Source organism: Hemiscyllium ocellatum, chromosome 9 (genome assembly GCF_020745735.1).
Source record: "Hemiscyllium ocellatum isolate sHemOce1 chromosome 9, sHemOce1.pat.X.cur, whole genome shotgun sequence".
NCBI classification, from domain to species: domain Eukaryota; kingdom Metazoa; phylum Chordata; class Chondrichthyes; order Orectolobiformes; family Hemiscylliidae; genus Hemiscyllium; species Hemiscyllium ocellatum.
The window spans coordinates 74296059-74368147 of record NC_083409.1 but is presented as its reverse complement, the minus strand read 5'-3'; the positions used below and the strand labels follow the sequence as shown (position 1 = coordinate 74368147).

The window sequence follows — 72089 nt, the reverse complement described above, 5'->3', positions numbered from 1 at the left end:
CCTCCAATCACACTTTTTGTTTCTCTTGTTGACTTTGTTGCTGACAAGTTCATTATTTCCTTCCATTTAACAATCCTTCTCCAATTAGTTGGCCCTGTGAGCAAATTTTCAGGAACTTTTGCGGTATTTGGGCATTCACCTGCTATCAGTTTTGAGTGCTGATTTGCTAAATTAAAAGATTGAATACATCAGTTAATTGTAAAACATTTTGGAAGCCCTGGGGTCGGTGACAGGTGCTACGTGAATCCAAGTGTTTTCTATTTGTCTTATTTCTTATTCCACTATGTTGAATTTCTGAGAAATACAAATGTTTTCTGTACATGTTACCTACCATAAAAAAAACTATGTGTTTACATGCACACTTTTTGTCAAGCTGTTGTATATGTATACAGTTCACAATGCTTTTCAGAGTGGAAAGATTCTACTGTTCAAATGACTAAAGCTTTTGTTGGCAGGAAAACGCCTTACATTGAAGCTGTTTTGTTTAGTTTTTTTCCTCTGAGTCCCATTTTGCAGATGGAACAGATGTTCTGTTTAGCCGGAGGCTCAGTTGATGACTAATTTTATTTAATGAGGTATACCACCATTGACCTTTACCCAGATTATTTCCAAAGGAGGCTATGTAGCATAATATTGTGGTGTGGAAGATGTGCAGTTAAACTCCGATGTTATTTTATGAAACAATGGAGGGGTGATGAGGGAAGATAAATGGGTTATCTTGTCAGGTACCTAGGTTTCTTGCTCCCCTTCAAATCCAGTTAATTTTTAACATCAATTAGAATTAAATATCAAGATTTGTGTGTCTTTACATGTCATGTCTTGAAATGAATTGCAACCATTTCAAGATAGATATTCATCCATTTCCAGTGCAGCTTCTTCCAAGCTGAAATTACAATGTCTTTGATTTTCTGTAATAATTTCCTTTCTTCTTCAGTTACCGTCAAGCACAAGCAACAGTTTTAGATGCATTGCCTCAGCTAAACCAACAAAAAATTCCAACAAAAAGACCAGATGACTACTTTGCTGAGATGGCCAAATCAGATCAACAAATGCATAAGGTGGGTGACTACCAGTCTGTCACGTACTTTAGTTTTAACTAAACATGGAGTTAACATGGAAAACTGTTATATGATTTCTTAGTAAGTGCTTGATATAAATTCAAGATATTGTTTCAAAGCAAACAATTGGACCTTAAGTTTTAGACATGGAAGACGAAAAGTGATAGAAAATGTTTAATCCTCAAATGTGCTTTGTGGCATTTTCAACCACACAATATTTGAAATCTGTTCATTTGGTTGATCACTTTATCAGTCCGACCACAAGAAAATAACATCGATGCTTGGAAGTGGGTTGGCGAGATTTTTATTTGTATTTTAAGACCGGTAGAGATTTTCTTGATCCTGGTTCATTGAATGATTTTTGAGTGTTCTCAGATACACATTGTAGGTGGAGAATCTTGCGTTGTTTAATCAATTGGTTTCCGTTTCACGACCAAATTGGAGGTTCAAGCCCCACACTGGATCTTAAGTATATAAATTAAATTGGGGTTTCAACATGTTAATAAGATCATAGATATTTATCCTTTCAAGCTAACAAGCAGAGATACTAACAATGTGGTCAGTAGTTTAAGTGAATGTTGATATTCTATATCGTATAACTGTTTTGGGGGGAAGAAAAGGGTATTCATTTCAAGAGTTTTGACCTGCATTCTTTCCTAAAAACATGATTGAAAACGAATTAACTGGTTGCTCAGTTATTTGGAGCATATTTGCCTACATAGCATGGAGGGCACATTTGAGCTGTTTACTACAGTTATTTCCATTTGCTGTAATAAGATCCCATGTTTAATTTCTTTCACTGTTTTGCTAGATTCGAGAAAAAATTTTATCAAAGCAGATCTCCATGGAAAAGTCTGAAAAGGCTAAACAGCTTCGAGCATTGCGAAAATATGGCAAAAAGGTAATTTTTTTTGTCCATTTGAACATGTATGTGTAAGATTTTTATCTTCAAAATGAATATGTTAATTCATGATTCCTAACTTATTGAGGATTTCTGATGAAAGGCTTTTGCCTGAAATGTTGATTTTCCTGCTCCTCAGATCCTGACCTGCTGTGCTTTTCCAGTACCGTTCTGACCTTGACTCTAATGTCCAGCTTCTGCAGGACTCACTTTCGCCTTATTCTGAGGATGGCAGTAGTCTTAGTTTTGGTCTTATTTCTCGATTTACTGTTGTGATACTGCAAATGAACCTAATGTTTGAAATGCAAAATCCAGTTTGCTAGTTTGCATAGTACCTCAAATTGTTGTAATTATGTTTGCAACATAAAAACCGATATTAGTTATTTGTTGAACAGCAACAATATTGTAGTTATTTACAAAAGATAATCAGTAGGAGCAGGGATAAGCCATTGAGTCCTTTAGAGCCTACTCTATCTTTCAGAAAGATTATGGCTATTCTGATATTGGGCTCAACTCCACTTTAAAATTATTGGGAAAAGGCAGTAAAGTGTCCGATAGTTTAAAAGATCTGTCTGAATTGCGTTCTGGCTATTTATTCCAACAAGTTTCTCTACAAATACATTAAAAATTGTTCCATATGTTTTAAATTTATTGAATGACTTTCTCATTGCAATTACTCAGTAGTTCCTTTCAGTGGAAAGCACAATAGACTTTAATGCCTCTGGTTCATGGATTTGACTCTTGTCTGTTTCACACTAGTAGGAAAAAAAACACATCTTCAAGCAGTACATTTATCAACTGGGCAACTGATCTGATACTGTAAATATAGCCATAAAAGTGGTGATATTTAAACAGGATGGATACTTTCATGTTTGGATATACAGGTCGTTCTGCTATTAATGCGAATTTGCTATAACACGATTGAATTGGGGACACTGTTTCTAAAGTGCGAATTTTGTAAAGTGTGTATTGGTTATAACACAATTCCAACCCCAATAGTTTAAATGATGCTGCTATTGCACTATTTTCTTATAACACGGAATTGCATGAGAATGGAACTACAATGTTACAGCAGCACTGACTGTATAAAAATAAAAATCTCCCAGTAATAGCTGATGCCTTTTGAAATAATATGCCATAAAACCAGCTGCCGGGCAGTAGCTGATCCAAGTGGTAGTTCTTTGTATATGTGTGCCACCACAGTAATTGTCAGCCCACCATTCAAATACAGACTATCAGAGTGAAATCTGATCCTGTCCTACCCAGCATTCACACAAATATACTTTCCAAAAGATGTCTTAAAAGATAATCAGAATCAGAGTTCCTGATGTGCTTTGTTTCCAACACACACTCCGGAACTTTAGATTCAAGTTTTGTTAGAATCTTTCTTCGCGTTTATGCTGTTAACAACTCTTTTTACAAGCATACTTTAGTTATGAGAACATGGGGTATTTTTGAAGACATCTCTAATTGTTGGTATCATCGTAGTGAAAAATGAAAGTAAAAACTAATAGGAAGAGAAGTAAGCTGTTTATTTTGATATCAAAACATAATACCAGGAAAGGTAATAAAACCAGCAAAATGTTGTACGGAACTGTTTTAGAAATTGCAGTTTACAAGTTATTGATATTGTAGAAACCACATATATTTAAAGTTAATACAAATTTAAGTTCTTATCAAATGGTCGCAGCTCCTTAAGATGTCACAAAAATGGTTAAGCAGGATAAGGACTTCGGAGTTGAGTGATGCAGGATAGGTTATTGGATAGGAAGCAGGAATAAAGGGGTAACGGACAATTTCAAGATTGTTGCCTGTAACTGGTAGAATGCTAAAAAGATCTGTGCTGGGGCCACAGTGATTTACAAAAATCCAAGCTTAATTATTTAGGTTTGCTGGCAATAGAAATCTCAGTGGGAATGTAAACTGGAAACTTCAGTTCTAAAGAGATAGAAACCAGTTAAGTGATTGCTCAGCAAGGTGACAGACGAAGTATAATGTGGGAACTGAGAGGTTATTCACTTCGGTAGTAAGAAAAAGGGAACTTATTTTAGAAGTTACATGTCTTTTAACTCTGGTCACAAATTTAACATGCTGGTACAGCAAGCAATTAAACAAAGAACAAAGAAACGTTACATACAGGAACAGGTCCTTCAGCCCTCCAAGCCTGAGCCGATCCAAATCCACTATCTAAACCTATTGCCCAGTTCCTAAGCATCTGTATCCCTCTGCTCCCCACCTACTCATGCATCTGTCCAGATGCACCTTAAATAAATCTACCGTGCCTGCCTCTACTACCTCTGCTGGCAACGCCTTCCAGGCACCTGCCACCTTCTCTGTAAAGTACTTTGCACATGTATCCCCCTTAAACTTTTCACCTGTCACCTTGAATGCATGACCTCTCGTTATTGAATCTCTCACCCTGGGGAAAAAGTTTATCTCTATCCACCCTGTCTATACTCTCCATGATTTTGTAGATCTCAATCAGGTCCCCCCATAATCTTTTTTTTCTTCTAATGAAAATAATCCTAACCTATTGAACCTCTTTTCATAGCTAGCACCTTCCATACCAGGCAACATCCTCGTAAACCTCTGCACCATCTCCAAAGCATCCACATCCTTTTGGTAATGTGGCTACTAGAACTGTACACCATATTCTAAATGCGGTCGAACCAAAGTCTTGTACAATTTTAACATGACCTGCCAGCTGTTATACTCAGTACCCTGTCCGATGAATACTTCTTGACTAGTCTATCCACCTGTGCAGCCACCTTCAAGGTACAATGGACCTGAACTCCCAGATCTCTCTGCTCATCAACTTTTCCCAAGGTTCTTCCATTTACAGTATAGTTCAGTGTAGAATTAGACTTCCCAAAATGCATCACCTCACATTTGCCTGTATTGAACTCCATCTGCCACTCTTCTGCCCGACTCTCCAGTCTAACTATATTCTCCTATATTCTTTGACAGTCGCCTATGCTTTCTGTTACTCCACCAATCTTCATGTCATCTGCAAACTTACTGTTTACACCAAAATTGCCCTCTTCCAGATCTTCTCTGTATATCACAATCTACTGATCCCTGTAGAACACCAGTGGTCACCTTTTTCCATTTCGAGAAACTCCCTTCAACTACTACTCTGTCTCCTGTTGCTCAACCAGTTCTTTATCCACCTAGCTAGAACACCCTGCACACCATGTGACTTCACTTTCTCCATGAGTTTGCCATGGGGAACCTTATCAAATGCCTTACTAAACTCCATGTATGTGATATCTGCAGCCCTTCATCTGTCAATTTGGTCACTTCCTCAAAGAACTTCATGTTGGTTCTTTTCTAAATATAAATAGATTTTATCCCTCAGCACATTCTCCAGCAACTTTCCCACCACTGACATCAGGCTCACTGGTGTGTAGTTACCCGGAATATCCCTACTACCCTGTGCAGGAGACAATATGAGCAACCCTCCAGTCCTCCGGCACCTCATCTGTGTTTAAGGATGCTACAAAGATATGTCAGGCCCCAGCTATTTCCTCTTTTGACTCCCACTGCAAGCTGGAATAGATCCCATCCGGTCCTGGGGATTTGTCCACGTTAATATCCTTTAGGAATTTAATTAGGAAGGTAAAGAATACATAGACTCAAATCCCCTTGGAATAAAAGTCTAAGAATAAGGAAGTCTTGCTGCAATTGTACAAGATTTCGGTGAGGCCAAACCTGGAGTATTATGTGCAGTTATGGATTCCAAATCAAAGGAAAGTATGTTTGCTATGGGGGAATAGCAAAAGTTCACTAAATGGGTATCTGAGATAAGAGGCTCAATAAGTTAGGCCTGTTCTTTTCTGGAGTTAAGAAAAATGAGGGGTAATTTCATTAAACAAAGTTGTGAAGAACTTGATCACTTAGACTCCATGAAGTTGCTTCCCTTGGCTTTGGGAGCCTTAGGAAGGGCAGAATTTCAGGATCGGGGTTTGCTCATTTATGATGAACTTAGGAAAAATCTTCTTAAAAGTTGTGGATCCTTGGAATTCTGTACCTCATAGGGTTAAAAATGTTACATTGTTGAATATATTCAAGGTCAAAAATCAAACAACACACTATTCTAGTCTAACAGGTTTATCTGAAATTGCAAGCTCATCGTGAATATATTTAAGGCTGTGATGGATGGAATGTTTGTTTGGTTTCTTCTAGACTTGAGGACTACATGAAGCAGATTGGAAGTTGAGATGTGAAAGAGATTAGTTATGGTCATATTAAAAGGTGGTTCAGGTTTCAGGGCCTCTGGTCTGCTTATGTTGAAAAAGCCCTCTTTGTCACAGGTTTGCAATATAAATGCAGCAGTAATATTCCAACTGTCAACAAAAGCTTGTTCTTTCTTGATTTGGATTCAAGCTGAAGAAAATTTGACAGCTTCAGAATTCAAGCTCTACTGAAGCAACCGTCCATATGTATGAAAAATGGAACAGGTCATTCATGCAAAAGCATCACATGATTCACTTTATTTTAACAAGCTAGAAGTATACAGTTGTCTGCAAAGACGGTTTGAAACTTGTTAATTAATACTATTAATTTGACCATAGGTTCATACAGAAGTTATACAGCAACGTCAGAAAGAAAAGAAAGCCATGATGACAGCAGTGAAAAAGTACCAGAAAGGTTTGTTCTGAAGTTTACCCATTAAGCCAAAAAATTTGGAAATTGCCATAATTTTAACAGTTTTTTCAGAATCCAAGATATTGGAGTAAATCCAATATATGCAGAGGCATTTTGTTTTGGTGTTTACTCACTCGTAAAAATACAGATGAATGAGATTGTTTGATTCTGCATTTTTCAATCTTCAGGACTCTCTGACAAACTGGATTTCCTTGAGGGTGATAAGGTTACTTCAAAAACAAAGAAAGAAGGTGGAAAAGGATCAGCAGCTGGAATTAAACATTACAAGCAGGGGTAAGGGATTATGTTGGATATGAAAGTTCACTGTCTTTAATTCTTTGTTTTTTTTATTGTTATTAGATGTAATTAAATAGATTTAAAAAGACTGACCGGTAAATTTATATTGTCCTCATCTGGAGTGTGTCCTCACAAAGCCATTAAAAAAGATTTTCAAATTTTTTGCAGCCTTCTAGCTGAACATTGGAAATCAAAATTCACTGATGCAAGAAACTGCCATTTAAAAGAGAGGGAAATGTATGTGTTACATGCAAGGGGCAGAGACTATGAAGTTGTATGACTTTTGTAGTCCACCTTAAATTTTTTGTTGTATAGTATCTGCATTAGACTAATGCAACATATATATAAAGCATTATGTATCAAAGTAGGCAGTTCGAGGTGGTCTTTCATAGGAGGCTTCCGAGCGTGCAATTAAGTTCAATAACCCACAAGCTGTACTCCAGTTAGAATAAGAACTATTGCTTTGTGTTCTGCATGAAGTAGTCCCAGACTTGAGGCCACACCTGCATAAAATTGTAGGGCCCAAGGACCTCTAAACTTTTTTTCCTCATACATGGACTTTCGAGTTCTCTGTGTGGTCTGTTTTAAACAGAAGTGAAAATCCTGTAACTGTGGATAATGGTGTGTATATATGGTGTTCGCCAGCAGCTATCCAGCTTACAGCTAATTTTCAGGGCCTATTAAATTAGTTATTAACAGCCAACTGTTCACTTTGAATTCAGAGTAAATGCAAAGAGGAAATACAAAAACGAGAAGTTTGGTTTTGGAGGAAAGAAGAGAGGCTTAAAGTGGAACACCAAAGACAGTCATGATGATGTCTCCAGCTTCAGATCAAAAGTTGCTCATTCCAAAAGCAATAGTTTTGGCAAAGGAAGAAAGAAGAATGCAAATGTGAGTATTTTTCCGTTAGTATTACAGTTCCTGCAAAGAGATGTTTAAGTTTGACATTGTATTAGTAAGTGAAATTCCAGAATAGGGATATTTGGCAAAAGTAGCTCCTGTTGTTGGCTACTTTTTGATTCATATTAGCTCCTTCATTAGGTGTGGAACCATGTAGCAACATCTACCTTTTTATCTGTTTTGATGTATGGGGTATTTGGACACTCTCAGCAGTAGCAATAGAAAAGTTCATCAGTATTATCAACCATCCATTAAATTTAAAGCCATAACACCCAAGACGAGCAATGATTTCCCAGACATTACAGTATTTAAAATGGCATTAGACTACCGGCATAAAAGAATAGATTTCCAAAGTAATTGACACACATTTGTACATTCAGAACCAAGATTCTAACCCCACCAACCAGATTGGTGAGGTCACAGCTAATTCATTTCCACCACAATTTACAAAGCTGGAAAATTTTAACCACATAATCATTGCTATTCTTGTTGTATCCTAGACCATGGTCTCAGATTTAAGTTTAACAATTGGCACATTGTTCATTGCAAGAGCAACCACTGCATTTTTCTCATTTGTGGCTCCTGAACATCTACAGCTATAAGATGAATATTTTTCTTTTATTTTGCAATTGTAAATGAATCTTCCACAGGATTTGGATGCAGCCTCCATGTGTTGTCAGTGTTGTGGATAGTTTCTCATCTATTTTAAAAACCATTGTAACATCTAGTAATAAGCACTAACTTTTCCCAGTCTTCCTGCAGCTATCAGGTATTGAATGGTGGAGCAGAGTCTAAGCTGAATGGCCTAATTTCCCATTCTATGTCTTATGGTCTTCTCTGAGCAACTTCAAATTGGAAACCAAGTTAAATGCACTGGAGTTTAAATGGAATGTAATTCTTATTGATGGGGTTTATTTCTTTGGGATAGTAAAGTGAACCATATTTGAATTCAGTGGGTTTCTAGACTCGACACCTGAAGTTTAAATAAAACTCCAGTTTTAATTGTAATGAGGAAAGCACTAACCAATTTATATTCTACCGATGATCATTTGCCTAATGTTGGTAAGACAATTCTTTCCAACCAAACCTTTCCTATGGTGTTTTTGTTCTATAGAGTCATAGAGATGTACAGCAGTAGTACAGTAACTTACATTTTGACACTTTTTTTAAAAAAAAGTAGCATTTTAAATGGTAACAGTATTGTACTAAACTGAAGAAAGTGAGGACTGCCGATGCTGGAGATCAGAGCTGAAAATGTGTTGCTGGAAAAGCACAGCATAAGCCCTTCAGGAAACGTCGATTCTCCTGCTCCTTGGATGTTGCCTGACCTGCTGCGCTTTTCCAGCAACACATTTTTCTGTACTAAACTGAAGCCCAAGTTACTATCTTTAGTGTGGTAACAGAGAAATCTGAAGAAAAGAAAATATTCAGTAAAGCTACACTTTTTCTCTAACAATTGTGTGTCTTTGGCATTCCCGTCCTCAAAAGGCAATGGATGCAGTCTTTAACTATTGTTAAGATAGTGAGCAATAGATCCTTGATTACCAAGGAGATGAAAGATTATCAGGAGTATTGCATTGAAGTTAAAATTGAATCAGCCGTGGTCTTATTGAATGACGTTACAAGCTTGAAGGGCCAAGTGGCTGCCTCGTTTCTTATTTGTATGTATGTCCTCTTCCCTTTACACTTTTTGAGTAGTTTATGTTTCTTCTAATTTACAAGAGGTATAATTTTCTTTTTGGAAGGGAAGAATGACTCGCCTTTTTTTCTCTGTGTCTCTCTCTCTCTCTCTCTCTCCCCCCCCCCCCCCCCCCCACTCACACAATATATATCTCTCTATTGTAATGTGTCATCTTTAATTTGCAGAAGCGCCCTGGCAAGAGGACTAGACAGAAGATGAAAAACCAGGCACGATAATGAAGTGAAAATAGAAGGATATTGTTACCCATTCCTCCACTGTGTGGGGTAGAATGAACTTGGTTTTCCTTTTATCATGCTTAGATTTTTCATGAACATATTGAATCGTGCCTCCAGAAGAAAAGAATGTTTTTCATTAATTACAGCATATTTGGTTAGAACTTGTTTGGTTTGGATGGTATCAAAATCTGGAAACGTTGTCTTGTTAAATATTGGGACGTGAAAATTTTTGGAAATCACATAAATATAATGGTTCCTCCTTATTACAAGATTTAATTACCTTAATGTAATTTTCAAATTTAAGGATATTAAAAAGTGACATTTTGGTCCTGGAATAAGCTTGTTAAATTGTGATAAATACAGGTCTGTTAATGCAAAAATAAATTCTGACATCTCTTTTTTTTTCCCCATCTTCTGGTCTGAGTGCTTACATAAAGTAACATTTTCTTTCTCTGCACTGCATTTAAAACAAAAGTATTTAAGGTATTTACAATTATTATTTTAGTCAGAAATGTTGTTGTGATTAAATCTGTCAATCCTCAATAAGTAGGATGTCCACAGGAAATTTGATGACAAAAATCACTGCAGTGTATATAAATGACCAAAAAAAAGTAGGAACTGAATAATAAACTAGCCACTATTCCATTTGGTTTTACTTTCATTGTAGTGCTTATATTTTAAAAAAAAGAAAATTTCTCAGGGACCAAATGTAATGTTCTTTATTTTTCATTTGGTTCTTCTGAATCATGTTTTATTTTCTGTTCACTAGAGTTGTTTCTATTCAAGACAATCTGTTAATTAGTAGAAAGGGTTTGAAAACTCGTAAATAAAAGGAAGACTCATCATGACTTTTGTTGCAAGCTATATTGTGACACTGGTTTAGCTGAGATTGGCCAACATTTGCAGTGACTCAGTTTTAGCCAAATTCACTGATGTTACTAGGAAACACCTTGCCTATTTAGTTGAACAGCTGTCATACTTGAGTGTGGAAATTTACAGTCTTTCTGGAATTATTGATCTTTAGTCAGACATCTTTGAAATAATCATTGTGCAACTTCTAGATATTTGTCCGATAATTCCAAGTGATTCTGCAACAACTTCAGAGATTGTGCAAGTGTACATTCTTAGCAATGAGACATGGGAGACCTGTCCATTTTCTCTATTCAGAACATGTATGTTTATTGATAATGGAGTTGAACACCCCTTTCTAACTTGAAAATGAAAAGTGCTGGAGATCACATGGGGTCAGGTAGTAAACATTGAGAAAAAGCAAGCTAACGTTTTGAGCCTAGATGACTCTTCATTTTAAAGGAGAAATTCATCTCACTTCTGCCAAGTCAAAGATCTGGCTATGGGTGCCCACACGGGTCCCAGTTATGCCTGCCTCTTTATAGGGTATGTGGAACAATCCTTGTTCCAGCCCTACACCTGATCCCTCCCACACTTTTTTTTTGTTTGGTACATCTGTGACCGTTTCAGTGCTGCTTCATGCTCCCACCTGGACCTTGTTCATTTTGCCTCCCAATTTCCACCCCACTATAACTTCCACATCGTTCATTTCCGACACTTGCTTTCCTTCCCTTGACTTCTTTGTCTCCATTACAGGGAATAAACTGTCCACTGCCATTCACTACAAAGCCACTGACTCCCATAGCTACCTTCACTATAGCTTTTCACACACCTGCATCCTGCAAGGATTCCATCTCTTTCTCCCAGTTCCTTCACCTATGTCGTATCTGTTTGGATGATGCAACCTTCCAAAAGAGTGCTGCTTACGTTGGCGTCCTTCTTATATTACTGTGGTTTTCCAACCACTGTGGTTGACAAGGCCCTCAACCGCATTCAGCCTATCACTCAAGCCTCTGCCCCTTTCCATCACTGTCACTGGTGTGATCATGTCCCCCTTGTCGTCCCTTTTATCCCACCAGTCTCCATGTTCTTAGGATCATTCTCCATCATTTCAGACAACTCAAAAAGTGCCGCCACACCAAACACACCTTCCCTTCATTCTGTCTGCATGCACAAAGATCGTTTTTTCTGGGACACCCTAGTCTGTTCCTCAACCACCACCACACCACACCACCAAGATGACTGCAGAAGATGTAACACCTGAAGATGTACCACCTCAAATTTTGTGTATTGACTGCACCCAATGTGGCCGACTCTACATTGGAGAAACCAAACACAGACTGGGTGACCGCTCTGCAGAACACCTCCGGTCTGTGCACAAGCATGAGCCTAACCTTTCCGAAGTTGATCAGTTTAATACAGCGTCTTGCTCATGTGCCCACTTCTATGTCCTCAGTGTCCTGCAATGCTCCAGTGAATCAGTGCAAACTTGAGGAGCAACATTCTCATCTTCAAATAGGCAGTTTACAACCACATGGGCTCAATACTGTGAATCCGTTCTGTTCCTTTCCTTTCTTTAGCTTTGCTTGTTACGTTCTGTCATCCTCTCTCCCATTCCCTGCATCCATCCATCCATTCTCCTCCCCCAGTACAAAGAAAGAAATTCACAAAAATGGCTTATGCTCATGATTGAATTTTCCTTTTTTCCTGTAACAGGGATTTAACAAAGATCTTCACCAAGGATCTCACTTCTCAAAATCATCCTCCAAACTGTGTAACTAATGTTGACCTGCACTTATATAGTGCTTTCAACAGACAAATAAGAAACTACTTCAGAGAGGCATAAGTGACCTTATGAATGAGTTAATAAAGATAATGGCCAAACCCCTCTCCGTGCCAATATTATCTCAATACCATGAGCAGTTTTACTCTGCAATAACCTCTACATGGCTACTTTTCCATGTAAAACAAGGTACAGTACATTCATTAGTTCACCTTTTATGCACAACATGTTACTACTTCAAAGAACTCAAATTCATTAAAAAAGATTCTCCGTTCACGAAACTATGTTGACTGTGCATGATTACCTTGAATTTAAGTGCCCTATACATTAATTTTAATAATAGCTTCTAAAAATTTCCTTCTGTCAGATATGAAGCTAATTGGCCTGCAGTTTCCTTCTTTGTGTCTCTTTTTGTGAATAAAGAAACTACGTTCATTATCTTCAACTGAATGCAACTTTTGCCAAATCTGTGAAAATTTAGAACCAATGAATCAACTATGTCACTGATCCTCTCTTTTAAGACCCTAAATGAATCCATCAGAACTCAGGGACTTGTCAACTCATAGGTCCAACATTTTACTCAGTACCACTTTCAACTTCCTAATTTACAGCTATTTTCAGGATGTTCCTTTGGTCTTCACTGTAGAAGATGTAATATAAAATACTTGTTAGTTCATCTGCCACTTCCTTATTCTCCATTGTGATTTCCCAAGAATTTATATAGGATAAACATTGACTAAGTTGTTTTTCTTTTCAAATATCTTACTATCATTTGGTATTTCCGGCTAGCTTCCAACCATTAATTGCTAATCTTTGTCATTTTTCATTTCATTTTCACTGCTGATGTGGTAGGCATCATAGAGATGTGGTTGCAGGCAGTTCAGAACTGGCAGTTAAACATCCAAGGGTTAAAACTTATCAAAAAGACAGGGAGGTGGGCAGAGGGGGCAGGGTTGCCTTGTTAATTAAGAATGAAATTAAATCTATGGCATTGAATGACATAGGGTCAGATGAAGTGGAGTTGAGGAACCACTAAGGCAAAAAAAACCATAATGGGACTTATGTACAGATCTCTTAACAATGGTCAGGACCAGGGGTGCAAGATGTACCAGGAAATAAATAGGGCATGTCAGAAAGGCATGGTCATGGGGCACTTCAATATGCAGGCAGACTGGGTGAATAATGTTGCCGGTGGATCCAAAGAAAGGGAATTCATGGAGTGCTTAAAGGATGGCTTTTTGGAACAGATTGTGAAGGAGCCCACGAGGGAGCAGACTATTCGGGACCTAGTGCTATGTAATGAGACAGACTTTATAAAAGATCTTAGGCAGTGACCATAATATGGTAGAGTTCAGTCTGCAGTTTGAAAGAGAAGGAAAAGTCAGATGTAATGGTGTCACAGTTAAATAAAGGTAATTACAGGGGCATGAGAGAGGAACTGATGAAAATCGACTGGAAGCAGAGCCTAGCGGGGAAGATAGAGCAACAATGGCAGAAGTTTCTGGGTGTAATTGAGGATACAGTTCATCCCAAAGAAAAGAAAGATTATCCGGGGGGGGGACACAAAGGAAGTCAGGAAATGTATCAAAGAAAAAGAGATAGTCCATAAACTGGCCAAGAGCACTGGGAAATCAGAACATTGGGAAGACTACAAAAACAGAGGATAACAAAGGGAGAAATAAGGAAGAACAGGATCAAATATGAAGATAGGCTAGCCAGTACTATTATAAATGATAGTAAACATTTCTTTTAATACATCAGAAATAAATGAGTGGTAAAAGTAGACATTGAGCCGCTCCAAATTGATGCAGGAATGCTAGTACTGGGAGATAAGCAAATAGCTGAAGAACCTAATAAGTACTTTGTATCAGTTTTCACAGTGGAAGGCATGAGTAATATCCCAACAATTAAGGAGAGTCAGGGGACAGAGTTGAGTATGGTAACCATTACAAAAGAGAAAGTTCTTGAAAAGCTAAAAGGTCTAAAAATTGATAAATCTCCTGGCCCCAATCGGCTACATCCTAGAGTTCTGAGGGAATTGGCTGAGAAAATAGCGGAGGCGTTGGTTGTGATCTTTCAAAAGTCACTGGAATGAGAGAAAGTTCCAGATGATTGGAGAATTGCTGTTGTAATCCCCTTGTTCAAGAAAGGATCAAGACAAAAGATGGAAAACTATAAGCCAATTAGCCTAACCTTGGTTGTTGGTAAAATTCTAGAATCCATCATTAAGGATGAGATTTCTAAATTCTTGGAAGTGTAGGGTCAGATTAGAACAAGTCAGCATGGAGTTAGTAACGTGAGGTCATGCCTTACAAACCTGTGAGAATTCTTTGAAGAGGTAACATGTAGGTTAGACCAGGGAAACCCAGTGGATGTTATTTATCTAGACTACCAAAAGGCCTTTGATAAGGTGCCTCATGGGAAGCTAGGAGAAAGTGAGGACAGCAGATGCTGGAGATCAGAGCTGAAAATGTGTTGCTGGAAAAGCGCAGCAGGTCAGGCAGCATCCAAGGAGCAGGAGAATCGACGTTTCAGGCATGAGCCCTTCTTCAGAGCAACACATTTTCAGCTCATGGGAGGCTGTTGAGTAAGGTGAAGGCCCATGGTGTTCGAGGGTTGGCTGTCTGTTAGAAGCAGAGAGTTGAGATAAAAGGTTATTTTTCAGAATGGCAGCCGGTGACAAGTGGTGTCCTGCAGGATTCGGTGTTGGGGCTGCAGCTGTTTACTTTATATATTAATGATCTGGATAAAGGGACTGGGGGTATTCTGGCGAAGTTTGCCAATGATACAAAGTTAGGTGAGCAGACAAGTAGTACTGAGGAGGTGGGGAGGCTGCAGAAAGATTTAGACAGTTTAGGAGAGTGGTCCAGGAAATGGCTGATGAAATTCAACATGAACAAATGTGAGGTCTTGCACTTTAGAAAGTAGTCCTTGCATGTATTTTTTCCAAATGATGAGAAAATTCCTACAGCCAAAGTACAAAGGGGTCTGGGAGTGCTAATCCAGGATTCTCTAAAGGTTAACTTGCAGGTTCTGTCCGTGATTGAGAAAGCGAATGTTGTCATTTATCTCGAAGGTTGGAATATAAAAGCAGAGATATGCTTCTGAGAATTTATAAAGCTCTGATTAGGCCTCATTTAGAATACTGTATCCAGTTTTGGGCCCACGCCTCAGGATGGACATACTGACACTGGATGTGTGCAGCGGTGATTCACACGGATGATCCCCAGAATGGTAGGCCTAACATACGATGAACAGCTGAGGATCCTGGAATTGTATTCATTAGAGTTCAGAAGGTTGAGGGGAAATCTAAGATAACGCATGGCTTGGAAAGGGTGGACGCTGGGAAGTTGTTTCCATTAGGAAGGGAGACTAGGACCCATGGGCACAGCCTTAGAATTAGGGGGGGTCAATTTAAAATGGAAATGAGACATTTCTTCAGCCAGAGAGTGGTGGGCCTGTGGAATTCATTGCCACGGAGCGCAGTGGAGGCCAGGATGTTAAATGTTTTCAAGGCAGAGATTAATAAATTCTTGATCTCGCCAGGAATTAAGGGATACAGGGAGAGTGTAGGTAAGTGGCGTTGAAATGCCCATCAGCCATGATTAAATGGCCTGACTTCCACTCCTATGTCTTATGGCCGTATTTGCTTTTTAAAACATATTCTATCAATATTTTGATGTGCCAAGAATATCTTTGTACAAATATACCTTTTTAAGTTTGATACTGTTACTGTTATGTCCTCCCCTTGGAACTTGTCTCAATGTATACTTTCTGTATATTCTAAAATATCCGTTTAAATATCTGCAACTGCATCTCTTATTGATCTATCCCTTAATCTAATTTGCCAGTTCACTTTAGCTAGCTCTGCTTTCATACACTCAATTATGCTTCAATACTGTAGGGATTCCAAAGATATAATTCCCAAGACTGATACTGAAGCATATTGTGTCCAAATGCAGGAAGATCCAGATAGTATTTACACCTGGGCTGATAGTGGCAAGTAACATTCATGCCACAAGTGCCAGGCCATGACTGTCTCCAACAACAGAGAATCCAACCATCACTCCTTGATAGTTAAAACCATTACCATCATAAATCCCTCACGATCAACATGGGTATACAATTGACCAGAAGCTGAACTGCACCAGCCAAGGAAACACTGTGGTTACAAGAGCATGGAATTCTGCAACCTCCTGACTCCCTAAGCCTGTCCATACAATGTGACAGCAGACCATTTGTCCCATTATGTCTACACTGACCCTATATTTGACATGGCTAATCCATCTGGCTTGCACCTCCCTTGACACAATGGGCAAATTTAGCATGGCCAACTCATGTAACCTGCACATCATGGCACTGTGGGAGGAAACCGAATCACCCGGAGAGAACTCCCGAAGACATGGAGAATGCGCAAACTTCACACAGTCAATTGCCCAAGGCTGGAATCGAACTTGGGTCCATGGCGCTGTGAGACAGTAGTGCCAATGACTGAGCCACCATTTCACCCAGGATTATATTTGGTATTCTTTTGATTCTGTTCTGATGTGTGCAAAATGAGAAATTTGCACAGCATGACACAGTCTTCAACAATACTTAATGCCTTAATATATTTACAAAGGAAAATTCATGGGAAAGAAATAAACCTCAAAAGCCATAAGGATTGTGTTGGGGAATTGGGGCTGGGGGAGAAACTAGTTTGCTTGATGGGGATCTGGGATGTTTGTTTGGCTCTCCTCCATACTTTAAATAAATCTATAATTCAGTTCTTTGCAATAATTTTACTATTTGGCTTTATTGTCTTCTTGAGCTGTATTGTTTTACTGCTGCCACTATCTCATCTGCTCTTTTTATCATGATCGTTATATTGGGAAGTCATTTAACGCAGTTGGCTAAATGTTTAACATGTTTTTCATAATAACACCTATAATGCAGGTTTGACTGATATTCTAGCTGCTGTAGACTTAGGATCTGTTTCCTCCCTCTCCCTCAGAGTCGAAGGCAATGACGAACTATCACTGACAAAAAATGCCAAGAAAAGGATCATCAGGTTGGAGCATCAGCAGACAATTAACCAAGAACCTGCCTTCGGGGAAGATAAACCTGAATTAATGATTGTATTACACTCAATAGTTTTATTACCATAGTAGTGATCAATTAACATTCCAGTCCATCATAAATAAACCTGAGTGAATTCCATGCACTCTTTCAGCCCCTAATACCAACTTGACAGTGATGGCCACTCACTGGAAGATCTGGGCTATTTCCCCTAAAGGAAAAACTGGTATAAAACCAGTCACACTTTGAAATGTACTGGTCCTATTGCAGCTCCATTTTAAAGTACACAAAATAAGTCAGACTATTATGACTCATTTGCCAAATTATGGATTTTGTTATCTGACATCCTTGTCTTAGGCCTATTTACATAGTGCATCCATATCCAGCAGAAAGCTGCTTTAATTCAACATGCGGTGATTCCACGGATAGCCATAATATGCAGAGTAGTGTGAACTCTCCTTCACAAACATGACCAAAACAAATGAACCATTTTTCTCACTGCCCTCCTCTCTACATCTATCTCCTAAAGTACTTAATTAAAATCCACTTTCCCATCCCTGCTGCCCCAGCTTGCCAACACACCAGACTTAATATCTGTGGACACATCCATTTTGTGGAACAATGTTTTCTGGGCTGCCTGTTTCAGTGAGCTATATAGTTAATGCCATTGTGCTGTCATTACCCCTGCAGGTTTTTCCACATCAAGTATATTTCCAAATATGTTATGACAGTTATTACGGATTCTACTTTCAATGTCATTTCAAACATTGTATTCCACATCATTTCAATTCTCTATAAAAACAAATCCCAACTCCAATCCTTTTACCAATTACCATGTCCCTATTTGCAAAGTTTTTCTTTTCAGACATCACTCCTTTCAACATCCATGCTGGCACATTCTTCCCATACTGTTTTTGTTTGTGACATTTACTGCAAAGTTGTAGTTCAGTATACATTGGTGATTGGGATAGCCGAGTCAAGCTTCTTCCCTGGAACTTATAAATGACTACCAGTCCAGATATTTAAAGGTAAGTTACATTTGACTGAATAAGGCGTCTGCAGTGTGACAAGGCCTTACCAAAGGGACATGGATCAGTGCTGCAATAATTGTTATTCAGATTGATTTCGAGCTGGGGGAAAAAAAACTGCATTTGTAGATAACACTAATTTAGGCTGAGGTTAAAAAAAATAGGAAACAAGTAAACTCATTAATGAATCTTGATCATTGTGAAGAAGGACTAATTAGTGGCAATTACAATTGAATGTAGTCAGATGCATGGTAATGAGATTAAAGTAATGAATGTAAACTAAGTGTGTTGCTAAGAGATACGGATCCAGGAGTACTAATGGCTGTAGTTTTTAAAAACAGCAAGGCATGTTTCCAGTTGCAATCTATAACTAAAGGACTAAATCATAAATTGCAGGAGGTGATACAGATTGTGCACAAGGTACATGTATTACCAAGTACTGTCAAATCTACTACAACAGAATATTCAGGCACAGAAGACAAAAGCATAATCAATCCTGATTCCTAGTTTACTGTATGTAGCCATCATGAGAGTTTGAAAATACATGGGTTTGTTTACTGTGAAAGAAGACTTCGAAACATGTTATTCATGATTCTTAAATTGAGATAAGTTGAACCTTGTTTAGCATATTAACATTAATATGTTTAATATTGTGACACTTTGAAGAGAATCAGGTGAAACAATCTCAGAGTTGGAAGAGGGAAGATACACCAACAGATTACATTTTTGTAGATAGTGGTGAGACAGGGACATTCCATATAGACAGAGAATCTGGATTTCTTACAGGAGAATTGGATATCCATTTGACAGATTGCCTTGGAAGTTAATTGCAAATCAATCAAATGAACCACAGAGTCTTTTCCAGTCCTTTACATTCCAATAATGATTGAGTGATGGTTATGGTGAATGGAATACACCATTTTTTCTGGAGTGTAAAGCCCACATTAACCACATTTCATCAGATTTTATTCTGCTCATTTATTTTAGCATCATTTTATATTTTACTTATCCTGCTAATGTAAACAGTGGATTGACAAAATATAATTACCCTCAGAAGATAATACCCATTTTCTCATTGACAGGTGTAATTAGAGGTAGACATTATACTGTGCATTGAATGGGAGAAGTTGAGAAGGAAAGACCCTCATAGTAACCCTTTGGCATTACTCATTGTCATCTACCCAACTGAGCTAAATGGCCAACCAAGATTATTATAAAAGCATAACATGAAAATCTATCTAGGATTGCCCTTGTTCTAAAATTCATGATCTTTAGCCAAGTAAACCTACTTGCTGCCTTACAGTTTTATCTTTTCTAACCTGAATAAATATGGGTCATCTTTTGGTCTTAGTTTAGGTATCCTGACAATCTCTAATGCACAGAATTTTAATTATCTCCCCCTTATAATTTAGAAGGGTCACTCAACCTGAAATGTTAACTCTGATTTCTCTCCATAGATGCAACCAGACTTACTTGCTGAGCTTTTCCAGCAATTTCTGTTTTTGTTTATAATTTTAATCTTTGCTGAATTAAAAATTCTCTAAAATATTAAGATCAATTGATATTCCATACAACACAATTAAAATTTGACTATAAAATTATATTGATTACTCAGTTCTTGAGTACAGATTTTTTGTCCACGTTTGGATCAAGGCTGTAACAAAGGAAGGAGTTGAATTCAAATTGAGCATCTGTGAGAAGCTTATTCCCGTAAAATGCTGTGTGATTGTACTGTTGCTAACAAATCTACCAGCTCAGCGAGCAAACTTACAACCTATTGATAATATCTACTATCACTTTGCTGATGGTCACTGTGGAAAAAGTGAGAACTTCAGATGCTGGAGATCAGAGTCTAGATTAGAGTAGTGATGGAAAAGCGCAGCAGGTCAGACAGCATCTGAGGAGCAGGAAAATCTACATTTCAGGTAAAAGCCCTTCATCGGGAATGATGGTCAGTGTGTCAGGTTATAGTCCAACAGGTTTATTTGAAATCACGAGCTTTTGGAGCGCTGCTCCTTCGTCAGGTGAAGAAGCAGCGCTCTGAAAGCTTATGATTTCAAATAAATCTGTTGAACTATAACCTGGTGTCATGCGACTTCAGACCTTGTCCATTCTAGTCCAATACCAACACATCCACATCACTGCTTTTTGTGGGTAGGGCAAACTTGGGCAGTTTTCACATTGCTGGATAAATGCCAGTATTGAAGGTGTACTGGAACAGCTTGGTTAGGGGTATGACAAGTTCTGGACCACATCTTTGGTGTTATTTCCAGAATGTAACCGGAATCCAGTCATAGTCTTTACTGTATCCAGGGTTTTCATCCACTTCTCGATATCATGTGGAATGAATTAAATTGGCTGAAGACTTGTGATGTTGGGGAACCTCAGAACAAGGCTGAAATGATTCATTCACTTGGGATCTCTGACTTAAGATTGTTTCAGGTCCTTCATCGTTTGCACTAATATGCTAGGCTCCTCATTGCTGTGGATGGGGATATTTGTGAAGCCTTCTCTTTAGATTTAATCCATTGGTTGTTGGATCACTTAGCTCTGTCTATTGCACAATGCTCACCTTTTTTGGCATGTTAGAAATTGGAGGTTGGTGTCTCATTTTTGTTTTTCCGGTATGCTGCTCCTGGCATGCCCTCCTCCACTTTTAATTGCACGAAGGTCAATCCCCAATTTAATAGTAATGGTAGAGTAAGGGATATGTCAGACCATGAGAATCACTAATACTGAATACAATATTAATGCTGCTGGCCCACAGTGGCACAAGGAGACAGAGTTTTCATTTGTTACATCTGTTCAAAATCTATCCCCATTAGTACAATGCCACACAACACAATGGGAGGGGGGGCTACACTTAATAATGAAGACAGGACTTTGTCTCCACAAAGACTCTTCAGACCTGCTACTTGTGGATTGGTGAGTACAGTGTGAAATAGGTGTTTCCACCTTGTTGGTTCCCTGACCACCTTTCACAAACCCTGTCCAACAGGCCATTTTAGTCATTGCAGTGGCCTTAAGTCAGATATAGGTTTCCTGCCCTGAAGGTAATGAGTAAACTGGATAGTTATTTTTACTGCAACGGTGTCACAGTCATTATTAATTATCCAGCATTTAATTCCAGATTTGTTAAATTAATTTAATTAATGGAGTAAGCTTAATTTCCACACACTGCTGTAGTTTGCAGATAACCAGCCCCTTATCATCAACCCTCCTTCACAGTATCATCTGGAGGGCAAAGGTAAATCAGGATCAGTCCGCACAATCTTAGACGATCAGACATTCGTTTAGGAAGGTCGGTGAGGGATGAATGCCCACTGGGAGAAAGAGAGTAAGCAAGAATAGAGAAATAGCAAAGAAAAAAATCTGAGGCCACAAATCGAAAAAAGCTGGTCGTGGCTATTCCAATACCTGACCCAATCTAAACCGCCTCGCCCCAGATAAAAGTTACCTTTCCCCGAAAACTTTATGCCATTCCTCATCCAATGAATCTGCAATCCAGCTGAGGAATGTGCATTTGGATGCCAACGGCACTGAGTCAGGTCACAAGCACAGACGGAAATACTTCCGCTGAACTGCAATTTACAAAACATAACTTGCCAGGATTCATAATGTTCAAGAACATGGTGCATTGGCCAATTCCTATCAATTTGTTTAGATAATGTGTTACAACGCATCACAGCTTGTGTGTGACATCATGAGAAGGATGGCACTTAACTCCGCCCCTCGCTGAAAGACACGGACCGAACACCATTTCAGGACAATGACATCCTGTTACTCTGCAAACTTTAACAAGTGCATTCTAGCTTACCGACAATTCTATTTGTTGTAAATTCACAAACGCAAAGATTTGGCTATATGTGACAGTATTTCATCTGGATTCAGGAGTATTTTACCTATTTCCGATAACCACCACTAGATATTACAGCTTTGAAAACACCCCCGCTGAGACAAGATGTATCTTTAATACGGTAATGCTTCTTGGAGCAAATACAGGTGATTGCAATACACAAACTGTAAAATATTTCTCACACACAGACGATCAATTTATGATGAAATGTAACCTCCCTTTTATGGCAACCATTCCCATAGTGCTGTGCAATTTCTTGCCACGGAGCCATATTGAGTAGGGATTCTTTATAAACAGCTGCTGAATGGGAATCGGAGGGTTTTTCTTCTTGTCATTTTAAATGAGGTTTTCAGCGATTGATCAATGTTAGCAATCCGCCTGGAAGGAGCATATCATTTTAGCAGGGCGATCATAAGGTAATAAACGCTCAGTGTTAGGTTACTCTGTCATGATAACTCTGCCGGAGCAAGCAGCGTTATTGGCAACGAAAGTCAAAAGACGTGATCGAAAGGCATTTTGCAGCTGAATGTTGATACATTTCGTTACAATGTTTCCATTGTGTTCTCGAAGATCCCGCATTGGTTATTTTGAGGCGAAACGTTCCATTTTCGAGTGTTTTGGATGTTGTTGTGGTGTGAAATTGACACAACTGCCTGGTAACCAGATTTGTTACTATCAGCCGGGCCGGGCCCCACCATGTAGTCAATTGCATTTGTGATTCTTTCCAGCAACTTTTATTAAAATCTCGCAACATGTTTGACTTATAATCGTTTTATTCTCTCACAAGGTAGTCTCGTCTTCCGGGTCTGTTTTCGAATTTCGAAGTGTGTATGTGCGTTTACCATTTTTAAAACGAGTTGTGTATATTTAATAATCGTAGTAGAACTCCTTCCTCGAGTGTGGAAACTTTTTTCGAGGGGATTAGAGAGGCTAAACTAGGACAACTACACGAGTGTTGAGCTGATTACGAAAGTCGCTTACCGGAGTTGGTTCGTGGGCTCCATGAAGTAAACATTCATGTTTTGTGCGAGAATTTGAGTTTTTGAAATGTTTTCTGGAGCGTGGATAAATAAAATGATTGCAGCTTGAATTTCGGACGATGACTATAACTTGCTGATTTTTTTTTGTTCTTTACACTTGTGGCCGGATTTCCAGCACAGTCAGACTTTTTCTTTGCTGCTGACTTGTTATATTGCACCAGTTTTTTTTATTGGTCTGCGGATGTTTAATTAAAGTTTTGAAACATTGACAAAGGATATTTTAAGATTTCCTATCTGCTTTGTTAACGTAACTTCACGGGGTTGTTGAATAAAATAATTATTCATTGTTATAATAAGTGAATCAAACTTCATTATCGCCTGAGTTGTATGTACTTAGGAGACACCTTTAACTTTTAAACGTTCTATATATATCAAGAAAACCTCCCATTCTATAACATTAAGAAAATCTCTCGATCGGGTTCATCACTGCTATCTTGCACATTGAGTCAGAAACAATTGTAATTTTCATGTGAGTGTTGATAGAAGTTGGGGATAATTCAGGTTGTGCATCTATAATTCATTCCCTTTTTAAAGTACAATTTTAATTTTGCTCTTGTATATTCTTATGTGCTGTTTAGAATGGAAACTGCTGATGTAAACTTGTCACATTGTAGTTACATTCTCTCACCAGTTGTGGTGCTGAAGTGCCACAACTAGCAGGAGGGTGTGAGCACAGCCTGGATTGTTTGTTTACAGTTTCTGTTCAAAATGTAGGTGTAAGAATATAAATGGAAAGGGTAAACTAGATGTGAGCATGCAGATGTAAAATTGTTCATTTTATGGGAGTAACATCCTCACTTTAACAGCATATACTATGATTATATTCAGTAAGTTGAAATGAATTGCATGAAATCTGGGAAAACTAAACAGATGAGAAAGGAGGCGGCAGAAATTAGAAAGAAAGAATGCATAATTGGAAAGAAGTGATTTGCTATCGGCTGAATTGCTCAATGAGATTGAAGCAAACAGGACACAGTTACACAATAGTGACATATTGCCCCAATAAGATGTTGCTGTAAGTTTATTTGTCAAACAAATAAGGTTCCCCCCACCATGTAAGTGAGATTCTGCAGGCTTGATTATAGGACTGTTTGTGCTGACTGAATTCATTTGTGGTTCCAATAAAAAGTATTGCTGACTTACATTGGACCACCATGTTCTTGATGAATGAGGGGGTAAGCATTGCAGGTTCATGTTCCTGGCTGGCTATGTTGTTGACAGTGCCCATGTGTATGAGTGGATTGAATGTTTGTCTTTTATTCTGAATTAGCGGTGCTGGAAGAGCACAGCAGTTCCTTGGATGCTGCCTGAACTGCTGTGCTCTTCCAGCACCGCTAATCCAGAATCTGGTTTCCAGCATCTGTAGTCATTGTTTTTACCTGTTTGTCTTTTATGTTGACTAGCTTGTCATTATGCATGGGTGTTAAAGTACTGCATGAATATTTTCCACTTGAGTGAAGTGCATGAAGATTCAATAGCTGCTTATGGGTGAAAAGAGGGAATTGTGGAGAAAACATATCAATAGTGACTCCTTATTCAAAAATATGAAAAGCTCTGTTCTAAGTGATTTTCTATCTGCCTGAAGGTCTGCTTCCTGCAATCTCTCCCTTAGATTTTCCTTTTTCTCGTGAAGTGAAAATACAGAATCTCATGCTGATGTTAAATAGCAGAGTGGTGCCCTTCTATGCTGTGCTTTAGTTCAGTTTTTTTCAGACAGTTGCACCAACACCTACCAAACTCTACATCATGGACTGAATGTAGAATTACTGTACATGAAACTTAAAGCTAAACCTCCAAGAGACAAATTAGAAAGCTGTTTATTCCCAGAATAATGACATTGAATATACCTGGTTACTTAATGTTACATTTGTAAATCTTTTTTCAGAAAGAGCTAACTAAGTATCTGCTTAGGAAAGAGATCGAAGGTTGTATGGCAGTGACATATTTTGTGTTACAAAGTGCTTGATTTTGCAGACATTTGGAATGTAGTTGTTCAAAATTGTAGAGATGGATTTTAACGTAACATAGCATTGTGGAGTTCACTGTTACCTTTAAGAATTTAGACAGAAGTTTCACAAAACTCTATCTTCAAGATTTGTGATTATTCCAAAATTGAATACATTGGGGCTCCCAACAGGGTGTATTAATTCACTTGTGGTATGGATGGGGAGTGGACTATGGCCTGAATTCCTCATTCTTAACTTGCGTATAAATGCCAATTGTGAACATATATAATTTTGAAGTGGAATGTTATTATTGCGATAATAATAACACTACTTTGTATTATGAATCCTGTGTATACAATAGATCAGGACTGAGAAGCCAGTTACATTGAAAAGGATAGCTGTACTTTTGCCCTGTATAGTAAGTAACTAATTCAATATGAAAATATTAGATATTCATACATTAGCTCAGGTTTTGCTGTGTGAAGCTATTCAGAGATTCTGGATTTTATATAATTTATTTTAGTTATTTAAGGTTTTGCTGTGGGAAGACAACATCCAAAAACCATTTCCCTTTCAATATAAATCCCTTGACTTCACAGAATTAATCCAAGTCATGTCACAGTGCACAAGGTTCAAGGTGAAACTATACAGTTTAAGGCATTATGTAGAGTAATTCCTTTTGTACCAATTAATGTTCATTTTGGAAACAGAACTGAGTTTGTATTTCTTTTGTGGTTAGATGATATCAACTTATGATGAGAGTGTGTCCATAAAGAATGCCTTCCCCATTTCCCCTGATATTTAAATTAATTATTTTATCAGAGCAGTCTAGGTCATGCAGCTCTTGCAGTAGACTGTGCTCTTCTTCACCTGAATTAAAAATACTTTTTGATCCTTTTTGAATTTGGCAATTTGATTTTTATGCAAGATCGTGTCCCACTTAAAGGAATGATTCACAATAGTGCCCTTTTTACAATGTCAGATTCCTTTAATAAAATTTAATTCCCCTGATTCATTATATCATTTTCTTATATATATCTAGCTTCCTGATTTGAACTGCCATTTCCTCAACGTTCACCTGCTGCAAGACAGATGATCGACAGTGATGTCTCAGTGCCTGACACAGGTTATGTCACGTTTTCTTTTAACTTCCTACTCTATTGCCAATCTAAATGAGTAAAACTTAGCAGATTTTAGAGTTTTAAAACTTACAACACTGATTGTGGTAACAAGGGTAAAACCCTGCACAAAGTGATTTAAGATTCTGTGAATGGAATAAATTCATGCAAACAACCTGATCAAGTAGAGGAATAAGTTATTTTGTGATGCCTTAGAAATTTATTTTATAATGGTTACTTTAAAATATAGTAAAAAGGAATTAAAAATAGAATAGTCTGAATGGTGAACTGCACCAGACCTTGTGAAACTATTCATTAAAGGAGTTTTAATTTATATATTCTGGTAACGGAAACTGTTAGAATTGAGTCTTAAATAGTTCATGTGATTATTGGCTAACCATAATTTGCATGTCCAGCTTCAAGTGGCATCTGGACTTGTATCGCCTTCATAAACAATTTTTAGTAATATTTTTTCTTTTCCGTGAAGTGGGCAGTTATAATTCTCTGATGTAGTGGGCAGTGAAGGAGGTTACCTCAATACAACGGGACCTTCATCAGATTGGACGATTAGACATGGAGTGGCAAATGGAGTTTAATCTAGATAAATATGAGGTGCTACGTTTTGATAGGGAAAATCAGAACAGTACTTACACACTTAATGGTAAGGTCCTGGGTACTTACCAAACAAAGAGATCTTGGAGTACAGGTTCATAGTTCCTTGAAAGTGGAATCACAGGTAGACAGGGTAGCGAAGAAGGCATTTGATACGCTTGCCTTTATTGACCAGGGCATTGAGTGCAAGAGTTGGGAGGTCATGTTGCAGCTGTCCAGGACATTGGGTAGGCTACTTTTGGAATACTGAGTACAGTTCTGTTCTGGTCTCCCTGCTGTAGGAAAGATGTTGTTAAACTTGAAACAGTTCAGAAAAGAATTACAATGATGTTGCTAGGGTTGGAGGGGTTGGGCTATAGGGAGGGGCTGAATAGTCTGAGGTTATTTTCCTTGGAATGTCTGAGGCAGTGGAGTGACCTTGTGGAGGTTTATAAAATCATCAGGGGCATGGACAGGGTCACTCTTTTCCCCAGGGGAGAGGAATCCAAAATTAGTGGTCATAGGTTTAAGATGAGAGGGGAAAGATTTAAAAGGGACCTAAGGGACAACTCTTTCACACAGAGGGTGGTACGTGTATGGAATGAGCTGCTGCTGAAGGTAGATGAGGCTAATGCAATTACAACTTGGAAAAAGCATCTGGATGGGTATGTGCATAGGAAGGGAGTAGAGGGATATGGGCCAAATGGTGGCAGATGGGACTAGATTTATTTAGGATATCTGGTCAGCATGGGTGGGTTGGACCAAAGGGTCTGTTTCCATGCTTTGCTTCTCCTGTGACTCTATAATAGATTGCTGTTCAAACTGTTATAGACTCCCAACTGACTGGGGTTGAAAATGTGTTGCTGGTTAAAGCACAGCAGGTTAGGCAGCATCCAAGGAACAGGAAATTCGACGTTTCGGGCCAGAGCCCTTCATCAGGAATGAGGAAAGTGTGCCAGGCAGGCTAAGATAAAAGGTAGGGAGGAGGGACTTGGGGGAGGGGCGATGGGGATGTGATAGGTGGAAGGAGGTCAAGGTGAGGGTGATAGGCTGGAGTGGGGTGGGGGCGGAGAGGTCAGGAAGAAGATTGCAGGTTAGGAGGGCGGTGCTGAGTTGAGGGAGCCGACTGAGACAAGGTGGGGGGAGGGGAAATGAGGAAACTGGAGAAATCTGAGTTCATTCCTTGTGGTTGGAGGGTTCCCAGGTGGAAGATGAGGCGCTCCTCCTCCAGCCGTCGTGTTGTTATGTTCTGCCGATGGAGGAGTCCAAGGACCTGCATGTCCTCGGTGGAGTGGGAGGAAGAGTTAGTGTTGAGCCACAGGGTGGTTGGGTTGGTTGGTCCGGGCGTCCCAGAGGTGTTCTCTGAAGCGTTCCGCAAGTAAGCGGCCCGTCTCCCCAATATTAGAGGAGGCCACATCGGGTGCAGCGGATGCAATAGATGATGTGTGTGGAGGTGCAGGTGAACTTGTGGCAGATATGGAAGGATCCCTTGGGGCCTTGGAGGGAAGTGAGGGAGGAGGTGTGGGCGCAAGTTTTACATTTCCTGCGGTTGCAGGGGAAGGTGCCGGGAGTGGAGGTTGGGTTGGTGGGGGGTGTGGACCTGACGAGGGAGTCACGAAGGGAGTGGTCTTTGCGGAACACTGATAAGGGAGGCGAGGGAAATATATCCCTGGTGGTGGGGTCCGTTTGGAGGTGGCGGAAATGACGGCGGATGATACATTGTATACGGAGGTTGGTGGGGTGGTAGGTGAGAACCAGTGGGGTTCTGAACCCAACCACCACCGTGGTTCAACACTTTAACTCTCCCTCCCACTCCACCGAGGACATGCAGGTCCTTGGACTCCTCCATCGGCAGAACATAACAACACGACGGCTGGAGGAGGAGCGCCTCATCTTCCACCTGGGAACCCTCCAACCACAAGGAATGAACTCAGATTTCTCCAGTTTCCTCATTTCCCCTCCCCCCACCTTGTCCCAGTCGGTTCCCTCAACTCAGCACCGCCCTCCTAACCTGCAATCTTCTTCCTGACCTCTCCGCCCCCACCCCACTCCGGCCTATCACCCTCACCTTGACCTCCTTCCACCTATCACATCTCCATCGCCCCTCCCCCAAGTCCCTCCTCCCTACCTTTTATCTTAGCCTGCCTGGCACACTCTCCTCATTCCTGATTAAGGGCTCTGGCCCGAAACGTCGAATTTCCTGTTCCTTGGATGCTGCCTAACCTGCTGTGCTTTAACCAGCAACACATTTTCAACTGTGATCTCCAGCATCTGCAGACTTCACTTTTTACTCCCAACTGACTGGGGACAGCTTTCATATTAAAAAATGGTGAATGGAGAGTGGGGATGAGAGTTAATACAAAATTGGGTACTAAGCAGTAATATTTGTTATTTTAATAATAAATTATTGGCAAGAATATACACCCTAAATTAATAGATTTGGATTTGGCACAGACCCAACCAGTAGTGACCACAGACAGAGCATCCCAATGATTATCCCACTGAGTTTTTATACTCAAGCATAAAGAGGATATAAATGGAAAACTGATAAGTGCAATTTTGGTGTGCAGACTATGATAAAGACATTGAAGCTGCACTCCATCCACTTTATTGCCTCAATGTGGTCATGCTGGTTTGAGGAGACTCAAATACAAAGTGTCTTGAAAGATCAGAATTGTTTTAATCAAAACAGAAGAGAGTATAGATTAATTTGCTATGGCTGCTTAACATGGAGGAGGCACAAACTACATAGAAACGCGTGATTAAGGGAGAAGGAAACCATATATATGTATAGCATGAGAAGCAAGAGATTTAAGATGGAGTATAAGAGGAATCTTTTAAAGACAAGGTGTTGATGCTATGGAATGTGCCAGGGAAGTTTGTAATTGAAGTAGAGACTTGTCTTGCTGCAGAACTTGGCACACAAACACACAGCAAACACTTTTGGCTGACTCTTAAAATGTGCCTGGAGAAACAACAAGCTGACCTTTAGGCCCAGGATATTGCTTTACGAGGCCTGTGTTTTCAGCACCTCGTGAAGCTTTGACAGTTTATGGCTGTGAAGAAAGGAAGCTCAATAGTTTTCACCTTTGCCTGCAAGTCAATTCTAAGCATCTCCGGAAAAGACATAATAAAACGTGACAGTCCTCTTAAAGATATTTCCCAAACATGCCAGCACTCATCAGGCGGAGGTGATTTTGTTGCAGGCACATGGAAACATCATTGATTTTTCTTGTTGCTTGTGGGGCATAGGTGTTACTGGCTAGGCATTTTGTTACCTGCCCCCAGGTGCCCAGAAGGCAGTTAAGAGTTGACCACTGGAGTCACATGCAGGCCAGACCAGCTAATGACTGAAGAACGTTAGTGAATCAGATGGAGTTTTATGACAATCAACAGTTGTTAAATGGTCACTGTTAGGCCAGTTTTTTTTTATTCTAGAAATCTTTACTAAACCTTCACCCCAAGGCTCTTGTTGATGTGGAGTTCCACTTTAAGGATACAATAACCATGACTTTAAGACTCTAAGCATTCTTTCTCACATGGGAAACACTAGCCAACATGTGGAAATGGCAATGTTGGCTGTGGGTTAAAATGTGCAAGTGTGATGATCAGTGACTACAATTCAAATGCCAAAACAGCACCCCACAATGATACTTGCTAACACTTCATTGTGACAAAACCTGCTTCTCTCACATTAATCCCTTCAACCATCAGTGGAAGTATACCACATGAAACTGTTTATCATATCCATTATTAAATGTGGATGAGAATACTGCTGATGATATGTCAATATTTAGAAATGGATGAGACATGATTGGAAGAAAGAGGAATAGAGAGATATGGGAACTGTCAACGCAATTGTTCTAGTATGTTAGAAAACAGCCAGCATGGGTTGTTGTGCCAAGTAGTCTGTTTCCAAGTTATAATTTCTGTGCAGGAGTTGGAAATGTACCTATACATAGAGGTAATCATTTCTTTTATTCGTTTATGGGATGTGGACATGATTGACTTTTTTGAACTTGGTCTGAGTATCACGTGTTTTATTTACAGTGACTTACTTATGAAGCCACTGTAGTATTTTGTGGTGTCTGAAAATAGGTGAGACATGCTTCTTCATAGCAAAACTCAACTCAAGCCATCAATTGTCTTTTGCAAAGAATTGCTGCAACATCCATTTTTATTTTATAAATTTTGTAATGAAGTGTAAACATTTGATATTGCAAATTATACACACCTCTTGTGTCTTCCACACTGAAGCTACCTCAATTGGCTTTAAAACACACCCCTTTGTCCAAACTTCCTATAATTAGCCTAAGTGCATGCAATGTTTTATTGCAGTAAAGGCACAATACAGATGCAAATCATTGTTGTTACTTGTCCATTTCTCTGTAGCAGTTTTATTATTGAAGTTTGCCAAATACATTCCGAAGTGTATGTTTCTTACAGATTGATGGAAATTTTTTTTCTAATCTAGACTGGACCTTAAAGCTTGGAGTACTAATTTAAAAGGAGATGGCTGATTCTGCTTTGGTTCAGTGGTGTTCTGCTTGCTGATTATGGTTCCACTTATAAGAGGTTGAGATGAATGGCAGAAGTGCCATATATCTAAATCAACTGTCATTATTCAGCAGTATTCCCTTTGGAACAGAGTCTGAACTTCAGACAGAAAACACTTTGAGGAATTGCTATATAGGAAGAACAAATGTGCATTTGTATAGCATCTTTTACATGCTCAACACACCACCATTTAAAGGAATTTTGCCCTAAACACCGATTTTTTTTTTCCCCCCTGCTCCTCTGATGCTGCCTGACTGTCTGTCTGTCTGTGCTTTCCCAGCACCACACTCTCTTGGCCCTAATTCCCAGCATCTGCAGTATTCACTTTCACCTCGGAGTTATGATTGCTGCAGAGTCCGAATGTTCTGGGCTCAAACCTCACTCCAGGACATGAAGGTGCTGTCTTTCAGTTGAAATGTTAAATCAAAACCTGATCTGTCCAGGTCAAGCTGATGTAAACAATCCAATGGCATGATTGAAAATATTTCTCCCATTTTTCTGGCAAATGTTTATTCCTTAGCAAACAGCCCTGAAACTAAATATTTGGTGTGTGCAGGATCCTCCTGTCTACAAACTAGCTGGTCATTCAATGGTGGTGTCATGAGCATGTAAAAGATGCTGTATAAATGCACATTGGTTCTTACAATACAGCAGTTCCCTCAAAACAAGAAAGAGTAAGTGTTTTCTGTCTGAAATTCGGACTCTGCTCCAATGGGAATACTGCTGAATAATGACTTGATTTAGATATATGGTGCTTCTGCCAACATTTGAGTTCTTGGACATTGATCCCATCTACTTATAAGTGGAACCATAATCATAGCTTAACTGTGCTTACAGACATCAGGACTGAAAGCTCCAGCAACTATTTTCATGGGAGCCCTTTAGAAGCCCTTTGCAGCTGCCAGTAACATCACAATCTCCTGAAATCAGAATTATTGAATTTCAGCGAGCTGGTTTTATGAATGAACCCAGTTTAAGATGAAGCTTCTTGTAGCTCCCATCATTGCTTTAACAAATGGTTCCCCACTGAAGCAAATGAACCCAAGAAAATGCAAGAAAAAAGCATTTTCAGACATGTCAAGAACCGTAATTGATCTGTTTACTGCTACAACCTGGTGTGTGTAAGTGCAACACTGCAAAATTTTCCAATGCTGTCAGTTTGCTATACAGAGACAGTGCTTAGTTTAAATCTTTCATTTTCACAAACATTACCACAGCATTTTGTGTCAATCCAAGAGGTCTGTGCAGAGTTTCAGCAGTCGATCTTTATACATTCTCCATTTTGTTTTTACCATCCATGACAATTTTCTACAATTTCAATAATGTCCCGTTTGCAATATGATCGTTTGTTTCAATGTTATTATATGAAAACTCTCATGTAGAGACATGATAGTGTTTCAAAGCCATTATGTATTTATCCAAAAAGTGACTATCTTCATTAGTTTTAATGCATAAATGTATTTGTGTTATTGCAGGAATGCAAATTAGGACAGGCTGCAAGGTGACCAGGACTTCATATCCTCTGAGTGACAGTGTTATCTGCTCTGGTGCCTCCAATTCCTTCCACTACTTGCCTTGTCATAAGAATGGACCAAGAATATGAGCGAAGGCTACTTCGACAAACACATTTCCAAAATGTCTCTGAGAATATGCTTTCCCCAGTAAGTGAAAATGGAGAATCTGCTTACTCCGAAATGAGTTCTGTAACTAACTATAACATTCCATGAAAGAAATATTCATAGTTCACTGCTGGAGAGATATGCTCATTGCTTCAAATTTGTTTCCAGCTCATCATTAGAGAGTTATGCCTTTTGTCAGTACTCAGGATGATTTCAGCAGTGAGGATGGATATGTATTTGGAATTGTCAGATATGTCATACTTTTGATATTTAATACAATGAATTGTGTTTTTACAAAGTGTGATTTTGCAAGATAAAAATAATATTCTAAATCCTCAAACAATGTGATATACCATGACCTTAATGTTTGGGCAATATTTACAGTTCCCACTCCCATGGGGAACTTGACAAAACTTTTTCTGTGATTAAACAATCCCCAATGATGATTGTTCAGGTGCATGGAAAAATCCAATGTAATTTAATCTGACTGTGTCAATAATAATCTACTGGTGTTCTAAATTGCACTCTTCAGGGAATTGAATGGGAATTATTGTAAATTGGTGATTTGGTTTAGTTTTTATTTGGAATTTTCCAAAGGAATTGTTAGATAGAAATATATTTTTGCCACAGTAGGGGAGCCAAGGACTAGGGGAGGTAACCTTAAAATCAGAGATTGCTCAACCAGGCAAGAATTTGGGAAATACCTCCTCCTACAAAAAGCGGAAGATGCTAGCTCAGTTAATAATTTAAAAACTGACACGAATAGGTTTATTTTGCTTACAAGATGTAGAATCAAAGCAACTGGATGAAATTTGGATCAGCCTGATCTTGATTGCAGGAACTGGCTCGAGGGTCTCAAAGGGCTATTCCTGTTCCAACATTAGCAGATCTATAGCAGTAGAAGTGACAAAGTTGGCCTACTCATATTTGATTTCAGGGGCAGAAAATCAGCTTGGCCTCCTAATATTGATTGATTTCCCACACTTCATTCATACTTAATGTTGGTTGAGGAGAAAAGTGGATTCAGATTGTGGTCAGGCACCCGTGCTGATACCTGTTGTAAAATCTCACATGAATATGTGCTGCTGGGACGTTCAGATAGCAGAGGTAAATAGTGTTTATGGAACTGTTCTCCAGCAGAGGGCAAATGACTTTAGAAGACGAGGAGAAGGGACTGTTAAGACTAGAAGGTTAAATCCATGGCTGAAAGGATGTTGTTTTGAAGCAGGGGTTTCACATCATAGATAATTGGCATCAGTTCTGGTGAAAGAGAGATCTGTTTCACTCGGATGAGCTGATTCTAAACTAGCCCAGGGTTAGTGTTCAGGTGAGCCTAATAAGTAGGGCTGTTAGGATTTTAAATTTTTTAGGGGAATGGGATTGAGATGTTTTAGTAAAGAATAAATTTTAAAAAGACAATAGTGCTGTGGGTTAGACAGTGGACCAGGAAGGATGTAGTGAATTTAATCGATGCAACAGAGCTCTGATGGTTGAATACCTCAAAATCCAGATATCCAAAAATTGGAGTTCTCTGAAAGTTAGAAATTTCTATGCCTATCCTGCCTAAAACCTGACTCAGCCAAGCCAACTCGGAAACGTTCAGATAGTTGCTGAGTAATGATCACCAAAAAACCAGCTTGATTTTAACTCCACTTTGTGGCTAGTAAACAAGCATATGCAATGAGTACAAAGGTGATTAATTCACCCTAGGATGTGGCACATTTTGTCTGCTTCTAGTCTGATATCTTTAAAACTAATGCAATAGATTGCAGAAATTCACATTTCACTGAATGATAATTATGTGTCGAATTTGAAGGCTGTTTGTGAAGGTTGCACTTACTTTGTGCAAATTATGCTGAAAAAGCAGTGTTAACACTTGGAAACACAACGCTCAGGTACTTATTTGCTCAGCTAAATTGCTACCTTGAAAAAAATAAGTAATTTTTTTCTTAATTTGTTCATGGAATGGATTGCTGAGGTACTTTTATTGGCCATCCCTAAATTGCCAGGAGAAGGTAATGGTGAGCTGCCTCCTTGCTATAGAGGCACCCCCAATGCTGTTAAGAAGGGAGTGTTTTTTTTTCTGACAGTGAAGGAATGATGGTACATTTCTGAAGGATCTACAGCTTGCAGAGGAATTTGCAGGTTGTGGTGTCCATATATTGCCCTTGACCGCCTTAATGGTAATGGTCTTGGGTCTGGAAAGTGCTGTGGAAGGAGCCTTGGTGATTTGCTACATTGCATCTTGTAGAAAGTGCACACTGCTGCTAATAAGTGAATGTTTGTGGATGTGGTGCCAGTGAAGCAGGCTGCTTTCTTCTGGATGGTGTTGAGCTTCTTGAGTGTTGTTGGAGCTCCGCCCATCCAAGCAAGTGAAGAGTTTCCATCACACCCCTAACTTGTACCTTTGTAGGTCGTACGAAAGCAACCACCCCACCACACACAAAAGAAGTTGCATCAAGACAGTATTCAAAAGGGCCACAACACACTGCAGTATTTCAGAACTGCAAAAAGAGGAAGAAGAACACTTATACAATGTATTCGCCAAAAACAGATACCCGCGCAATTTCATTAACAGATGCCTAAGGGTAAGACAACAGAACGAGGACATGCCACAACCCAAAGGACTAGCCACACTACCATACCTCAAGAACATTTCCGAACTGACAGCCAGACTACTGCAACCACTAGGACTCATAACAGCACACAAACCAACAGCCACTCTCAGACAACAACTCACCAGAATGAAGGACCCAATACCCAGCATGAGCAAAACCAATGTAGTGTACAAAATCCTATGCAAGGACTGCACAAGACACTACATAGGACAAACAGGAAGACAGCTAACGATCCGCATCCATGAACACCAACTAGCCACGAAACGACACGACCAGCTATCCTTAGTAGCCACACACGCAGATGACAAGCAACATGAATTCAACTGGGACAACACTACTATTATAGGACAAGCCAAACAGAGAACAGCCAGGGAATTACTAGAGGTGTGGCACTCATCCACAGGTTCAATCAATAAGCACATCGACCTGGACCCTATATACCGACCACTGCAGCGGATAGCTGGAACTGACAACCAGAAGGGGCAGATTTAAACCACTATAAATGCCGGAGGAAAGATCACAGAAGCACTTCACAGGAGGCTCCCAAGCACTGAGGATGTCACCTAGACAGGGGACGAACATCTGCAACACAAATTCCCAGCTCGGCGAACAGAACCAAAACCACGATGGACAGATTTTGAGGGCAGTCAGTAGGCACAATACCTGGCCCTTGGCTGCCCTTGCAGCCACAGTATTTATATGATGAGTCCATGGTAACTCCCTAGATGATGTTAGTGTGGTATTCAATGATGGTAATAGTATTGAAACTACAAAGGCAATGGTTAGCTTCTCACCTGTTGGATATGGTCATTGTCTGGAACTTGTGTTGTTACTTGCCACTTAACAACACAAGCCTGGATGTTGTCCAGGTCTTGCTGTGTATCAATTTGGGCATAATCAATATCTGAGTAGATGTGAATGGTGCTGAACATTGTGCAGTCATCAGAAAAGCTTTTCTGAAGGGAAGGTCATTGATGAAGCAGCTGAAGATGTTTGGGCCTAGAACACTGAGGGATTCCTGCAGAGATGTCCAGGAGCTGACCTTCAACAACCGCAACAATCCTCCTTTGGCTGGAGTCAGATTGAGTTCATTGTGGAGTTTGCCATCTGATTCCCATTGACTGCAGTTTAGTTTGAGTCCCTTGATGTGGCTTGACAAATGTGGCCTTTGATGTCAAGGGCAATCACTCTCTCCTGTTGAATTCACCTTTGGTAGAACACATTTGGACCGATAATGAATTGAGGTCCGGAGCCAAGTGGTCCCTGCAGAATCCAAATTGAGAGTCAGTGAGCAGGTTTTCCTTTGGAAGTGCCATTTTATGACTCTGTTGATGATTCCTTCCACTACTTTGCTGAAATGTTTTTGATTTGATTTGATAGTATAGCAGGCAAGGTATTATACACTTGACTTTTCCAATTTGAATTAAGGAACTCCAATTTCTTCCCTGAAAACTGAGAAATCTTGAAATCTGACATAGCCACAGTTCATTGATTGCCGTATTTGGTGTAACTCTAGCTGTAGTGATTAAGGTGACTTCAGAGAAAATGGAAAGATTAAAGCTATAGGCAATTTACTTGAATGTGCAAAAAATTCTTATAAAATACAGGTTGTTCTATAACGCAATGGTTGCATTCTTACAGAATCCTGTGTTATGGAAAAATTGCACCTTAGAAACAGCGCTTGAAGTGTTGGCAGTGTAATTGAGTTACATCGAACACACATTTTAAAAACTTGTGCTTTAGAAACATTGTCCCCAATTTGTCAATTGCGTTAGAGTGAATTTGCATTAACAGAATGTGCACTATAACAGAACAACCTACATGTAGATGAAATAATACCACAAATAAAATTGAGATTGATTTAACATGTGATTGCAAGGTGACCAGAAAATTCTAGAATATTAGAGGTTTGGAAGAGATGGACAAAAGGAATTCAGGGGAATCCTGATAATAAAGAATGGATCACGACAGTCCAGAAAAGAAATCTTAGCTTGGAAAATCAATTGTGTAGAATCAATTTGTGTGGAGCTTAGACAACAGGTGCAGAAATTACTAGAGAGGGTAGTTATGGAGTGTAAGTCAGGAAATTAGAGGTGCTTGGAACGAGGGTAACATAGTGACTGTGTAAAGTTTGTTTATTCTTTACATAAACCAGATTTGCAGCAATATCATGGAGGACAAATTCATGGAAAATACAGAAGTTAATTTTCTAGACCAGTACATTGGGGACCAACAAGGAGAAAGTGAGGATTGCAGATGCTGGAAATCCGAGTTGAAAGGTGTGATGCTGGAAAAACACAGCAAGTCAGGCATAATCTGAGGAACAGGAGAGTCGACATTTCGGGCATAAGCCCTTCATCAGGAATGTGGGGAGTGTGGGAAAGGATGGCAGAGAGAGAAATAGGAAGGTGGGGTGTGGACAAGATAGCTGGAAAGGCAATAAATAGTTGCAGGTGGAAAATGATGGCGATAGATCAGCAGGGAGGGTGGAGCGGATAGACGAGAAGGAAGATGAATCAAGTTACTTTCGGTCTCTTACTGTAAAATTGGAAAATGTGAATTAATGTTAATTAGAAGTAAGGAGGTTTCAAGGGGAAAAGTGATCATAATATGTTAAATTTTCTATTGTGTTTGAAAGTGATTTAGTTAAATCATGAAGTAGGGTCTTGAATTTGAACAAAGCAAACTAGGCAAGGACAAGGGCCAAAGTACATTGGAAAGTACATTTTTAAAAATATGCTGACAGATAAGCAATAACAAACATTTGAGGAAATACATACTCCCTTAAGAAATAAAGCCTCACGGGAAAAGTGTTCCAATCTTTGTTAATCTAATTCAATCCTTAATTTCTCTTATTAAAGGCAGGAGCTTATAATTTTTTTGACACAGTATGAGGTTTGGGGGATGTTAGATTCAGAAAGGGATGATAGAGATTATAGACCTCTGAAAAAGGATGTTTAGGCTATAGAGGGAGTGCAATGAAGGTTTGTTTACTGGACTGATTCCCGGCATGACAGGACTGATGTAAGAAGAGAGACTGGATCATTTAGGACTTTATTCACTCGCGTTTAGAATGATGAGGGAGGAACTTCATAGAAATTTATGGGTAAATGAAAGAAAGGCGTTCCTGATAAGTGGAGAGTCCAGAACCAGGGTCACAGTCTAAGGGTATTTGATAGGTCACATAGGGCTGAGATATTGAGAAATTTTGTTATGAAGAGAGTGGTGAGCCTATGGAATTCTCCTTTCTCAAACACTGTGCTGAACATTTGCTTTGTTATATTCATTTCATTCACTCACAGAAAGTGCACATCACCAGCTAGGCCCATCCCTAATTACAATTACGTTAAGTGTTTTCAAGAAGTAGGTAGTTATAGTTCTTAAGGCTAAAGGGATCAAAGAGAAAGGTAGAAAGTGGAAACAATACTGAGTTGGATGATCAATCATGATCATATTGAATTGTAGAGCAGGCTTGAATAGCTAAATGAACTACTCCTGATCCTATTTTCTGTGTTTGTATGTAATAGCAAGGTGGGGTTAATGAAACTAAAGCCTATCCTTACTGTCCTGCCTCCTTGTTTTAAAACAACTTACAGAGATAGTGGATGTATTTGATCATCCAGAATTACTGAGATGCTAGAAGAGTCCCAGTGGATTGAAAAAGAAAAGAAATCTGGAATTAAGAGTCTAATGATGACCATGAATTCATTGTTGATTTTTGGAAAAACCCATCTGGTTCACTAATTCCTTTTTAGGGAAGGAAACTGCCATTCCCACCTAGTCTGACCTATGTGTGACTCCAGACCCACAGCAATGTAGTTGACTCTTAACTGCTGTCTGGGCAATTAGCTATGGGCAATACATGCTGGTGTAGCTGGTAATGTGCACATCCTGTGAGTGAATGAATGAATAAAACAAAGCAAATGTTCACTACACTATTCAAGAAAGGAGGCAGAGAGAAAACAGATATAATAGACACTTAACCTTATATCAGTGGTAATAAAACTGCTGGATTCTATTATTTGGGAAGCTACAGCAAAACACTTAGAAAACCATAATTTGATCAGGCAGAGTGAACACAAAATTATCACAAGGAAGTCTGTTTGACAAATCTGTTGAACTTTTTGAATTTTGAACTGATAGAGAATATAAGACAGAACCAGTGGATGTCATTCATTTGGATTTTCAAAAGCTTTTAGGAAGACATCACAAAATTACACAAAACTATGGCGCATTTTATCGCAGGTAATATGTTAAAATATTGAGCCTTGGTTAATGGGCAGAAAACAGAGAATGCAAATAAATGGCCATTATAGGAGTTGATAGTTTGTCACTGTCTGGGTAGATTTTAGTATAGATTTAAATTACTTACAGTGTAAAAACAGGCCTTCGGCCCAACAAGTCCACACCAACCCTCTGAAGAGCGACCCACCCAGACCTATTCCCCTACATTTACCACTTCACCTCACAATTCACCTTACCTGCACATTTTTGGACTGTGGGAGGAAACCGGAGCACCTGGAGGAAACCCATGCAGACTCTGGCACTGTGAGGCAGCAGTGCTAACCACTGTGCCACCATGCCATCCACATGGCAGCTTCAGCTATTTAAAATCAGGATGAGGGGACTGAACATAATGTATTTGTGTTTTCTGAGAATACAAAATTAGGGGAAAAAGCAAGCTTTGAAGAGGTTGCCAAGACACTATAATGGAAGCTTGAGAAAGTCTTCAAGAACATGGCAGGTTAAATGCAGAAAAGTGATACAGCAAAAGGTCAAAGACTGGCAAATGATTGTATTCAAGACCTGAGTGTTGTTATACATAAATTTCAGAGTTTCATGTGCAGCCAGCAATCAGGAAAGCAATTGAAATGTTAACCGTTATTGTGACTGAGTTTCTCTCGTCAGTACATGGTAGAGGGAATGTGTGGAATTTCTCTCCCAATTAGTGAATTAGAAATGTTTGCTGCACAAACTGTTAATGATGACAGAATTGCATTCGCCACTATATTGTTGAAATTGCATTTTTGTTTTCAATGGAGTACTACCCTTTAATGCTGCTTTCAAGTCTGTGATCTGCCCCCGTTTCGTGCATCTACATCAACATTGCCATTCAATCTGCTATATCACCTGCACCCAGTACTGGTACAAAAGCCATCTGTTATACAGTTAGCACCATTTCTCTCACTATTTTGATTTATAATCGGAAAATTTTATTTCCATTTTAGTCATTGACAGCCTTTAGCAGGTGAATAAGTACAAAACGTCACTGGGCCCTTCAGCTCACTTTAACAACAAAAATAAATCATGGCAGGGGCAGAATTTTGTTACTAGCTTCAGAAATCATGAACTGCTCTTGCCATCTCTTGCTCCCTTCTCATCATCTCACCTACGCTTGAGAACATAATAAATAGGAGGAGGAACAGGCCATTCAGCCCCTCAAGCTTTCCTTGCTGTTCAGTAAGATCACGGCTGCTTTGTCCTTCACATCTCTGTTTTACATGAATGTCCCTTATTCTGAAACTTTGTCCCCGAGTTCAACCACTGGAGTCATTGTCTACATCTGTCTTGTAAAGTGCCATCAGAATCTTAAATGTTCCAATCAGATCACTATTCATTCTTCTGAACTCTGAATAAAGATCTAACCTGTTTAGCCATTCTTGATCAGTCATCCCCTTCATTCCAGGAATCAGTCTAGTGAATCTCTTTTGAACTGACTCCAATGCCAGCTCTTCCTTTCTTATTGGCCACTTGCTTCAGCTTTTAATGGTATGTTTCTTTCCATCAGTAAAAAGGTGGAATGGCAGTTTTGTGCAGTTTGGTTGTTACAGAAGAATATTGATTTGTAACATATATGGAATCATGATGCTGCAATGTACAAGACATATCTTCTTAGAAGCTGGCTGGAGAAAAGAGCAGCATCTATGGTGACTTTGGGTGAAATGGCAAAATGTTTCATAGTCCGCACTCCTCATACTATTACCATAGCAACAGAGTCTATGCACATTTGCCATGGCACTGTTTCTGTGGTGGTATCAGGCCAGTGCTGGAAATATAAATGTGTAGACACGTTTTATATTTTTTTTTTGTTTTCTATTTTCAAAGTATGTGGTACATTCTGCAGCTTGAATAAACTATTCAGTTTGAAATAAATATAAACTAAGTATTGCAGCCATCATTGCTACTGATGTAAACCGTGACAATACTTTGAGTAGCACTATTGGCGACATACTTTGTATGGTAATGGTTAAATACCACGTGAAAGAAAATCTCCAGTTTCAAATGAAAATTTTCTGACAGGAAATGACTATGCACAGTCTCTGTGCTTGGCTAGTGAAGAATTAAAGAGAGGTATATTACCAGCTTTTAACAATTTTATAGATTTTATATTTTGATTCTCATTTTTATTTTCCATCTCCCAAAATATAGGAGTTTTTTAATTTGCAGCTGACCTTTTTGCATATGTTTGTTCAATATTATCAGCATCATATTTGAACTTGTGAATTATTTCTCAATCACATTTCCCCCACCACTTGGAGTCGTTTCATCAGCATTGTTTACTGTTCCAATTTTGATGAGACAGTGTTAATGAATGGTAAGAGATAGGTCTCAGCTTGTGGTAACTAGCATTTTGACTTCATGACATCTGCTGTAATGTCCTGGAAAATATAAAAGTACGAATTAGGAGCAACAGGAACCACACAGCTCCTCTAGCTTGCTCAGCCAGTCAGTATGAACATGACTGATCTGATTTCTCCCATATTCCCAAGAGATGATGATCTTTCATCTCTTGCTTACCAAGAATCTAATTATCTCTGCCTTAAAAATGAGTCAGCTTCTACCACCTTTTGAGGAAGGGAGTTCCCTCTCAAAGAAAAAGTTCTTCTGTGAGGGGGAGGAAAAAAGAGACTAAAAGAAAAAAAACCTGTGTATTGCAGCAAGATGTGCCAACAAGAGACCGGGGAAGGAAACAACTCCATCTTATGCCCAGGTCAAATTTAGTGATCTTTGTCCAAACAGCTGACTGCTGTTGTTGTTCTTTGAGTTGACACAATTGTGTGTATCCCATGGAAACCAAAGCTTTTATTGGGCTTGTGTGAAATGGGTGCTTTTAACATGCATGGTGACATTACCATCCTGATCTCGTCCAAAAATTGACCTCTTCCAAAAATTGACAATTTGTTATTTATACAATTATGTAGGGCAGCCTGGGATTTCTACAGATAATCTTAAGCAGTTGATGGTAATTGGGTGAATAATCCCATATGTTAAACAATGCACTGCTGACGGAGAGGTCCATTCAGAGGAATATTGATTGGGGTCCTGTCATTGTCGAGGAATGTGTAATGGGGTGGAGATTTTTGGCTTGAAACATTAGTTAAATATTTGAAAGCTTTGTTCTGGAATTCAGTGGTGACACCTCTGTTACAAATAGTGTACACTGTTTTAGACATGTTATTTTAAGAGGGTCATTGAAAGGTTATAGATTTAAAAACTGGGGAAAAGGAGGCATTCTTTTGATTGAAACCTTGAAGGTAACTCGTGGCTGAAGGATTATTCAATTTAATTTGCCCATCATTAAACATTCAACATACCATACCATAAGATTTGGAGCTGCACATAATAGATTGAAGTGAATACAGGACCTAGACTAAAAAAAAGTTACATTACAATACAGAATATTTTGACCTCTTATCGACTGACCAATGTAGGTTTAAAAAGTTGCTAATTATAAGTAAATTTTATCTTGGGAAATTGCGTAGATTATTCAAGTAGCTGCATAAATAAAATGTACCCATATTTGTGGAAACCATAACTAATGTTACAATTGAAGCATTGAGTATTGGAAGAGGTTTCATATCTGAAAATATTGATAAGTATCTTTAAGCTGATGTTTAACGGCAGCTGGATCCAATAGTTCGGATTCCTCTGTATGTTCAGTATACTATAATTCACTTTTTAAAAAATTCTGCCTGTAACACTCTGGCATTGAAGCAATTTGAAATTATTTCTATCTTTCAAAATAATTTGCTGATGTGAATATCTTTTATTTTAAACAGTCGGCCTTGAGCACACGACCAGTAACCTCAAATTCGCCAGGAATCCTTCCTCGTAAGACAGGAGACCGTTTCATCCCAACCAGAGCAAGTTCAAACTGGAGCATCAACTTTCATGCTATAAATGTAAGACATGATGGTACTTTTGTGAGTGATTACAATGGCTTTATAAGTGACATCAGTTAATCTAGCAGACCCTCTGTCAACCAGTGCTGAGGGTCACTTTGTAAAAATTTGGAATGTTTTTTGGGAAAAGCTCTTGATTTTTGAGGAGATTATTATTGACCCTCTAACCCAGGGGTGGGGAACCTACAGCCTTTAAGGCCATTGTGTGTGGCCTTTTGAATGAATCCAAATTTTGCAGAACAAATCTTTTACTTTTTATTAATATGTTTTTTCGCCTTTTATTATTTTTATTTTAATCTTTAAATGCATGTATTTAAAATACCAGAGAGTAAAAGAAAATTCAATGAAATAATCCTCAGAGACTGACCATCACAATTTTAAAAAAAATGTGAATTTTGAAGAATATATAATTGAAGTTTCTTGGATGTGGCCATATTAGATTACAACTAACATAATGTGGCCTTCCAACATGAAAAAGTTCCCCACCTCTGCTCTAACCTATATTAACAAGTCTTAAATCCAATACTGTTTAATCACAAAATTAATATATTTGTCCATCTTGTGTTCACTGCATTTTATTGAAGTTTATCACTGTGGAGGGTGTGGAAAATGCCACGACATATCTTAATCATGTTTTTCAGTTATGCTGCTTTGACTGTCTCTAATCTGCTGTAAGGCAATATATACATTAGGTATGATAGTGGCAAGTGTCTGTAATTAGCATACAACGGCAAGGAAATGTAATCTTAAATCAATACAGGAAATAGAAGTATTCACATGAGTAGAGTTAATATTTTGAGGTATACATGCTGAGAATTCATTGATAACATGACCCTTGTACATATTTTTAAAAGAAGGATAGCGTTTGGTTCTAGTGATATTTAAATCTTAAGAATTTTAAGCTAACATTAGAAGATCATTGAACAATGGTGCTGATTTGCCTCAGTATAAAAATATCATCACTCTTTTTTTTGCAATACAATTTGTGAAATGTTGCAAAAGCTGCTGCAGGCTCCAATTCATTACAATTAATTTATGTTGTTAAATATTTTTACATAGAGACCTACAAATTTAAAGTTTGTAGGTAATTGTGAAACAGATTGATATAAGCTATTCATAACTCACGTTATATATGTTGAAAAGTGTTAACTGCTTTATGGTTCATTTTTATGATTTCGGATTCTCTTATATAAGTTGTTGACATTTTAATGGATGCACATAATAGATGATAATATATCTAGAAAGACCAACAAGGTATTAAGTTTGTGTGCTAATCTATTGCCTTCCAGTTAAGGAGGGATGAAGGAGCAGATCAGTCTTGTCACTTGTTTCAAAAATACCAATGAATGGATAACATTTACAAAAGGAGCCATGCTTTTGTTACTGTCATTAACTCATTTGATCACTTAAATTGAATTACAAACTTGTGACAAACACCCCAAGCTACCTATTAGTCTATAATAATTATTTTCTGTCATTAACTATACAATATTAACACTTTGTCTCTCCCCATACAATAAACAAATTAGTCAATGTTCACTGAGTAAACACTTTGCTGTACTCTTGGTCTTTATCAGGAAAATGGGAAGTCCCCCAACCAGAATCGAAAAACGAAGGAAGCAAACTCTGATAATGGAAAAGGTACGTTACATATCCCCTTTGTCTTCATGATAAGAAAGCTAAATATTGTATTATTGAGATTTGTATATGTTACTTCTTCTGGTTTGGTGTAATTTGCGCTCACAGTGAGCACATGGAGTGCATATTACCTGCTCTTACCAGCTTGGTCAGTGTTGCAAGACGCATTAATGCTGGACTTTGGAACATAATCTTCTCAGCTTTGAAATATGGAAAATGGTCTGTGATTTCTGGAAGTTAATTATTTGTCCAGCTGTTTGTTGCTACCTGTTAGATTGGGTCACCCATGTTTCCTTTTTATTGAGCAGATATCAAACCCCCTTGTAATTAAAGCGTGTATATTAATAGCTTTTGCAAAGCAAACAACATTGTAAATGCTCTGCCAAAGTTTGATGGTGGGAACGGATAGGCAAGTGGGGGTGTGACTGAGAAAGGCAGCTGACAATGATTGACTTCAACCCAGTTCATGCTGTAGCCACCAACAAATTGAGATCCTGCATACAAATAATATTAGATGTATTTAACTAGTCTCAATTGTACTTTACCTCGTAGTAGCATTATCTTAAGTCCATGGTGCAGACTTCCCAGCATCCAGTGGGAAAAAAATGGTGGCAGCTGGCTTTCTCAAGAACTGTCATGGCACCATTAATTGCAAATTGAGTTTGTGTTTCGGTTATTCTTGCGGCAGCTGTAACTCCGATCCTTCTTGATTCTCACTTGTTTTGTCAAATAGTAAGGTAGTTGCAATTAACTTGTTTTAGAATTAATAATAGTTTCATCTTGAATCAAATAGAGAAGACTAACTTTAGGTTTGTAACCAACATTGCAGACTGCAACTCTGGCTAAATAGCAGAATGTTAAACAAAACCCATTTTCATTGCTTTTGATTCAGAATTATCCCTAAGCTAATTGACACATTGTCAGATACTGATAAACGAATGTCTCAGAAGATTATCACTTCTTAATGAGAGAATTTTAGAATGTTGCAATGCAGAACCAAACCACTTTCTGTAGCAAAGCCTCATATAAAAATCATCCATTCTAATTCCCAGTCCTCCAATTGTTTCCTATTTCCCCTAATGTTTAACATGATGCAACCACTGAAATTTTTTTTAAAAGAAAGGATTCTTAAACTTCCTACCATCAACTATAATATGTTGCAGAAAATTCCACCAACTCTATTTACAAAGGCACTTTTTTTCTACTTTTCATCTTTTTAAGCATTTTAAAATATTTATTTTAATTACTTTCCGAGTGTGCTATATATCACAATGCTAGTCTGTTTATCAGAAGAAAGGGCCGCCATTGTCTGAATGCGTAGCTGGTCTGTGACCATAGCAACAGGATTGTGCACTTGGATGTCAATTGCTTTCATAACTGCTATGATTCCTTCATGTTGCAGTATTTTTGTATTACTTGAAGGATCACAAAGGCTGCAGGGACAGCTCAGGAAATACGGGGCAAGCGTTGTTGATGACATCCCAGGGCAGAACTTGATGAGAAGTATAAATTATTGTATTTTTCCAATATGGGAAGCATGAATTGAGGTGCCAGTTTGTTGCTTTATTTCTGGTCTGCATTCTCTCAAACAGAACATTTTTCCCCAGGTTTACACTTAACCCTGGATTTTTATTTATTCATTCATGGGATATGGGTGTTTTGGCCTAAACCACCTTGAGGTGTAGGTATGTCCACGTTGTTGTTAAGAAAGGAGCTTCAGGACTTTTTTCGAGCAATAGTGGAAAAATACTGCCAATGTGGTTCAAGTCAATGTTGTGTGGCTTGGAGGGGAGATTGTAGGTGGTGGTGTTCCCATGTACTTCCTGTCCTTGTATCTTTAGATAGTGGATTTGGAAGGTGCAATGGGTGGAGTCTTGGAGAGTGACTGTAGTTCATCTTGCAGATGGTATACATTACTGTGTACTGGTGAAGAAGGGGGTGAATATTGAATGTGGTAGATGGATTACCAGTCAAGTGGGCTGTTTTGTCCTGAATGGTGTCAATTGTTTTGATTAATATATTTGCATCATGCTTGATCATCAGTAGGTGATTCCGGAGTCTACTCCTCGTTTTTTTATTTAATATTTCCACAATTATGCAATGCATTACCATTCTAAAGGGGATGCAGAGCAGAGGGACTTGGGTATGGACGTGCTCAGAGATCATTGAAGGTGACAGGATAGTGGTAAGCTTTCCTTTATTGGTCAGAGTATTGACTATATGAGCTGGGAGGTCATGTTGTGGCTGTACAGGATGTTGTTTAGGCCCCTTTTGGAATATTGCATGTAGTTCTAGTCTCCTTTCTATCAGAAGAATGCTGTGAAACTTGAAAGGGTTTAGAAAAGATTTATAAGGGTGTTGCCAGGGCTGGGGGGGCGGGGTTTGAACTCTAGGGAGAGGTTGAATAGGCTGGGGCTGTTTTCCCTGGAGCATCAGAAACTGAGAGGTGACCTTATAGAGGTTTATAAAATCGAGGGGAATGGATAGGGTAAATAGACAAGGTCTTTTCCCTGGGGTGGGGGAGTCCAGAACTAGACGGTTTGGTTTAGAGTGAGAGCGGAAAGATATAAAAGGGACCTAAGGGGCAGCATTTTCATGCAGAGGGTGGTGAATGCATGAAATGAGCTGCCAGAGGAAATGGTAGAGGCTGGACAATTGGAACGTTTAAAAGGCATCTGGATGGGTATGTGAATAGGAAGGGTTTGGAGGAATATGGGCTGGGTGCTGGAAAATGGGACCAGATTACGTTGGGATACTGGTCAGCATGGACGAGTAGGACCAAAGGGTTTGTTTCCGTGCTGTACATCTCTGACTCTATAACAAATGGAAATTGCAACTTATAAAGCATGTTGTAAGCACAGCTCTATTATAAGAAACGTTGCGTACAAGAGCAGGGAAATGACATTAACTTGTACAAGACACTTGTTAGACCTCAGCTAGATGAGTGTATACAGTTGTGGGTCCCACATTATAGAAAAGATGTGAATGCATTGGAGAGAATGCGACTTATAAGGTTGGTGCAGGAATGAGAAAAGGTTAGATTTCAGAAGTTGGGACTATTCTCCTTGGCATGAGAGGCTGAGAGGAGATTTTGTAGACATTTTCAAAATGATAAGTGGGCTGTAGAGAGCAGATAGGGAGAACCTGTTTCCCTCTTGTAAAGGAGAAAAAAGAATAAAAGGGCATAGATTTGAAGTGAATTGTAAATAAAGCAAGGGTAATTTAAGAAAAGACATCTTCACACAGTGAGTAGTTAAGGTGTGGAATGTGCTGCTTTGCAATGTGGTGAAGGCAGGTTCAATTGAGCCATTCAAGAGAGCTTTGGATAGAAGTAGTGTGCAGGGGTATGGGAAAAAGGCAGGAGATTAACATTTGATAACAGAACAAAACAATGGTCTTAGATATGTTTCTTTCGTTTTGATCAACAATATTTCTAAGGTACACTTTTTATTAATAAATCTCATTGCTGGGAATTTTGTTTTTGTGCAAAATAATGTTTTTCTTCGAGCTGTGAATCATGTACTATTCTACTTTACTGTTATTTAGTCATTTGATGCTGCAAATAGTTGCCTCTTCTTTCTCTCTCCCACGAGTCACAAGGTGCTCTCTGATTGTGGTAAACACTATCCATATTGTCCTGTGACTGTTTGTTTCATGAGATTTTTCCTGTCAGGAACCTTTCCACTGATCCACCTGATTAGGGATTCAAAGTTCTGTAAATTTAATCTCATCCATTGGTCATTAGAACTGGCAATACTCATAAACAGTGATATATTGTGAATTAAGGCATCTTTAGGAAATAAAACAGCTTGAGTGTTTCCTCACTGTTTTACTTTTGTGGTGTATATCCCTTCAGTTGCAATGAACTCTTATTACTAATCCATCAACTAGTCCCAACTTTTTGCTGGGACTGTTGTGTTGGTAACATTTCACTGATTTCTTTTTGTCAATTTTTGTCCTGATTTGCTATGAAATTAGGCAAGTCTTATTTATTCTGGGCTACTGTACAATCTCTCCACTTATCTCTCCACCCTTTTCAGGCTCTCTACCCGTATTCCTGATGAAGGGCTTTTGCCCAAAACATCGATTTTACTGCTCCTCGGATGCTTTTCCAGCCTCACTAATCCAGAACCTACAATCTCATTTGTCTGTTATAAAATTTCAATGTACCAGTGTATTTTGAGTAAAGTTTTTTTTTTCTTGCCCAAGATTCCCGTGAAGTTTCTAATATTCAAGAACAAGGAGCTGTGATTGCATTTTGTCAAATGTTCTGTCCTTAACAAATGACCAAAGGATATCTGAGTGATCTTTCATCTTGTTGCTCTTCTTAGGATCATGTTTTGCACAAAATTATTGCTATCAGCATGACATGGTTTAGTGAAATGTATGGCTTGAGAATTTTCTGATTGATGTGGTAAGAACTGTATAATCTGTCCATGCTTCCCACCCTCCCTACAGTTGCAGCAAATACTCTGATAGTGTTTCTTTTGCAGAAATTCCTCACTTCTTATCCCCCACCCAAAGCCTGCACTGATTTCCCTTGCCCTTCACTTTGCAACATCTTGTGCAGTGGATGTTTTTGTTGCAGTTCTTTGTTCAGCCCATACTGCTACATTTTGCCGCAGAAAGTATTTAACAATTAATTGCACTTGAAGAAGGGTAATGGACTTGAAAAGTTAACTTTGCTTTTTCTCCACAGATGCTACCAAATAGATAGCAATTTCTGTTTTTGTTTCAGACTTTGGGCATCTGCAGTTCTTTTATATTATCGGTATTTAACTGGTGTGATCTAAATAAAAGTGGATTCATAATTTTAAAATTCTTATTGTAGCCACTGAAAAAGCTTATTTGTTAACAACATACTTATGCATAATACGTATTTGAACTAGACAGACTGGTCTAAGGATGTTTGATGTCCAGAGATGGTAAGCACTGTGGTCTGGTTCACCTTAAATACGATGCTAGTTCAAAGGGCAGAATTATAGAATCATACAGTACAGAAGAGGCCCTTTGGCCCATTGACAAAAAACTGCTTTAAAGTTACACAAGTTCCACTTTCCAGTAATTGGCCTAAAGACTTAAATGTTCTGCCACTTCAAGTGCACATCCAAATAACTTTTTAATGGTTGTGAGGTTTCCCATCTCAACTACGCTCCCAGACTGTGTATTCTAGATGAATAAGTACATCCAGGGGAAACCCTGGATGAATCAGGACATACAGAACCTGCTAAAAACCAGGCACGAGGCCTTCAGATCAGGAGACCCACTCAAATATAAAGAATCCAAGTATGACCTTCAGAGAGCCATTAAGACAGCCAAGGATCACTATCAATCCAAACCAGAGACCCAGACAGACACATGGCGACTATGGTAAGGACTGAATGACATCTCGGGTTCTAAAAAGAGACCGTGCAAGATAGCAGATGATATCCCTGCCAGATCATCTCAAAACCTTCTATGCTCACTTTGTGCAGAATTTTGGCAGAGAGGTAACATCTATTCAGACAAGTCCTGACGAACCTATCCCAACAGTCACTGCATCAGAGGTCAGATCAGTTTTCCTTCATGTGAATCCAAGGAAAGCGATGGGACCAGACCGAGTACCAGGCTGTGGACTCAGAGCATGCACAGATCAAATGGCAGAGGTCTTCTCGGACATCTTCAACCTCTCCCTGCAGTAGGCCACTATCCCTGCCTGTTTCAAGGGGGCCAACATCATCCCTGCGCCTAAGAAGGCTCACGCAGCATGTCTCAATGACTACTGCCCGGTGACCCTAACTTTGGTGGATCACGAAGTGCTTTGAAAGGCTGATCATGGCATTAATCAACTCCAGACTCTCCACTACTCTTGACCCACTCCAATTTGACCAACAGATCCACGTCAGATGCCATATCATTCGCTGTTCACTCCTCCCTAGAACATCTTGACACCAAGAACAGCTACATAAGAATCCTACTCATTGACTACAGTTCAAGCCTTCTGACTGACCCCTAAATGTACTGATTTCTGACTAAGCCCCACTGTCTGCAACTGGATCCTTGGTTTCCTGAACCACAGGCCACAATCAGTGAAGACTGGGGACAATATTTCATCCTCACTAGCACTCAACACTGGAGCCCCCCAGGGGTGCATACTCAGCCCTCTACTGAGGTCTCTGTATACCAAGGACTGTGTCGCAAAATACCAGACTAATGCCATTTACAGGTTCGCTGATGATACCACTTTGGTCTGTCAAATCTCCGATGGTGATGAAACAGACTATAAATGGGAGGTGGAAGACCTGGAAAAATGGTGCACTGAGAACAACCTAGCTCTCAATGCCGGCAAAACCAAGGAACTCATTATTGACTTTCGGTGCAATGTTACTCATGCCCCCCTACACATTTACAGCACAGAGGTGGAACAAGTGGAGAATGTGAAACTCCTGGGCGCGGTCATCCACAACAAGTTTCCTTGGACTCTTCATGTCGATGCACTGGTTACAAAGGCTCAACAATGTCTCCTCTTCCTCAGACAGCTGAAGAAATTTGGCATGATGGCATATACCTTGCCAACTTTTATAGATGCGCCATCGAGAGCATTCTGTCTGGATGCATCACTACCTGGTACGGCAACTGTACCATTCAGAAATGGTTACAGAGAGTGGTGAACTCGGTCTGGACAACCACCAAAGGCCAACCTCCCATCTATAGAATCCATCTACCAGGCCTGCTACAAAGGAGAGGCCACCAGCATCCTCAAAGATCAATCCCACTCTGGCAAAGTTTTTCTACAACCTCTACCATTGGGGAGAAGGAACAGAAGCCTGAACACGCACCAGCCGGTTTTGAAACAGTTTCTACCCTACTGTTGTTAGAATACTGAATGGACTCACAAACTCTTAACATTTGCCTGTACCTGTGTTTTTGTTTTACTCACAAGGCAAAACTTTTCACTGTGCCTCTATACACATGACAATAAATTCAATTCAATTCAATTCACCACTCTGGGTGAAAAGATTTTCCAATTCCCCTCTGAACCTCCTGCCTTCCAACTTAAAATTATGCTGCCTTGTTATTCCCTTCAACTAAGGGGAATAGCTGCTTTCTATCCACTCTATCTATGCCCTTCATTATCTTACACTCCTCAATCAAGTCGCCTGTCCGTCTAAAGAAAATAACTCCAACTTATCCAACTTCTCTTCATAGCTAAAATGCTCTATCCCAGGCAACATCTTGGTGAATTTCCTCTGCACCCTCTCCAGTGTGGTTCATTCCAATAGTGTGGCGACCAGAACCACGCACAACACTCCAGACATGGCCTGACCAAAGTCCTGTACAATTCCAACATAGCTTCTCTGCTCTCATAATTTATGCCATGACTGATGAAGACCAGTGTCCCATATGCCACTTTAACTAATTAATCTGTTTTGCTGCCTTCTGGGATCTGTCTTATCTGTCTTAACCCTGATTTATCAGGGGTAAATTCCACCTGCCATTGATCTGTCCATCTGACCAATATGTCTGTATCCTCCTGTAATCACAGATCTTTTTCCTCATTGTTGACCATCCAGAAAATCTAGGTGTCTTTTGCAAAAAAGTAACCTTTGGCCTGCCTTTATAATTTGTTTTTGAGGATAAATCTGGAGTCAGTTGTCTTTAAGTTGAGCTGTAATTGGAACAACTTGAAAGATTGCTGTTGTTTTTATAACTATTACACTGTGCACTCACTTGATGCCTGTACTACAAATTAACTGAATATATTAGACTTTGCACCAGTCTAGTCATGTCCTGAGTTATTCTATGGTATTGACTGGACATTATGTAGCACAAGGTCCACCTTTTAAATGTTGGACACTTTTTAAATTCATTAGTTCTATTTATTTAAAAGGTAGCTAAGACAGACTGAAAATTTACAACAATCGATAGGCCTGAGACTTTTTATTAAGAAGGACAGAATGTGCAAAAAAAGAGCCTGCAGTAGCTGGGTGCTACATTGAAGTTTTGTAATTTAATGCTTAATTCTCATTTATTCTCCTGTTTGTCTGAAGTTGCTCACCAACAAAACACTAATCACTTTTGTAATTTGTTAAACAGGATATTATTAGTGGAAACATCAGTACGCTCTGTTCATTGTACATGTCCCCATTTTTAATTTGAAACTCTCCCTCAAAAATGTTTTGATCACAACAGAGGTGTTATTCCTTTCAGTATCCTCTATTTTCTTCCAACTGACTATTTATCCTCTTAAAGTATTGAAAGACCCAGCAGTGATTCAAAGAGCAACATGATTTTGGAAGCAAGGGATAAAAGCAAATTACTGTGGATGCTGGAATCTGAAACCAAAAGAGAAAATGCTGGAAAATCCCAGCAGGTCTGGCATCATCTGTAAGGAGAGAAAAGGGCTGACATTTTGAGTCTAACTGACTCTTTGACAAAGGATCAGTTAGACTCGAAACGTTAGCTCTTTTCTCTGGTTACAGATGATTTTGGAAGCATTGCCTTGTAACTTTGCAGCGATTTACAGCCTATTCTCTACAAGGAAGGTTACCAACCTTGCCAACATTCAAGAATCTCTATTATAAGAATGAATCTCAAGCCTGGAGTAGAAATTTCTTTCTTGCTACCTGTTTGAAAGGTTTTTGGATTCAAGCTGCATTGTGACTGTATGTCCACCAAAATTGACAGAGCACAGAGCCTCCTTTTAGTTGTAGCATTTCGCTGTCAGAGAAGATATCCTCAGTTCATTTTAGTTGTTGATTTCAGGTGGTGAATGAGTTGCAGTGATCTGGAATGATACAATTGTCTTATTATAATAGGGTTTGTTCTATCCACTAACAGATGGTGTAGCATATGCTGCCTTACTGAAGAATGAGCTATTGGGAGCAGGCATTGAGAAAGTGAGCGATCCTCAGACTGAAGATCGGAGATTCCAGATGCCAATGCAGGAGCGAAGGAATTTATTCAGAGTAAGTACCCAGTGCAGAGAATCTGCTCAATAATGTAGTTTTTATGGGTGGGTTGTTCTGTCTGTAGTCAACCACCCACATCCTCAGCTGTTCTTGTTTTTTTCTGAGTTGTATCACCAACTTGACCATGGGAGGTCTGTCCACACTTGGGACTTGATATGTGGTTTAGTTCTGTGGCCTCTTTTCCCTCATCCAATTTGCTGCTAGGATAAAAAAAACTTTCTTTTATTTGGGAGCCTTTCAGTTACAATAACGTTAGGTACAACACCGGCAAATAGATATGATCTGCTGCATTCTGGATCAGTGGTGCTGGAAGAGCACAGCAGTTCAGGCAGCATCCAATGAGCAGCGAAATGGACATTTTGGGCAAAAGCCCTTCATGCATGCTTCTTCTTTCTTTACTTCTAAGATGTGGGTTCAAACCTTGTTCAAAGACTTGAATGCAGTCCAGGCTGGTGTATTGGTATGGTACAGAGGGAGCGCCCCATTGGTGGAGATGCTATGCTTCAGACAACATGTTCCCAAAGTCAGGTGGATGCTAAGGATCCTTGGCATTCTTCTTTTCTTGTATTGCTTTGTGTTTTTGATTTGAAGAGTTGTTTTTAGGGCACTGCTTGCAAGCAAGTGAATCTGTTTATTCAAAAACAATAAAATAACTATTGATTTGTGTTAAGGTGCTAAAGATTCATTTGACCAAAGACAGTGGTCAGATACTACTTGACTTTGTCTTGACAGTTTATTAACAAAGGTGTGTCATATTTTAGCACAAAACTAAAACTACTGAGGGTTAAATTCAGCAAATATTTTGTTGCTTTAAACCTATTCTGTACAGCAATTTCATTTGTTAGCATTTTATTTCTCTTCATTAGATTTTTTTTATTGTGACAAAATGCAACTTAACTGCATAATTGTTTCATTGTTTTTGTGTTGTCTTGTTTGCAGTATGCCTTGAGCACAAAGAGGTCCACTACTGAAAGTGGAAATGAGATTTCTCCATATTCATTGTCCCCCGTAAGCAATAAAAGGTAATTTGTTTCACCAGGATAATCGCCATTGTTAAGTTTTTTTTTATTGAATGGAAGGTGAAAGATCTTGATGCTTCACTGGGACATTTTGCACTTGCACTCATATAACGCTTTTAAAATATTTGTTCAGGGCATACTTGATGGATTTTTAGATCATTTTAGCAGTGAGGCAGCATTGGTGTAAAATGCTGATGGTTTTCTGGCCTACAAATCTAAATAATTATGAAGAAGTTCTCCTCCTCTCTCTACAAAGATCTCAGTGAGTCGCTCTCTCACTGTACCCCCCAAGTCCTCTCCTTTTCTCTGAACCACCTCCAGTGAAATGATTTCTTTCCTTAAATCTTTCCAAAGCTGCTCATAGTATTCTCCAGATGAGGTCTTACCGGCACCTTGTACAGTTGCAGTAAAACTTCCCGATTCTTGTATTCCAACCCCTTTGAAACAAGGACCAACATTCCATTAGCCTTCCCGATCACCTGCTGCATCTGTGTGCTGGCTTTGTGTTTCTTGTACCCCCAAGTTCCTTTTGTCTTTCAGCTTTCTGTTGATTTTCTGTATTTAAATAATACTCTATTCTTTTGTTGTCCCTTCCAAAATTATTAACTTCACATTTTCCCATATTTATATTCAATTTGTCAATTTTTTGTCCACTTGCTGAACCTATCAGTATCTCCCTGTAAAGGGTTTTTCATCCCTCTAGTAACTTGTCTTTCCACTGATTTTTTTTGTCCTCTCCAAATTTGACTACAATGTCTTCACTGAGGCCAGTGAACCCCACTGGGTCATTGGGTGCTAGCCTGTAAGAGAGCCCCTTATCCCCACTCAATTTCCTATCCATGAGCCAATTTTCTATCCATGTCAGTATGCTACCTCCAACACTGGCTCTTAGGACTCCCCCCTTTTGTGAGGTACCTTGTTGAACACCTTCTGGAAATCCAAATACAACACATTTACTGGTCCTGCTCCACCCACCCTGGTTGAGACTTCCTTGAAAAATTCTAATAAATTAATCAAACACAATTTCCCTTTCGCGAAACCATGCCTCCTGTTTTGTTAGATTATGATTTTACAAATGTCCTGTTATTACTTCCTTAATTGATTCCAAAATTTTCCAACAATGTTAGGTTACATAGTACTTTAGATTTGATCTCATGACCTGTATTATGAAAGCATAAACTTCTTATTTTTTGTATTCATTTCCCCTTGTGATAAACTGTAACTTTCTGTTACCTTTTTCTAATTACTTGCTGTACCGAGTTTCAATCACCTCATCCAAATAATTTATAAGTTGTAAAGATTTGAGGTTCAGCACTAATCCCGTGGCACACCATTTGTTCTGTATTGCCAACCAGAGAATACCCAATTTATACCTACAGTTTCCTGTAAATTAGCCAAACATATACCTGTACCAATGCATCAAACCCTATGCCATGGGCTATTATTTTCCACATTGACCAATGTTGTAGCACTTTATCAAATGTCTTCTGAACATGTTAGTGCATCCACTGGCTCCTTTATCCATAAGATATGTTATTTCTTCAAAGAATTCCAATAATTGGTTAAACATGATTTCTCATTCACAAAAACACATTAATTCTGCCTGGATACCTTAAATTTAACAAAGTGCTCTGTTATGACATCCTTTTAATAATAGTTTCTGACGTTTCCATGTGACAGGTGTCCAGCCAACTGGTCTATAGTTTTCTGTTTTCTGTCTCCATTTCCTTTATTAATAAAGGAATTACATTAGCTACTTTCCATTATAATTGAATTTACCCTGAATCCAGTGAATTTTGAAAAATTTAAAACCAAAGCATGTATTACCTCACTAACCACTTCCTTCAAAGCCCTTGGATGAAAGGCACAAGGACCAGGGATTTATCTTTCCACTGTTTTAATTTGTTTGTTTAGTGCAACTTCCTTGGTGATAATAGTTTTCTTGAGTTCATCCTTCCATTCCAATTCCTGATTGACAAATACTATATAGTCCAGACCTAGAGGGCATAGGTTTAGGGTGAGAGGGGAAAGATATAAAAGAGACCTAAGGGGCAACTTTTTCACACAGAGGGTGATACATGTATGGAATGAGCTGCCAGAGGATGTGGTGGAGGCTGGTATAATTGCAACATTTAAGAGGCATTTAGATGGGTATATGAATAGGAAGGGTTTGGAGAGATATGGGCCGGGTGCTGGCAGGTGAGACTAGATTGAGTTGGAATATCTGGTCGGCATAGATGGGTTGGGCCGAGGGGTCTGTTTCCATGCTGTACATCTCTATGACCTGTTGTCAAGTTACATTAATGTAACCCTCATTGAAAAATAATATGTTCTCCAATTCATAAAGCAATTCCGAAATAAATATGTTATAAAACAGTGATGGACTCCCCCTTAAGTTTAGTGTTATGGCAAAAAACTGCAACATATGGCACAGTTTTTAAAAAAATTGAGACTGAGATGCCTATTTAAAATTGTATTTTACATTCCCAAATTGAGAGTCTAGTCTGAAATAAGGCAGAATTTATTTGTCATATGCAGATTTTATAACATTGTCACACTATAACCTTATCAACTAATTACTGATATAACTTTCTTATTACCATTTGAACAGTCAAAAGTTGTTGAGGTCGCCACGGAAACCAACAAGAAAAATTTCAAAGATTCCTTTTAAAGTTCTGGATGCTCCAGAACTGCAGGATGATTTTTACCTCAATCTAGTGGATTGGTCAGCAGCAAATGTTCTAAGCGTTGGTCTTGGTGCTTGTGTTTACTTATGGAGTGCGTGTACCAGTCAGGTAAGGTACTGTGTACTACCATGATAGTTCTAACTCATTACATTTTCTGTTGAAAATTTAGTCTGTTAGCTCCTTTTTATGTTTCACTTGAGACCCTGTTCATTTTGACAGATGCAGGTCACTGAGTAAAGCTTGACCACTTGCACAGGGTATTAGCAAAAATTTTTATATCCATACTAAGTGGTAGAAGTTATTTTTTAATTGCAACGGTGTTATGCATTTGATGCTTTTCTCTGTAGCATTAAGACTCCAATGTCTGCATGATTTTGTGGGCTTTTAGAATCCATTCCAATGTATGGCGAGAGAACCTCCCAGCTTTCCCATTTCTTAGAACCCAGCTGTGTCTCTATAGTGTAAATGTACAGGAATCTTTATTCCTTTAACTTCCCACTTTGCTGTATCTCAAAATCTATCTATCCCTCTAAACTCTTCCTATTCATATACCTATCCAGATGCTTTTTAAAATATTATCATTGTACCAGCCTCCTTCACATCCTCTAGCAGTTCAATCCATACATGTACCACCCTCTGCATGAAAAAGTTGCCCCTTAGGTTCCTTTTAATTTTTTCCCCTCTCATCCTAAACCTATACCCTCTAGTTCTGGATCCCCTATCCTAGGGAAAAAGAAGTGTCTATTTACCTGTTTGGGATGCAGTATCTACTTTAAACCCTGTAAACTGGCCTGCCCTTATTGCCAAGAGAATATAATGTAATCCCAAACAGTGCAGATGAACATGCTCCAAAATTCAGTCTGTTGCCTCTATTGCAATCGAGGTCCTATCCTGGGCCATTGGTGGGAAGGGCATGAGTTGGGGGAAAAATCAGCCACCGCTTCCGCCCTCAATCCCTGCTGGATCGACATGTTGGCCAGTATTGCATGGCAACAGGATTGGAGCTATCAGTTATGTGTTTGCCACTGTTTAATGGTTAAACTCATACGGGAAAAAAAAATTCATGTGGAAGGCACTGGGAGACACCCAGTATCTGTCTACCTACAATCATAAACAGACCTTGTAGAAAGGATGGGAGATGTGTGGGGATAGGGAAATCTACACTTGTGTTTATAAATTTAAAGTAAATTTTGCTTCCATATATAAAAGGAAATCCTCACCTTTTTTAATAGGCCTGCAGTGTTAATATTCCAACTTACCTCCTTGATTTCACCTTGCTTTGAGGTCTCAATCTTAGCTGGGTCATTTGAGAGAAGTTAGAGGAAGGAATGATAAAGAAAATGATGCCATTCTTTTGTTGGACTTTGGAATTCAGAATTGATTAATACATTATAAGAACATAGAAACCAGTAAAAGAAGTTTTAATTTGATTAGGCTTTTGTTCAGAACTAATCCAACAATCAGAACTAATCCAACAATCACTTCATAAATACAGAAATAAAACACACAGTATTGTTAAACTGATTTTTTTCTTCCTTTTGATGTTATGTTTGAATCAGGGTCTCGTGCATCATGACTGAATTTTCATGGGAACTGTGCTTCAACTTCTGAAAGCACTCCCAATATCTGAATTACGAGGCTAGATCCTGAACTGTCCTATTTTGTCACTAATTTGTCTTATAAACATTTCTGACTTTTAATTATTTTTTTAGATTTTAAGAGAAAAGCAGGGAATTTCAGCTGTTTGTGATATGTTAACTTTGTGAGGGAGGTTTACTTTCAATTGAATGTGTCCTTCAGAATGCTTTTGGCAGGCATTCAACTAACAAAATGGGTTTGGTTATTTGAAACTGATTTTCTGCAAAAGCATATGAGTGGAGAAGGACCCTAAACATTATTCATCTCTGAGAAACCAATTGACACTTCATTTGTTGCAGCATCTTCGTGCATGTCGGTTTATACTGTGTATGATGGTTTCATTTCTCTTAGCGTTAAATTGGGGAAAAAATGTGGTGCTTTATTCAGGCATTAAACCACTTTAAAGAAGCACATTTTGCAGTGTTTTATGTATTTTTTTTCTTTCTAGGTCACAAGGCTGTGTGATCTCTCCATTGATGGTGATTCTGTTACATCTGTTTGTTGGAATGAGAGAGTGAGTGTAATTTTTTTCATTTTTTAATATATTAACCCCCACACTATCGCCTAACTGCTTATATTTCCCCAGCACCCATGCTGTGTGTGTGCAGTTGTGAGACACAGTGAGAGACACAAGGTGAGACACAATTGAATCTTTATTCAATTTCCATCACCAGGAAGATAGGAAAACACCTGAGTGGCCAGTGACAAGCAGTGCCCTTCACAAGAGGGCAATGCTGTGTGATCAAACAGTGAAGCGAGGCCAGGGATTAAATCAAAATAGAGTTGGAGGGGGAAATAATGCACTCCACTCCCTGCGGCTCCCACCTCTCCCTGAACAACTCCAGGGTGTTGGTGGAGACTGCAAGCTCCTTCTCCAAGGACACCCGGGCCCTAATGTAAAGGGTGAGTGTAATCAAATATCATGGTGATTATCTGATGCTTTTATTTCCTTTTTGGTTCATTAATCAAAAATTCAATGAAATCAATAAGGTTTCATTGGATATTGTTTTTCTTTTCATCTATAACCTTGAAAGTACTAAAACATCCAAGGTGCTTTACGCTATAATGAAGATGTCACTAAGCCACGCAAGGGAATATTAGGTCAGGTGACCAGAAGCAAAGTCGTAGTAGATTTTAAGGAGTGTAATAAAAGTGAAATGTGAGCTAAAAATACAAAGGTTTTGGGAGAAATCCCAGAGCTTGGGAACTAGGCAACTTGAGATGTAGCAGCCAATGGTGGATTAATTAAAATCGAGAATGAACAAGTGGGCATGATTTGAGGAGCACAGATATTCTGGTGGGTTATGGGGCTAGAGGATATTGGAGATGGTGAGAAGTGGGGTTTAATAGATCGATTTGAAAACAAGGATAAGATTTTTAAAATCAAGATGTTGCTTGCCCAAAAGTCAATGTAGGCCAATGAGCACAAACGTGATGGGTGAATGGGAATTGGTGTGAATTAAGAAATGGGAAGGAGAGTTTTATATGAAGTCATATTTAAGGGAGGGGAACTATAGTAAAATGTTGGTGACCAGCCAGGAGTACATATGAGTTGGAAGTAGAGTTTGGAATGGGGAACAAAAGACAGTGGTTTCAGTCTTTCCAATATTTTAATGAATGTGTTAAAATTCATTCAGATTTACTTTGAAATATTTCTTAATTGTTTTCCTCAAAGACTCCTATTAATGCTATTCCTTGTGAATCTTGCTCAATTCAGTATTTCGTGTATTTAAGTGGAGTAAATGGGCTGTAGCATTCCTAATCTATAATCTTTGCAAAATGATGATTGTTAGCTGAAATGTTACCCACTCGACTGGGGAGAGTGAGTGATTAGGGAGAAAATTACTCATTTCTGTTTTATGACCTGATATTTATTTGAATGAAGCCATATGAAACAATTCAACAGGAATTGACTTTAAAGAAAAGCAAAACCACAAATTCTAAGAACTTGTAAGTTTAAAGGCAAAATACTGGAAAAGTACAAATTGGTATGAGAAAGACAATTACCATATATACTTGAGTAATAGTCGAATTTTTTTGATTACCTTTTAAGATTAAATTTATGGGGTCAACTATTACATGGATACTATTTTTGAGGGGATGAAATTCATATCCAAAATTCATACCGTATCATTAGCAGAAGCCCAACTGATCTCTAAGGAATAAAGAAAAATAACAAATTTATAGTAATTCTCAAAACCTGGACCAGAACTAACAGCCAGTGGACTGGAAGACCGGAGTGGAGCGTAACAAACTGCAGACTGGAAAGCTGGAGAAGGACATGACGGCTGGCACACTGACTCATAAACTTTGATCTGTTATCTGAAGAACTAGGGTTGACTTTTACGAGATATATGGAAAATTCCAGGTCATTTGACCAAAAATAGGGGGTCAGCTTTTACATGAGATCGACTGTTACTCAAGTGTATACAGTATGTGTCTAAAGAATGATGCGATCTTACCACCTGCCTAACTACAGTAGGACAACTTAAATACTGGGGTGATAAGGGATAGCTTGGATATAACTTCCAACTAATATAAGCATTTCTGACTTGACTATCTTCTTCTAGAGATCTTGACTAGTATGAAGAGGTGCAAGTTGACTTCATTCTTTTCTCAGTCTCCACTCTTTTGTAGGGTGGCACAGTTTGAAGGTTAGGGCAGGAGGAAGTTCTGAAGCAGGTTTTAACCCCAGGCTTCTGCTCTGAGCATTCCAAGAGGGAACTGCACCATTGATCTACTGTGGGAGTTGGACATCGATTTACGTGCTTTTGGCATGTTTTATTATGTTCAACGCATAACATAAAAACAAGATGTTCTACATGCAGGAGGTTCTATAGTAATAAAATGTGATGCTGGAAAAACACAGCAGGCCAGGCACCACATTTCCAGCACCACAATTTTCAACTCTGGTACTCCAGCATCTGCAGTCCTCACTTTCTCCTAGTTCTATAGGAATAGCCTCAATAACTTAACGCAATCAATCTTTTAATATATACAGGGGAATTTTGTAGCCGTGGGTACCCATAAAGGATATGTACAGATCTGGGATGCAGCAGCTGGGAAGAAGCTGAGCTCTCTTGATGGACATTCCGCTAGAGTTGGTAAGTATTGCTATAAAGATAATAAGACCATAAGATAAAGGAGTGGAATTAAACAATCAGCCCATAGAGTTTGCTTTGCCATTCAATCATGGCGAATGTTTCTCATCCCCATTCTCCTTCCTTCTCCCCATAACCTTTTATTCACTTACTATTCGAGAACCTTTTTATCTCTGTCTTAAGACACTCAATGGCTGACCTCCATAGCTTTCTGTGGCTGACTTCCATAGATTTGCCACCTAGTTTCAGGATTAGATTATAATTAGGATTCACAGAAGAGGCATTTTTAAACAGTGCAGGAGGACATATTTTTAAATAAAACCATAACTGAGAAGTTTATTATAAACTGCTGGTTTATTCGTCATATAAAATAATATAACTATTTTGAAGATTCCTAATGTGAACACATTTTGATTGAGTTTTAAGATGTTTGTACTTATGATCCGATACAAGCATGTTGTTTTACTAGCAGTTAAATTTGAGTTCAGCTGTTCTGAGACAATGTCAGGAAGCTGCACAAATCTGGAGCTGTTTTCCTAAAAACTCCTGATGTCAATTAAATCTTTCAAAATGGCGATGCATAATTTTTTGTTCGACAAGAATATTAAGAGTTACAGATCCAGTGTGGTAGGTGTAATGAAGTTGAGATACAGATCAGGTATGATTCAGTGCATGAGCACTCCTGTTCCTAAACAGCTAGCTGCATAGGTTTCAAACTCAGGGTAGACAATACCCCACATTGAAACAGTTTGTATCGTATGTTTCACATAACCTTGGCAGAAAAAAAGATAAACAACCAATATGTGATAATATATTGTGCAAACGGTTTGTGCTATGTACCATTTTCTGAAAAGTCCAGGATATTTAAGCAAAAATTACTGGTCTACTAGCAGCATTAATCAAAGATGGCCCTACTGAAGCCATTGAATGTACAGTTCAGTTCATTGAATGTGTACATAATGTAATTATTTGCACAGCGCAAGTCATTACTTGCATTATTATAATTATAGGAGTATTTAGGTGTCTCTGCAAAGTTAGGAAATGTGCAAAGGTAACCAACCGATTCCTCAGCTCACTTTTGATGAAGGGTCTTGCCGGAAACATTGACTCCCCTGCTCTTTTGATGCTACTTGACCTGCTGTCCTTTTTCCAGCTCCACATTTTATCGACTCTGACTTCCCAGCATCTGCAATCCTCACTATCTCCAGCTCACTACTTCTTTGGGGATATGCCCAACACATACAGGAATTAAGAATGAACTGCCCTGGAATAAATTGCTGATTCCTTTGGACGCATCCGATATTATTTCACTTTGGTATAAGGGTAAAAGTTAATACATTCTGAGGCAACCATTTGGATAAGAATTGTATTTTCCAATTCTCTGCATTTGGGGTTTTATGGTAGAATCTTACAAAATTTGGACCTTGCCTTTGAGTAGAACTGTTTGCTTAAATAATGAACTTTGATTATTGATGCACCCATTGTGTCTTTGTGAGACTGTGTTTTCAAGAGCACAGGCTTACTATTAAATAACTAAGGTAAAAAATACATTTACATAATGTTATTGAATAACATACATTTGTTTCATGTACACCATGTTAAATAAAAATGTTAAAAATCACACAACACCAGGTTATAGTCCACAACCTGGTGTTGTGTGATTTTTTTTTTTTAGCTTTGCACACTCCAGTCCAAAACCGGCATCTCCACATAAAATTGTAGCAGTGTTACCCAGATTTATTGTTGAGTTGATAATATATTAACCACATTAAACATGTCTGCTATAAACTTTAAACATTTTATATGTTCATTTATTTTAAGCTGGTTGGTAGTGGATCAATTAGAAGATGATGACTGAGTAAATAAGGTCATTATTGCTATAGGTTTCACAACAGTTTTGAAAGAAGAGGGAAGAGACTAAAGTAGCTACATTTTTTTTTTAAAAAAGTAGTCTTACTGTGTTGCCTGATGTCTAGGGGCTTTGGCCTGGAATGCTGATCAACTCTCGTCAGGAAGTCGGGACCGTCTCATTCTACAGAGAGATGTGAGAACACCCCCACTTCAGATGGAACGGCGATTGCAGGGCCACAGGCAGGAAGTCTGTGGTTTAAAGTGGTCTCCTGATCACCAGCACTTAGCTTCAGGGGGCAACGATAACAAGGTACCTGACATCCGTTCCAGTGGTGCCCAAAATCTAGGGTTTAGTTTTGTCTAGTGAGCACAAGACAATTGTAGTAAGAATTTGCACAAACACCCAGGAGTAAGGAGACAGCATTGCAAAGATTGGACATCTGAAATAGCCTTGTGATATTTGTCTTCTCCCATTATCACTCTTAATATAGCTGCTTAAATATGAGCAAATGGAGGGCGATGGAATTTTTTTTGTTTTTATTTAAAATTCCCTTTATACTATGGTCAGATTACTAATATAGTGCTTTAAGAAGCTTTTGTCATGTCACAGTTATTGCTGAATATCAATTTTTTTTTTCTTGGTTTATTTTACAACTGGATTTTATTTTTCTTTCAGCTCTTTGTATGGAATAATTCCAGTTTGAGCCCCGTCCAGCAATACACAGAACATTTAGCAGCTGTAAAGGCCATTGCCTGGTCCCCTCATCAGCACGGCCTTCTGGCATCAGGCGGGGGCACTGCTGATCGCTGCATCCGTTTCTGGAACACACTGACATGCCAGCCTCTGCAGTGTGTCGACACAGGCTCTCAAGTCTGCAATCTTGCCTGGTCTAAGCATGCAAATGAACTGGTGAGCTTTTAACGTTAAACCCTGTGAAGAAAGGGAATTTTTATTTTGCCAAGTAATGGATTTTAGCTACCTTTTCCAGTTTGAAGCTGATTAGATAAAGGAATGTGATTACCCAGGGACTAGCTGTCTTGTGCAAAGTTCACCAAGTACAAGGTAGTCATATGTGAAGAGACTTCTGAATCTTTTAAACAGATTTGATTAGCATGTTCTGTACTCCTGTTTAACCTAGGAATGTTGATGCACTAACTTGTTAATACTTCCCTAACAAGGGCCACCTCTGTTCCTTACTTTTGCAGCAGCGCTGGTGAGATGTGATGATTAGTAACTTTAACCAACCACATTGACAAAATTTAGGACATTATCAGAGATTGTCCTTGGATTTCAGAATTAGGTTTTTTTTTAAAAAAATGTATTTTCTTCAAATTCTCTCTTTCTGACTTAAAAATAAAAGTATGAAGCGAGACTATGATTTAAAATATTATTTAAAACAAAGGATGTCTAGCTGCTAAAAGTAGCCCTGCAGAACAATGCGCATCTCCTCATGTTACCTGATTATAACAGAAGTGCTTGATCTGGCTGCAGGTTCATAGACTGTTCTATTTGAAGATATTTGTGCAGGACCAGCAATACATGACCTATCAGGTGCATTATTGAATATGCTCCTTCAGGATCTCTAATTATCTTTTTGATCTGGTTTTGCATCCATAATCCAACTTAATTATGTTTCCTAAGTGGCAATCTAGTCACTTTCTTACTGTTGATCCCTTCTGACCCAATTTACAAATTGGGAATAAACTCCAGAGCATCGGCCCTAAATTGCTCAATCTTTCATAAAGCAGGCTATTCATCTGTAAATCAATTTAGTAAACCTCCTCTGAACTGCCTCTAAATGTAACTACACCCCTCCCACATCACCATTTAAATCCTTCCCAGTCCCTGATTTAATTCAAATCCTCCTCTGTGACATCACACCATGCTACTCCTTCATCCTACTCCAGTTTTCACTCTTCAAGCCCCCCTGCCCTCCAACTCCACTCACAGCTCCCATTCTACCGAGTGCGAAAGCCTTTAGAAACTCCACTATACACAATTAAACAATTTCTTCAGTCTCCTCCAACTTCCTGTTACTCTTTAAACCGGGTTATGTTTTTGATCATTCTCGTAGTGATTTATTTTCCTATTGCTCAGCATCAATCTCTCCTCCCTGAAGCGTGTTGGCAAATGTTTTGTTTTGCTTTTCTTTAAACGTTATTGCTTCACATTTGTGAAGATTGATAGGAAGTAAATACTTGTAGCATTTGTTTCCAATCTTCAATGACTAACTTATATTTGTTTTTGATTAAATAAGCTGTTTTATTTTCAGTGCTTTGTTTGGCATTAATGAAGTTCTCCAAGAATTGAAGTGTCCACTTTTATAGCCATGTTATTGGTTAGGAAAGTTCATGATTCAATATGATATTAATGTCAGGGAAATGCTGATCTAGGATACAATAGTGGAACTGATGTTGCTATTGGAGCTGGTGACCAGAGTGTCAACAATATATTATTAATTGAAAAAGAATTCACAGCTTTGTGTTAACTTGCTGGATTTGAATTTGTTCCATTTTGTCTTTTTTAAATAAAAGCATGTCCCAACTCTGAGTGAAGTTAAATAAAACCTCATTAAAATTTGTTGGAAGTTTTTTTTTAAATTTGGCTTTGTTTTACAGGTTAGTACACATGGCTATTCACAGAATCAGATTTTAGTGTGGAAGTACCCATCCTTAACACAGGTTGCCAAACTGACAGGGCATTCATATAGAGTGCTCTACCTGGTAAGAACTTTGTTTTTGTGACTGGTTGCTAGCTTATCACTGGTATAGTTTACTTCAATGCTATCATCACTGACATGTTACAGAAAGTTATAACTAAAAGTGTCCTCCAGATGTCCAGACTAATGCTTTGGGAGACATTAATCCAAGTCCTACCACAGTAGTTGGAGGAATTTAAATTCAAAGAATCTGGAATAGTAAAGTAAGTCACCATAGTCCTACCAGACTACAGGGCTACTGAGATTTTAGCATGATTTATTTATATTTTACCTGAGTAGTGGAAAATGAATAGTCAACTATTTAAACTTCCCTAGCCCTTCTCTAATACTCTAAACCAAGTAGAATTCAAAATATGATAGGCTATAATGTAGAAAAAAATCCATCAACTTCATATGGGACTTTTCTGATTACTTTAATGTTTACAGATCTTTGTGTTTTGCTGGGATATGTTCCAAACATTGTTTTGGAAATTCTTAAGTTATGCTACATACTGATTTGAGATTCAGGGCAGGTGCCTTAATGTGAATTTTTGAATATCAGCCAGCAGGTGGCACTCTCAATCAAGGAACTGAAGGTTCTAAAGCAGACAGTGAGACAATGACTTGAACATTAAAATAAATTGAAGTTTACCTACTCTGTCTCAAACTGCAAACAGATGCTTATTTTTCTTTTAGAATGACAAAATTACACTTTTTTCCAATTAGCCACTAATCTAGTATTAGCTTCTATCTTTGAAACCAACCTAGTCAAATTAATTTTGTTTCTAAGTAAGTATTGATTAACTGAATGATACATGAATTGGAGAAGCACTATAAGTAGTGTACCTCAGGGTTCAGTGCTAGATCTATCTCTGACAGGGCTTTCAGATAATTGCAAGATTAGTCATGATTAAACATCTGAAAAATGTTAGTCAGCTTTTATTCCATATATATTTATTGCATTTCTTGTATAAATTATTTTATTGATTTAATGTTGGTATGGGTAATTGTATCATCCAAAAAACACAGCTGAATTTTTTATTTACCTGCTCCCCCTTGGTTGCCCTTGAGAAGATGGTGGTGTACTGCCTTTTTGAACCACTGTACTCCATGTGCTGTAGGTAAACCCACACTGTGCACAGTAAACTTCCACAAGCAGCAACATGAGAATGACCAGATAACCTGTTTTGAGGAAATAAATGTTGGGCAGGACATTGCAGATAACTTCTTGATGTGGAACCTGGTTGGTTCAGCATATCATTCCTTAAAAGTATGAATGGATAAGACAGAGCCATTTTTATTTTTTAAAAAAAGAGACACAGTACAAATTTAAAATAAAAATAGATTTGTACCAATTTCAGCCGGGACCAATAAGGGAATACTTTTAAAATTGAAGAATTTTGATAGAATAAATGTTTAGGTTGCCAGGAACAACAAAGTTATCATTTTAACCTTGCACCTTTGACAGGTTCAGGAAGAATGTCTTTAAAATACTACTATTAATTACCACTAGTACATTCTTTTTTACAGGAGAATTTTACTTTGGCTGGCAAACTTACTTTTAACTTTAATCAACACCCAACAGATGAAGAGAACTCCAAGATGCAATGTCTCTGAAATTTTGAAGGAAACTTGCTAGTCTCCAGCCAGTTACATTGTGGAGTATTACATGCCCATTGTATTTTGAAATAGTTACTAGTTTTCTTTACCGTATTGCGACTCCAGATACATATCAATAAACTAATAAATTCAAGCCATCTACATCTCCCTCTTACGTGCACACACATACAGGTAGATCCTGTCTATTCATGAGTTGATTCTTTCTCTTTCACGCTCTTTAGGCTATATCACCTGACGGAGAGGCAATAGTGACAGGAGCAGGTGATGAAACTCTACGGTTTTGGAATGTTTTCAGTAAAACTCGTTCAACTAAGGTATGAAGTTCGCCAACTATTTTCTGGCAGAGTTGTTTGTAAACATTATGGTCAACTTAAACATTAGTGTATGTAGTTATAATTCCCATGAAAGTAACAATTTTTGTTTGGCAGTCAATCATATAATGCCACATTGCCTAATAATCATCATATCAGAAGTGATTTCAAATTCTATGTCCTGAACTGGCTGAGGTACAGTTTTTGTAGTTACATTTTGCAAGAGAATAAGACAGCACAGAAACATCACCAAACTTCTGGTGACATAGTATCACAGTTCATTTGGCTAAAGTAAGATTAAGCTAAAGAAATGTTAAGTTTATCAAGAAAACTTAATCCAGTAGAACTTATTGTCAAAATAGTTTGTGAGTTGCTGCTGTTTTTACGCCAACTGCTGTACTGGTGATCTCCTATTCTTTTGGAATCAGTGAAGTAAATACTGAAGTGTAATCACACATTAGGAAAATATGCAGCAGATTTCCAGGCAGCAAGGATTCAGAACCAGCAATATAATAAATGACTAGATAATTTACATGAATATTTGAGGCTTTCTTGGCTTTCACAACCGAGAATTGCTCTACTTTTCAAAGTTTTTTTTTAATGGGATTTTCATGGCTTACCCAGAAGGGCAGACAGGACTTGGACTTTCGCATGAGATTCTAAACCAGTGCATCAAAGCAGACCGTTAAGCTCCGTTTGTGGCACTGTTCAATTGAGTTGTGGCTTCTTTCCTGTGAGGAAATTAAAGATGAGCCTAGCTGCTTCTGGCTGCTAGTGACTGCATTCCACAATTGCCTATGAGAAGCACAAGTTAATTTTTTTTGTATATGGCTTCAATCTTAATTGTATTCGTTGACCCAGTCATCTCTTTCTGTTTCACCAAACCACCCTGCCACTGCCCGAAATTAATGTTTTCTTCCTATTTTCTTATCATATCTTCTCCATGATTTTCAACGTGCTGTTTTAGTCCCTGTACTCCAACAAACTGCTGCCCACCCACCCTAGCATCTTAACTACCATCTTGGTGTTCTTCTCTAACTTCAAAACCTCAGTTATTATCCCTTGACTTCTGCATCCTTTATGGAATCTCATCGTTTGCCCCTTCCTACAGCTTTTAGCTTTCTACAATCCTCAATTCCACATGCCTGCAACTCTGGACTTTTGTGTCCCCTTTAGGCCACCATGCTTTGGGTTGTCCCTTAACTTTCCTCTCCCTTAACTTTCATCTCCTTTTCCTCAGTTAAAACACGTTCCTTTCTGAACAAGCTTGGCATTACTCTTACTGGTTATGCTGAACAAAGGGACCCATATTAATACCTCTGTGAAACACCTCAGGAGGTTTATCACAGTAAATGAATTATATAAAATATATATTTTTGGTACTATGAAAACCAAATCAGTAATTGAACTGTTTTGATTTTCTCAAAACATCTTCGTTAAGAGTAACTTATTAATCTAATGGTTATTTGAGATTTATGGATATGAATGGAACTAAATGTATTTTTCTTTTAGGAATCCAAATCTGTCCTTAACCTTTTTACAAGGATACGGTAAAACTGCCAAGAAGAACAGGTGTTTCTTATGAGACGGATTCCCTCAACACAATCAGCAGTAAAGTTCACCAGAACAAACATAACCTCCTCTTCACTGTTTTTGTTCAAGTGGTCAATGCACTTTCATTTACTAAGTTTTGAGGTTAATTGGACAGAAGATTGTTGGGACATTACTAATTCATCTCAACACCAAGATGGATGAAAGAAATGCAAAAGGAGTGTGGAGTAAAAGGAGAAAGTTTACTTTATAATGTATCTATTGTACAATATGTACAGAAGCTATTTATTGGACTGAGGATGACCCTTGATGCTGTCTTAATGTTTGCATGGAACTGGAGTGTGGGAATAGATCCAGAAGTCCTCCTAAGTCTTTTATAGAAAAAAAAACATGAAAAGTATTTACATAGTGTGTCTTGGATATCTGAAAAGGAAGGTACTTTTTTTTAGAAATTATCCACCCCCATTCTATGGAATCATTTCAGTATTTGCTTCTAGAGCTGAGAAGTTTAAATTTCTGCAATTTACCTTGCACTTATGAAACTTGTTCATTGAGAAAAGTCATTACAAATGGGAGCCATAATTAAAATTCATATTTAACATGGAAGTTTTAATTTTCATTTATTAAATCCTCACTGGTTCAGTGAACAGAATTGGCAATTTGTAGCTGGCTGTAGTTGAACTGAATCAGTGTGTTGGTTTACTTTTACACAGGTTTCACTGTGTTACTGAAGAAATTCATTAGAACCATTGTTTATATTGTATGCATTGGACATAGTTAGGCAGTTAGGTTGACTTGTATACAAACTGTTCTTCTAACCCGCACACTCATTCACCATGCTATAAATTGGCACAGATAAACATCTTGTTCTTTCCCCTTTTAAGAGAACCATGTAACCCAGTATGAGGTGATGGAAGAAAGCCAAAGTTGTGTTTTAAAACAAAATTGGTGTTGTTCCACGACATTCTCTGCCTACGGAGGGTGTGTGTTCACATTTTCATGCGGAAGAAAATTATCTTCATCTCAGTACCAAATGGTCTACTGTATATTATTAAGC

General features: G+C 38.6%; 2 protein-coding genes across 6 annotated transcripts in view; both read left to right on the top strand.

Moving 5' to 3' along the window:
* ebna1bp2 (EBNA1 binding protein 2) overlaps positions 1–10129 on the top strand; it is a 20471-nt gene extending 10342 nt beyond the window's left edge. The window contains exons 4-9 of the mRNA XM_060829846.1: positions 935–1058; positions 1870–1959; positions 6534–6609; positions 6795–6900; positions 7626–7794; positions 9670–10129. Coding sequence (XP_060685829.1) covers positions 935–1058; positions 1870–1959; positions 6534–6609; positions 6795–6900; positions 7626–7794; positions 9670–9720 — 616 coding nt within the window. The 3' untranslated portion in view covers positions 9721–10129. The remainder of the gene's footprint in view (positions 1–934; positions 1059–1869; positions 1960–6533; positions 6610–6794; positions 6901–7625; positions 7795–9669) is intronic.
* Positions 10130–22190: 12061 nt separating this feature from the next.
* On the top strand, positions 22191–71627 carry LOC132818770 (fizzy-related protein homolog). 5 transcript variants are annotated; one of them, XM_060829843.1, is made up of 15 exons: positions 22191–22415; positions 26323–26406; positions 33022–33207; positions 43844–43966; positions 45544–45607; positions 54425–54552; positions 55495–55577; positions 58186–58369; positions 60348–60413; positions 62901–63003; positions 64977–65161; positions 65528–65761; positions 67471–67575; positions 69392–69484; positions 70994–71627. In XM_060829843.1, exons 3-15 carry the CDS (start codon positions 33133–33135, stop codon positions 71033–71035), a joined length of 1485 nt encoding a protein of 494 aa, XP_060685826.1. In that variant the 5' UTR covers positions 22191–22415; positions 26323–26406; positions 33022–33132; the 3' UTR covers positions 71036–71627. The 5 variants fall into 5 exon arrangements, with proteins under 5 accessions (XP_060685826.1, XP_060685825.1, XP_060685823.1 ...); XM_060829842.1 differs by having other exon boundaries at positions 22191–22440; XM_060829840.1 differs by lacking the exon at positions 22191–22415 and adding an exon at positions 22567–22710.
* Positions 71628–72089: the final 462 nt, after the last annotated feature.

What these genes read in the sequence shown, in the direction of transcription:
- LOC132818770 (XM_060829843.1), top strand. Translation starts at nt 33,133, where the DNA reads ATGGACCAAGAATATGAGCGAAGGCTACTTCGACAAACACATTTCCAA. An exon ending in CTGAGAATATGCTTTCCCCA is followed by an intron (nt 33,208 to 43,843) that starts GTAAGTGAAAAT and finishes TATTTTAAACAG; the next exon opens with TCGGCCTTGAGCACACGACC. An exon ending in AAACTCTGATAATGGAAAAG is followed by an intron (nt 45,608 to 54,424) that starts GTACGTTACATA and finishes ATCCACTAACAG; the next exon opens with ATGGTGTAGCATATGCTGCC.